The sequence below is a fragment of the Epinephelus lanceolatus genome, chromosome 8 (genome assembly GCF_041903045.1).
Source record: "Epinephelus lanceolatus isolate andai-2023 chromosome 8, ASM4190304v1, whole genome shotgun sequence".
NCBI classification, from domain to species: domain Eukaryota; kingdom Metazoa; phylum Chordata; class Actinopteri; order Perciformes; family Serranidae; genus Epinephelus; species Epinephelus lanceolatus.
The window spans coordinates 1,669,231-1,740,181 of NC_135741.1; the positions used below are offsets into that span (position 1 = coordinate 1,669,231).

The following is a 70,951-nucleotide window of genomic DNA, read 5'->3' on the forward strand; positions in this document are numbered from 1 at the left end:
GGTGGAGACAGCAGGAGTTTTGTGTGTTGTGCAATATTGTGTTTGTAAATGTTTTATTACTATTATTACTATTAAAATGTTTGTTTGTATGTATCTTTGTTTCCTGCTGATGTCACTCATTAATAATTAATTTTAATTTTCCTGTACTTTACTTGAGTATTTCTATTTTCTGCTACTTTATATTTTTACTCCACATCTCAGGGGAAATAATTTCACTGCACTACATTTAACAACAATAACAATAAGTAAATACACCCTGTAGTCTGAGTACTTTTACTTTTGGTACTTTCAGTATACTTTGATGATGATGATATTCTGATACTTTTGTACTTTTATCAGTAGCACAAAGTAATAATTTCAATGTAGGACTTGTTCTCAAAAGCTTAATGACAAAGTAATAGATTACATATAGTGCAGTACATGTGTATAATGGATTACGTACAGTGATAATTTGGGTAACTGAAGAGTAAAAGTACCTCTGATGTGTCCCTCAGTGTTTCTGAGTCCTGATGTTTCTTCTTCGTGGTTATAAATGAGTGAGATCATTTCCTCAGTAGAAGAAGAAGCTGATCCCGGGTCAGCCTGCAGGTGGCGCTGTGAGCAGCTCCATCATATAAACACGGTATAAAGCGCTGAGATGAAGCAGAGTATCGATCCTTTGCAGCAGATCGATACTGTCTGATAACCTGTTCATCATCTCGGCCTGTGTCAGTGTGACTTATTGATTACAGATCAGTGCTGGTGGAGGAAGATCCACATCCGGGGATGTAGAGCTGCCTCCTCCTCCTCCTCCTCCTCCTCCCTTCATCCTCTCCTCCGCCTGCATCCTCTCATCCTGCAGACACAGACACACACACACACACACACACACACAGACAGACAGACGGACAGGTGCATCTCCTCCCGCTGCAGGTGCGTTTCCGGTTTTTCTTCTTTGATCTGATGTGTCGATGTTTCTGATTTCAGATCAGCTTCTCTTTCAATCACGGCTGTGCGCGCGCGCGCGCGTGTGTAGAGGTGATGATGTAACCGTCGGGATGTGCGGACCGTGTTTATGTTTATCTTGATGCTGATTGGCTGTCAGGAGCTGCCTGACGCAGTTATTGATAAAAACTGAACATTAATGAAAATCTTAAACCGTCTTAATGTTCACAGAGTATCAAATATAAACGTGTATTTTTATTTATATTCTGCCAATAATCGATAAACATGGCGGGTAAATGAAGGCTCAGAGCCGTGACTGGTGTCAGGTGGAGCTTCAGGTAGAACAGTCACTGTGGCTCGAGGAGGCTGAGTGTTGGAAACATGCGACTCTGTGAAAATCCGCATTCTGGAACATTTGACTGGATCATCCGGTGACTCCCAAACACCAGCCCGCTGCTGCAGCGTGAAGTGATGAATCCTGACAACACTTTATACAGCCGCTGCAAAAATGGGACACTTCATGTTTTCATATTTAAAAAAAACAAAAACAGAAATGAAAGAAGACACATAATTTTAACATTTTAATGTCTTGAATCAGCCACACAATGAAAATACAACAACACAACTGAGTTATGAAACATTAGAAAGTATTCAGCATCTTTTTTATATTTGGCCTTTTAAAAATCAAACAGCTCTCAGAACAGTTTGATCAGGGACTGTTTGTTATTCATGGAGGAGGGAGGGTCATGGATTTTCCTCCAGTCACTCAGGGAGTGTGAAAACAGAACTACTACTTATGCAGTAATGGAGATGGTTGAAGAAGTAACAAAAGTGATAGAACATAATGAGTACTCTGTTGGTATCTGTATTGACTTGCAGAAGGCTTTTGACACAATAGATCACAGCTAGTTATTGAGAAAACTGGAGAAGTACAGGATACGAGGTGTAGCTTACTCTAGGATGAAAAGTTACTTGGAAAATAGGCATCAGTGTGTGGAAATTAATAATATTAGGTCAGGATTCAGAAAGGTCACCTGTGGAGTACCCCAGGGATCTGTGATTGGTCCAAAACTTTTCACACTGTATATTAACGATATATGTAATGTTACAGAATTGTTCAAATGTGTAATTTTTGCGGATGACACAGATTTACAGGAACTTGTGTTGGCTGTAGAAAAAGGAACTGGGAATACTGAAAATTTGGTTTGATGTTAATAAATTGTCTCTTAATATGAAGAAAACTAAATTCATGGTATTTGGAAACCGACAGGAAATAGATGGACAGATTGAATTAAAGATTGGTTATGAACATACTGAAGAGTTTTTGAGACAAAATTTCTAGGGGTTGTGATTGATCATAAATTGACATGGAAACAACACATTGATTATGTTAGAGGTAAAATCTTGAAGTCTATAGTAATCCTAAATAAATCTAGAGATATACTAAATGACGAGGCCTTGTATATTATTTATTGTTCACTTATACTTTTAAAACAATTATAACTTCAATAACACTACTACAAAAACGAGCCATACATATTATTAACAAGGCTGATTACTATGATCACACTAACCCACTGTTCATTAATTCCAATACTTTAAAATTTAATGATTTGCTGTATTATAAAATAATGCAAATAATGTTTAAAGCTAAATCAAAGTCCAGACTCTGTACAAAGGTTTTTTCTGTGCATGAGTGTGAATATGTTTTGAGAGATGTTTGTAAATTTACAGTGCAAAAAGCTAAAAAAGGGATTAAAAGAAGATGTATCTCTATTGTTGGAGTTAAAGGGATAGTGCACCCAAAAATGTAAATTCAGCCATTATCTACTCACCCATATGCCGAGGGAGGTTCAGGTGAAGTTTTAGAGTCCTCACATCACTTGCAGAGATCCAAGGGGAGAGGAGGTAGCAACACAACTCCACCTAATGGAGGCTGACGGCGCCCCAGATTCAAATGTCCAAAAACACATCATTGAAACCACAAAATATCTCCATACTGCTCGTCCGTAGTGATCCAAGTGTCCTGAAGCCCCGACATAAAAAGCTGTTTGGAAAAATCTCATTTGAACTCTGTTTTTAGCCTCATTGTAGCCTGTAGCTCTGACTGCCTCTCTGGGCACCGCGCTCACGTGTGCACTTGCGCGAGATCGTGAGACATGGGCACCGCCTTTATCTGTGTTCACGTGCTTTCGCTGGTCTCGCGCGCAGACCTGTTGTCCTCATGCATGGACACTTACATCTGTCCTCTAGTGAGAGCAAATCACAGCTGACACAAAAGTGGACGAGGTAAAAAAAAACCTGATCAGATGTGACCAACAGTGATGAGTCATGATTATTATAATCTTTCACACTTTATATTTAAGTTAATCTCTCTGTGTCTCTCAGTGATGTCGGTGTCGCCCGCCCTCGCCGACCTCTCTCGCCTCTATCAGACAGAGTTCGTGCGGAGCGCCCGGGCCGTCGGTGTCCTCTGGGCCGTCTGCACGCTCTGCTTCGCCATCATTCAGGTAGTCGTCCTGGTGCAGCCATCCTGGATCGGCACGGGAGACACTCGCCATCTGGGGGCGGGACCGGCCCCGCCAAGCGGCACCCTGGGACTGTTTGAGGTGAGACACATGACGCAGTGACCATCCAATCACAGCTGAGGAACATGACGCAGTGACCGTCCAATCACAGCTGAGGAACAGGACGCAGTGACCGTCCAATCACAGCTTAGCAACAGTTACTAGTCTAGCAGGTGTTTCTATGGAGACGTTCATGTCCAACAGAAATCAGATGTTTTCAAATGTACTGATAATTTGTCTCCGTTTGTCCCTGTGTGTCTGTGTGTCCCTGTATACCTGTGTGTCCCTGTATGTCTGTGTCCCTATGTGTCTGTGTGTCCCTGTATGCCTGTGTGTCCCTGTATGTCTGTGTCCCTATGTGTCTGTGTGTCCCTGTATGCCTGTGTGTCCCTGTATGCCTGTGTCCCTGTATGTCTGTGTGTCCCTGTATGTCTGTGTCCCTGTATGCCTGTGTCCCTGTATGCCTGTGTGTCCCTGTATACCTGTGTGTCCCTGTATGTCTGTGTCCCTGTATGTCTGTGTGTCCCTGTATACCTGTGTCCATGTATCTCTGTGTGTCCCTGTATGCCTGTGTGTCCCTGTATACCTGTGTCCCTGTATACCTGTGTGTCCCTGTATGCCTGTGTGCCCATGTATGCCTGTGTGTCCCTGCATGCCTGTGTGTCCCTGTATGCCTGTGTGTCCCTGTATATCTCTGTGTCCCTGTATACCTGTGTGTCCCTGTATGCCTGTGTGCCCATGTATGCCTGTGTGCCCCTGTATGCCTGTGTCCCTGTATGCCTGTATGCCCCTGTATACCTGTGTGTCCCTGTATGCCTGTATGCCTGTGTGCCCATGTATGTCTGTGTGCCCCTGTATACCTGTGTGTCCCTGTATACCTGTGTGTCCCTGTATACCTGTGTGTCCCTGTATGCCTGTATGCCTGTGTGCCCATGTATGTCTGTGTGCCCCTGTATACCTGTGTGTCCCTGTATACCTGTGTCCCTGTATACCTGTGTGTCCCTGTATACCTGTGTGTCCCTGTATGCCTGTATGCCTGTGTGCCCATGTATGTCTGTGTGCCCCTGTATACCTGTGTGTCCCTGTATACCTGTGTCCCTGTATACCTGTGTACCTGTATACCTGTGTGCCCCTGTATGCCTGTGTCCCTGTATACCTGTGTGTCCCTGTATGCCTGTGTGTCCCTGTATGCCTGTGTCCCTGTATACTTGTGTGCCCCTGTATGCCTGTGTGCCCCTGTATGCCTGTGTCCCTGTATACCTGTGTGCCCCTGTATACCTGTGTGTCCCTGTATGCCTGTGTGTCCCTGTATATCTGTGTCCCTGTATACCTGTGTGCCCCTGTATACCTGTGTGTCCCTGTATGTCTGTGTGTCCCTGTATGCCTTTGTGTCCCTGTATACCTGTGTGTCCCTGTATACCTGTGTGTCCCTGTATATCTGTGTGTCCCTGTATGTCTGTGTGTCCCCGTATGCCTGTGTGTCCCTGTATACCTGTGTGTCCCTGTATGCCTGTGTGTCCCTGTATACCTGTGTGTCCCTCTATGTCTGTGTGTCCCTGTATACTTGTGTGTCCCTGTATGCCTGTGTGTTGTCAGGTATGTGTGGAGTCAGACTGGCCGGTCCCGGACTGTCGTGGTGGTCTGTCCAGTCTGTCCCCTCTGCCATCCTTCCAGTCGGTGGCGGTGTTGGTGGGCGTGTCTCTGTGGGCGGTGTGGACCAGCGTCCTCTGCCTCTGTCTCTTCAGGTTCTGCAGTGCCGCCACCGTCTACAAGATCTGTGCGTGGCTGCAGCTCACTGCAGGTCAGTCACTGGTTCTACTGGTTCTGCTGGACCTGATAATGAGGGTCGCAGTCAAAATGGTGAAACTTTGTTGTGCTTTAAACTGAACACATTCTGTCTGTCCGTCTGTCTGTCAGGTTTCTGTCTGGCGTTGGCCTGTCTTCTGTTTCCAGACTCGTGGGAGAGTCCAGAGATGAGAGCTCTGTGTGGAGACTCTGTGAGTTTTATATATAATTATTTATCTAAAATATTAGATGCATATAAAGGTGTCTTATATTAAACATGTTCACTCTGTTGAAACTCTTTGACACTGATCTACAGAAAATAAATCTTTTCTTATTCTTAATCAGTACTGAGACACACAGAGTCAGCAGCAGTTGTATGATGATCAGGTGATCAGTGACTTGATGATTCTGTGTCTATTGTACATCTTTCAACATATTTCATATATTTCCATTTCTTATAAAACACCTAGCGGCCATAAACATCTTTCACTGTTGATATTTGATTGAATTCAGGTCGCCAACATTCATTGATGCCAACATCAATTTCACATAAAATCTGGCGACAGATGACGTTGATATTTTGTTGGTTTCCCAACGTCTGGTGCCAACGTCACCTTGACATATAATAACTACGCTTCTTCATATATATAGAGAGAACAAAGCCAATGTTGTGCAAAATGTCAAAATATTAATGTTCACACAACATGAAATTCTAATGCTGTTAGACATTTAAAATGTCATCAACGAGCACAGAGGAAAATTGCCGGTGTTGACATTGGGCGATGTGATTTTGAAGCTAATCTGTACGCAGGTGATGTTTAATCAGTGTTATCAAAACCATCTCAGTCGATCCAACAGGTGACGAAGTTGATCGATGCATTTGAGAGTTTTTCTGGTTATAAGGTGAATTTTAATAAGAGTGAGGCCGCTCCCCCGAACCACCTAACCTGTCCTTCACATCTCAGTACCACCCCTTTTCAGTGGAGAACACAGGACATGAAATATCTTGGAATAAACATCCAAACTCCTATTGACAAGATTTTTGACTTAAATGGACCACATCTCCTAAAGTCAGTTAGAGAAGAAATAAAGAGTTGGACAGTTCTTCCCATTTCATTCTGGGGTAAATTAATATTTTACTGAGATGATCATTTCTGATTTCAGCTTTAACGAGTTGAAGACGTTGTATAATTTAACAGATGCTGAATTTTACCTCCAGTTAGGATCAATCTTAAGCTCCCTCATCACAAAGAAAATGTCCACAGGACTTAATAGAGAACTTGATAATAAATTGAGTCAAAACGCTTTAGGAGGGAGAGTAGTTTCGGCAGTGTACGGGTTAATGTACCTCGCCTCCTCAGACAGCCAAGCTTCCATTGAACATCAGTGGGAGAGAGACCTGGGTGTGTCCCTGACCTCAGCCCGGCGGGAGTCTGTCCTGAGAAACTTATCAATCGTATCCAAATGTGTTTGATACAAAATTTTGCAAATAAAGGTGGTGCACAGGGCGGTCCTTTCACATCTATGTTGGCATGGCTGAGGTGAGGCAGGATCACTCATGCATCTGTCATGGCATTTGCCCACAGTCAGATGTTTTTGGGACAAGGTAATATGAAGTTTGTCTTCTATCCTGGATGTCCGTCAGTCTGCCTCTGAGGCACAGGGACAGAAAAATACAGTTGAAGCTCACACACCGCATTATGGCTCCAGTTTTTATGTCAGTGAAACGTCTCATTATGATGAATTGGAAATCACACAAATCAAATCGACTTTATGGATATATTGTAAATGTAACGGGCAGCTTCAGCTCTGTGTGAATATGACCATGGACTTTTATAAGATCTTATCCAGGGAAAATGGTTCATGGATGAACTTTACTGTATTTATTCTGTAATTAATATATTTATCTGCATGAGGTGATAATACTGTAATTTATTGTGAAATATTACAGTTACATATTGAAATAATTTACAGTGTAAGTCTGTATGTATGAGCAGGTGTAACGTCTCCCAGTCTCTCCGGGAGGATCAATAAAGTTTTGTGAATCTGAATTCTGACTCTGAACCTGTGTCTCCAGGTGGGCAGCTTCTCTCCAGGTAACTGTTCGGTGCACTGGGCCTACATCCTGGCCATCCTGGGCATCCTGGATGCTGCTATCTTGGCCACGCTGGCCTTCGTCCTCGCCAACAGACAAGACGCCCTGCTGCCGCCAGACGCCAAGGATGGTGAGGGTGGGGTATCTTAGCTTCATTTTCAGTTAGCTTAGCATTAGAAACGCTTCAATTAAACAGGTAAAGAAAAGGTGTGTGTGTGTTTGTTCCTGCAGTGACCACAGGTCTGCTGATGTCAGCGTAGAGCCGCCAGGTGAGTCTCTTCTTCTTCTTTTGTCTCTTTAACACTTCACACAAACTGTTTCATCTTCCTCCTCTTCCTCTTCTTCTTCAGGGACAGTTTGACTTCACTTCTCCTCCTGATCTCTCCATCCTTCATCATCATCATCATCAGAGGAGGAGGAGGCGACGAATAGAATCTCCTGTCATCATCACCTGGTTTCCTGGCAACCGTATTGACCTTCATGTTGTGACGGTGAGGAGAAAAGGATGAAGAAAAGGAGAGACAGGGAACAGGATGTATTTCACAGTAACATGAGTATCTTTAGTTTGAAGCCGTGTGTCAGGAGGACAGAACGTGTGTCACATCTTCATCAGGTTTTAGATTTAACAACCCTCTGTGTTGATGTGTTACAGCCTCTATGCATCTCCAGCAGCAATAACATCACGTTCAGTTACCTGTGGTCCGTCTCTCAGTGGTGGAATGTAACTAAGTACATTTACTCAAGTACTTAACTGAAGTACAAATTCAAGGTACTTTACCGGAGTATTTCCATTTTTCAGAGGTAATATTTTACTCTTTACTGCTCGACGTTAGTTAATAGTTACTTCCTGTCCAGTGAAAACCATGTATCTCCGGACGTGTTGACTGTTGTTCCTTTATGTGTCGATAAATAAACTCAGCTGTAAAAGTCGTCGTCACAAAGCTGAAAACAGGCAGTTTTCCTGACTTTTCAAGAGATGCGTGTTTCTCACAGGACAGCCATGCTACAAACATATAACGATTTTATAGACCATGATGCATTGCTGTAGGCCTAGATTAAAATACCCAACTGACATTGAGAGTTAGCTTCAGGTCCAGTTAGCTTTTAGTTCTTGACCCTTGGCTTGGCTGACTACAGGATTAAAAACTAGATAGCTAACAAGCTTCCAATTTTTGTGCTAAGCTAGGCTATCCAACGAGATGAAAGTGATCGATCTAAACTCTCAGTTTAAGTTTCGTGTCGACCTTTGAAGCACAAACAAAAAGCAACAATAACTTTATTTAATTAAACTGATGTTTGAAACAAGTAATGAATCAATAATGTGATGTCACTGTGGCTAAATATGAGATTTAATATTTAATACTGAGATTTTATTTTGTAACCAGACATAATTTGATCAATACAAATTGTCCCTAATGGGCCTCCGTACAGTTTAGCCTCAAAGTAAAAAGTCATTTTATAACGTCAGATGTTTGTAGAATGTTTGTTGTTGTTTATCGTGCTGCCATGAGACTGAACTTAATAAACAGTTTGTTTGTTCATGTTTTTATTCTCATCAATAAAATATAGATTTGATCAGACTGAGTTTGTTTCTGAATCACTGAAGGGTGACATCATCTGTCATCAACCAATCACAGACTGTTGTTCAGGTCATGTGACAGCTGCTTTTCCTGTTGCTGCTGCAGAGAAAATGTAGACACTGAAGCACAGCGCACGAGATGATGTTACCTGAGCAGGTAAAGGTACCTGTAAGTAAGTCACCAGATTACCCAGTGTGACCTGATGAAGTTACCTGAGCAGGTGAGTCCTGGTTCACTGAGCAGCTTTTCCACAAAAATGTGAGTCAGTTTTGAATCACAGGAAGATTAATCTCACCTGTTCAGGTGAGGTTACCTGTTTTGGTGCTGATGTCACCTGAGTAAAGGTCAAGGTATCTCACCTGGTAAAATGACCTGTTTAACTGATATAAACGGCCTAGTTGAAGCTACCTGTTGATGTTACTGTAAAGTTACCTGTTCCTGTAGAGTAACTTGAACTGAAGTTACCTGAAGATGTTACCTGACCAGGTAAAATTATCTTTATGTCACCAGATCAGTGTTACGTGATAAAGTTACCTGACCAGGTGGCATGACCTTATTAGGAAAAGTTACCTGCGTAGGTGATGTAACCACCTTAACTGAGGTTACTTGGCGATGCTACCTGATGATGTTACCTGAGCAGGTGAGTCCTGGTTCACTGAGCAGCTTTTCCACAGAAATGTGAGTCAGTTTTGAATCACAGGAAGATTAATCTCACCTGCTCAGGTAAGGTTACTTGTTTTAAGTGCTGATGTTTCCTGAATAAAGGTATCTCATCTGGTAAAATGACCTGTTTAACTGACATTCACAATCTAGCTGAAGATACCTGTTGATGTAGTTACCTGATGATGTTACCTGAACAGGTGAGTCCTGTGTCACATCATGTATCATCAGTCTTGAAGTTCAAACAGTCATGACTTCAATCATCTCTCCTCCAGGTCCACGAATGGCTGAGCTTTTGATCGTCGCATCACATGATCTTCATCAGCTGATGTTTATCTTTGTGTTTGTGTGCGTTAACGTCATCATGATGAAGCTCTGCAGAGCATCACTATGACGACTGTGAGGTGAGATTAGGTTGTTCATATTTAACCTTTTAATTTCAAACATCTGGTCAGAAACTTTATTAACACTTTGTTGAACATTTGATTGGTCTGTTGTTTGTGGAGGCTGAACATCATCCCTCACAGAAAGTATAAGAAACTCTGAAATGTGTAAAAGCTGATAGTAAATCGTGTTTGTGCGTCAGACAGAAATCCACAGACAGACAGATAGACACACAGACAGACAGATAGACAGACAGCAGTTTGTGGTGGATACTGACTTTAATTCAGATTGTGAGATAAATAAAAGTTGTTCGTTTCACCACGGACAGACGAGTGATCACACCGACAGAGCTGCTGCACACAAGCTGAAGTACATGAACACAACAGGAACGAGCCAATCACAGAGCTGATGAGCTGTTGCCACGGTTACCGTCATCTGTCTGCATTTTCACACTGATGGAGGGAAGATTGGGTCAGTACAGAGCTGAATTTACCGCTAGATATTTTTGAAAATTGACCTTTTTTAAATAAAGAATTAAAGTGGGCGGGGTCAGCTACAAGTCCCAGAGAGCACTGCTGTCAGAAACAACCAGTCAGAGAGCTTCAGACTGTGCTGCGGGTCAGCTGCTGGGTTTTGATGTTACAGTTGGATCTTTGTAAAACTGATGGAAAAAAATGCAAAAAAGTTAAAGTGATTGTTTTTGGGATTTGGAACAGCTGCTGAGGATTGTGGGTAGTGTAGTGTTAAAAGCCTCTCCACAGACCAGATTAAGGCAAATATGTCATTTCTGAAAAAGTTTCCCACAAAACAAACAAACAAACAACAACAAAAACATAATTAGGTTCTAATGTGTTAAACAGAGTTCAGACTGTTCATTAAAGAGTTTCTCTGGAAGAAAATCTCCACTTAAACCCAAATACTGTAAAACTTCAATTGAAGGCCCAGTCACTGTAACGAGCCCGCTGCTGCTACACGTGTCGACAAATAAAGGCCTGTCTCCATCAGAGGCCTGCTCATTTTTATAGAAGTTCTTTGGATGTATAAAACAGGCTGTTGGCCACCTGAGCTAATGTTACTGAGCTGCTTTGATCGCACATACAAATATGAATGTTTAAACTGTTGTCAGTACAGAGATGCTACACATCGTTAGCTTGGTCAGATTCTTTACAATTCAATCATTCAGTTTACTTTACTGAAACCATTCAGATTTAGAGGCATGTTAAACAACGGGAATGGAAAAAGAAGTGGTGACTGCCTTCCTCTGTAGGGGTCATAAAGTCAGAATATGTGTCCATTCCTTTATTACCCGCTAAGTTATTTATGTTTCTGTAGTCGGTAAGGGTCCACTGATCAAAAGAATCAAGATTTTTCATAAACATTAATCCAAGTTAGAAGCATTGTTTTAACAGGATAAAGTGTTGTTGTGTTGTTATGCTGGGTGCTGTAAAAATATGTAATGATTTATATAATAATTAAAATGTTATTCAAAGCCTTATTTATAAACAAGTAATATTCATTTTAGTTCAAATAAACAGTTTGATCGTAGCAAAAGTTTTGTGTGAAAGGAATTAAAGGCCTGTCTCAAATATAGGCCTGTTGATTTCAGTGATTTAAGCAAATAATAGCCTGGGCTTTTAATAGAAGTTTTACAGTAAATATGAACTGACATGTTGAGCTGCGTGTTGCAGACAGAGCCGGTTTCATCTCATCATCAGTGTGAACAAACGTCATTTGTTAAAGCTTTATTTTAATGACCCGTTGAGTTTAAAGCAGTTAAACTTCTCTCTGATTATTCTGTCACACGTTCAGTTAATAAAATCTTTGGATGATTCAGAGCCGCTCGTCTTTTTCACATGAAATCAAGTTGATTGTTTACTTTTATGTTAATTAATAATGACTGAGCTGTTTCATGAATATATTTCGTCACTGAAATGGAGATGAAGGGGTTAAATAAAAAGCAGAATGACGTCGCCCTCTGCAGGACATTTAAAGGACTTTTTTAAGGACATGACAGATTTTATAAATTAAATTTCCTCCATCACTTTTTCATTTCTTCTCATTTTAACAACAAACGACTGATCAGAGACGATTTTTCACCAAAAGCAGCAAAACATTTAAAAAAATACAGGAAATAAAAAATCCTGAAGGACAACGATGAAATACACTTCCTCCTCTTCTTCACCTCCTCTCCTTTTCTCTCCTCTCCTCTCCTCAACCCCTATCCTCTCCTCTTTCCCCTCCTGCTCCTCCTCCTCTCCTCTCCTCTCCTCTCCTCTCCTCCTCTTACTCCCTCATGTACTCCAGGATCTGATCGATCAGTATTTGGGGGTCGTAGTTCACCACAGCTCTCCTCCGGCGCCTACGACTCCCATGATTCAGTTCTTCCACATCAGGTGTTGCCATGGTATTGATGCGTTTCATCCTCTGCAGCCCGACAGCGGGGGGGCTGAGCTTCTCCTCTTCCTCTTCCTCTTCATCCTCCAGCCTTTTCACTCTGAGCAGAGGTGGGTCGTTGCTAGGTGAGGGAGGAGCCACATCATCAAGGGAGCGGCGGGTTCTCCTGTGGGCGGAGCTAGCAGGTTCAGGTGCTGCGATGGACACGTCCCTCCTCGTACGGCGACCAGAGGAGATCACCGGGGTGTCGTTAGGGCCAATGCTAGACAGTAACCTAGCAACCAGACGTCTGAGGAGGAAGAGGACATATAACGGTATCGTTAGTGCTCGTGTTTCTTTACGTGGACAAAAGTCGTCAAATGTCCAAAATGGAATCCTCGTGTCGATGATAAAGTCGTCATGTGTCACAGTAATGTTATATTCTGTCAATAAAGTTGTCATCTGTCAATAAAACACAGGATTATATGGGGAAGTTATTGTCAACAAACTTTGTGATTTGTACTAATCTTGAAACAGGATTATTGATGAGTGTGATGTTGCTGAGACCTCAGAGCGTCCTGGTCGCCTCCTCGGTTCAGTCCTGATGGAACTCGTCCGGCCTGTTGAAGGCGCTCCTGTCGGGCCCTCTCCAGCAGAGTCTGAGCCAGCTGAGGCTCCATCCTGTCGATCACAAGTTGTCAATAACTTTGATTAATGACAAATGCGAGAGCTTAAACCCTAACTCAGTCACCTGGTGCTCACCTGTCCAGCAGCGCCTGAGCCAGCTGGGGCTCCAGGAGGCCCCACCAGGCAGCAGGGGGCCTCCCCATGTTCAGCCCCCGTCCTGTCTCATCGTAGTCTGCGGGGGCCGGGCCCTGGAAGTCTCCTGGTGGCCCCTGATCCTCCTCCTCATCCTCCTCCTCCTCTACCACCTCAACATCACCTGGGCCGACCAATCCTGCGCTCTCTGCCTCGCTCAGTAGGCGGAGCAAAGCTGCCAAGTACGCTGTGGACACATTTGATTGGTCGATTTATTTGTCAAGTTTTTATTTCTTGAAACAAATGTGATAAAGATTTATTCACAGAACAGATTTTAGAATCAAACTGAAACAGCCACTGTTTCAAGACAGGACAAAATATCTAAAAAGTCAAAGTATTTTTAAAAGTATTTATATTTCTAGAACAAAGTCATGATTTGTTTAACAGTCGACTAATAATTTGTCAAGTGTGATACAAAATTGTAATATTTCAAAAATAAGTCCTAATCTGTTGAGAAAGAAAGTTGTAATTTGTTGAGAAAAAGTCGTAATATGTTAGTAAGAATTTGTAATATATTGACAAAAAAGTCCCTATGTGGTCGTAAAATATTGAGAAAAAATGTTGTAATCTGTAGAGAAATGTTTTAATTTTTTGAGAGAAAGTCAGAATATGTTGAGAAACAAATTTTAATGTATTAAGAAAAAGTCGCAAAATATTGAGAAAAAACTTGCAATATTTTGACAAAAAAATGTCCTATTATGTTTTTTAATCTGTTGAGAAAAAAGTCGTAACATGTTTAGAAAAAGTCGTAATACATAGAGAAAAAAAAGTTGAAATCTGTTGAGAAAAATATTTTTATATGTTGAGAAAAAACTCGAACCTGCTCGCTGCTCCTCTTCCTGCTCCCGCCTCTGGTCCCTTTCCACCAATCGCTGGAGAGCCTGGTCCAGGCCCCGCCCCCTCCAGTCATCTGATTGGTAGTAAAGGTTGTTGGCCCCGCCTCCCCCCTGGGAAGCAGGATATGACAACACCTGGTCCTCATAAGGCAGCAGGTTACGGAGGTCTCTGCGCTGGCGTCTGATCCCACCCACTGACACATCCAGGCCACGCCCTCCGCCATGAGCTGCAGGTAGAGGCTGGGAGACAGGTCGGGGGTCAGGGGTCAGTAACAGAAGGAAGGTCGAGACCTGAGTGTTAACAACTTGTTTCCTGTGCTGCATGAGAGGTTTATACCCTCTGCTTGATCTCAGTGCAGCCTTTGACACTGTTGATCACCACATCCTTTTAGACAGGCTGAGGGACAGGGTAGGAATCTCAGGGACCGCTCTTCATTGGTTTAAATCCTATCTGTCTGATCGATCCTTTTCTGTGGCTGTTGGCCCTCATAAATCAGAGTTTGCCCCCCTTTCTTGCGGGGTGCCCCAAGGTTCAGTGCTTGGGCCCATCCTCTTTACGCTATACATGCTCCCTCTCAGAGATGTCATCAGGAATTTTGAAGGTATCTCATACCATATGTATGCAGATGACCTCCAGTTATATTTTTCTTTTAACGCTGATAGGACCGATGGAATTGACTCACTGTACGATTGTATGAATGTAATTAAGGACTGGATGTCTTCTAACTCCCTTCAGTTGAATGCAGCTAAAACTGAGATTTTAATTATTGCACCTGATGCCTCAGCATCTAAAGTGGCCAGCTGCTTAGGGTCCCTCAGTGCAAATGTGACCCCAAGTTGAGAAACCTTGGGGTCACATTTGATCAGGCCATGCTCTTCGATGACCACATCAAAACTGTCACTCACTCCTGCTTTTTCCACCTCAAAAACATTTCCAAACTCAGATCCATGTTAACTTATTCCGAGCTAGAAATGATCATCCATGCTTTTATTTCCTCACGTCTGGATTACTGTATTTCTCTTTTCACCTGTCTAAATAAAACTTCATTAGACCGCCTCCAGCTGGTCCAGAATGCTGCCGCCAGGCTTCTGTCCAGATCTCATAAGTTCACTCACATGACTCCAGTCCTGGCATCCCTGCACTGGCTCCCTGTTAATTTCAGGATCCAGCACAAGATTCTAACCATCACTTACAGAGCCCTCCATGGTCAAGCACCTGCATACTTGACGGATTCTGGTGTCCTTTCACTGTCCTGTCAGGTCACTGCGGTCCGCTGAAGGCCACCTACTTACTGTCCCTCACACAAGACTAAAGACGAAAGGTGATAGAGCCTTTAAGGCTGTTGCACCGAAATGGTGGAATGCACTACCTCATGAGCTGAGAGCAGCCTCTTCCGTGGACATTTTTTTTTTTGCATTGTTTCTGTTATTATATTTTTTGTATTTTACCTTGTGAAGCACTTTGTGAGTCCTCTCTGTGAGAAGTGCTATATAAATAAATTTTACTTACTTACTTACTTACTTACCCAGGGAAATGTAGAGTAATATGGAGGACTGAAGCCCCGCCCTCTTGCTTCTCCAAAACCCCGCCCCCTCCCCTTCTCTTTGTAAAGAGATAAAAAAAATTATTGTGTTAGTATTTAACAACTACATTTCACATGAGGCTCTTGTAGTTAAGAGGTAAATACCCCTTTTCAGACACAGTAAATAAGTTATGTGTTGGGGTGTTCCCCAGGGTTCAATCCTGGGCCCCTCTATTTTCTGTTCAGCTTCAGCTTCTATCATTCACAAACATGGTGTCTGTTTCCATGACTACACGATGTTTTCTGAACACCTCAGCGTTTTAATAAATATATAAAATATTTACTGCGTCTGTGTTCACAGATTCACATGTTTACAAGATGCTAAAAATGGAGTCTTAACTTTTGGCACACTGTCGAAGCCTCATGGGAAATTAGTTGTTGAACACTATAAATATTTTGTCTCCTCACAAAGAGGAGGGTGGAGCTTTTGTTGAGTGTGAGGGTGGAGCTTAAACCCTCTGGATTACTCGACCTTTCCATGGGCGTAACACTCCTGTGCAGTGCAGGTAACAAATTGCTCAACACTCAGGAAACAACAGAGATATAACATGTTAATCAGTCTTTGAGATGTTGGCAGGTGTATTTTTGAACTTGTCTTTATGCTAAGCTAGGCTAACACCACGTCCAGACTGCAGCTCTGCACTGAACACGAAACTGATGAAGAAGAAGGAGAGGCGAATTTTAACACACACACACACACACGCACGCACACGCACACACACACACACGAGTGAGCTTTTTTACATTCATTTCTACATTATGTTTTTAATGACCCTCACCCTCCTCTGTTGGCAGGATGTAAAATTATTGATTATATAAAACTGATCATACTGTGTGTGTGTGTGTGTGTGTGTTTGTGTGTGTGTGTGTGTGTGTGTGTGTGTGTGCGACTGACATCTTTTAATAAGGATTAGATTACACATGAATATCAGATATATTAATAATGTATAGAGGTCGATTACTGTCGATATCATTTGTGTGAACTGATCGATCGACAGCCTCTGTGTTAAAGTGTAATCTGTACATTTAAAACAACTTCTACACTATCAGAAAAGATTTGCACCCCCCCCCAAAAAAAAGTTTACATACACAAATAAAGTGTTCAAATAAAAATCTGTGAATACATGTATTTAATTAACAAATAAATGAAAAGCATTAACACAAGCACAGACTTGCATATTTGCATTTTATGCTGTCATTTCTTTTATAATTTGTGTATCTGCAGATCCATTTTATATTTGCAAGGTAGTTTTAGAGTTTACAAATCTGTGATGTTAGAATAGAATAAAATGAGAGTTCATATTTTGACACAAACGCAGGATTCATTTGCTGAAATATTTTAACTTCTCTTTAAAATCTGGGTTTATTTTATTTTGTTTTATTTTTCTGTCGGCCTGTGTCTAATAAGAGTTGAGGTATGAGTTGTTTTCATTGGTTGATTCAGTGGTGACACTTCACGCGGACGGAAGTAGTTAAAATAGGAAGATGACAGACAGGTGATCAGAGAGCCGCGAGCTGCTGCAGCCGCTCAGGTGAGCACATGATGATCGAGAGGTTTGATTCAGAGAGGACACGGACACAATGAGACACGGAGACATAAGGACTGTGCTCTTCACCTGACTGACGTCTCTCTGCAAGGTGAGCTCAGTCAGCTGCTGGATCTGAGAACGTCCACGCGAACTGTCGTCCATCCTCCAGACAGAGTGACATCAGAGGTCGGCCTAAGGTGAGTCTCTACCTGCTGCTTGTTTGTTTCTGATCTTTAATGAGATGTGTGAATTCATCCCTCCATGTAAATAAATGAAAAAAATTAAACACATCTCTTATTAATGAATAATATTTATTTTATGCCCATAATGTTTTTAAAAGTCACATTTAAATAAGTTTACACTTTTCCCTTAAAATAAAAATAATCTACAATAAAACACAGTTTGTGTGATTTTATTGGGTTTTGCTGTTGAAAACTGTCACATTGTTTTTCTTTTCACTGTCAGCACACAGCTGCTGTAAAGAGTCCCGTCTGTTGTCTGCAGTGTGTAAACATCAGGTCACACTGCAGTCTCCTGACAGTGCTTCATGACCTTTGACCTTTTACTGTGTTTTATAGATATTAAGGATTTTATTTTAAACAGACTCTAGAGAGCTGCTCATGTGACGGTTAGTGGTGGAAACTAAAGTATTTTCAGGTCCATTTCTCCTTGTTCTTCACCTCAGAGGTAATATTTTACTTTTCCTGCTCCACATCTGTCTGACAGCTTTAGTTACTTCCTGTCCAGTGATAACCATGTATCTCCAGATGTGCTGATGTTTATAAACTGAACGATGACGATGTGTTCCTTTATGTGTTGTGGAATAAACTCAGCTGGAAAATGAATCGTCACAAAGCTGAAAGGCTTCTCGTTACTCGTTACATTTGCTTCAACGTCAGCAGATGATTTTTTTGTTCTATTCTAAAATATAAAAGTCCATAAACTATGTTCATGCAGTTCTGCATGATCTTTGTTTGTCCAAGTGGTGTTGCCATACCAGATACCAGATACCAGATACCAGATACTCAGACTGGGCAGCTGATTGGTAGAGACAGGTAGAGAGGAGAGGTCATCAGCAGGCAGTTGTACTTGGTGATGCTGTGTTACTATGGTTACAGCAGCAGATTGAGATGAAGATTCCCCACCAGATGACCTCATGACCTCATGACCTCAAGTTCATGTGTGAACTTTTTCAGATGAAGAATGATTCGTATTGTTTAAATGTTTGCTCTGTTCATCGCGCACAAACTTCAAACTGTCTGACAGTTGTGGCAGCGCTGTGTAATACGATCCCTCTCTGATCTGTGATCAATAACTAATTATTGCCACACCTCAAATCAGTGAGGTCGTTCATCACTGGCTGACCTGTGTGAGACACACGGATCACAGTGTGTGTGTGTGTGTGTGTGTGTGTGTGTGTGTGTGTGTGTGAGATGAGGATGCTGTCAGTGTCGTCAAGGGAGGCTGTTGCCATGGTAGCATAACGAGCTGTAATGTTCCTGCCTCCCCTAATGAGATTGGTCCTGTGTGTGTGTGTGTGTGTGTGTGTGTGTGTGTGTGCGCGGTTGGTGTGGAGGAGGGAGACTTAATGACCGAAGTGATTCTGAAGCTTCAGGCTGATCAGATTTCTATAAAACACACTTCTATCAGAACACTGATGTTAATACATTTAATTGACTTACGGCAATAATGAGTCAGCAGTCTGAACAGTGAGTCAGCAGTCTGAACAGTGAGTCAGTCTGAACAGTGACTCAACAGTCTGAACAGTGACTCAGCAGTTTGAACAGTGAGTCAGCCTGAACAGTGAGTCAGCAGTCTGAACAGTGAGTCAGTCTGAACAGTGAATCAGCAGTCTGAACAGTGAGTCAGCAGTCTGAACAGTGAGTCAGTCTGAACAGTGAGTCAGCAGTCTGAACAGTGAGTCAGTCTGAACAGTGAGTCAGCAGCAAAAAGACCAGAATATAAAGCATTTTGATCGTTAACAGAAGTATTAGGTGAAAACTGATAACGGGTCTCTGCAGAGTCTGAATATCCCCATGGGGATAATAAAGTATCTGATGATGATGATGATGATGATGATGATGATGATGATTCAGCTCCACAGTAGAAGATGAACCAGCAGTTCTGATGATCAGTGTTGGAGTGTCAGATTCGCTGCGGTAGAAAATGAATCTGGTTTAATTTCCTGCTGAAGTGTTTCTGTGTGTGTCAGAGAAACAGAAGCAGCTGCTCAGATTCAACCTGATTTATGACTGTAATATCTCCCAGAATGCATCAGCTCAACTTCATGATGCTCAGTCTTCAGTACAGGAGGAGGTTTAATCTGAGACTGATGATGAAGAGGAGGAGGAGGAGGAGGAGGAGGAGGGTGTAATGAGCTCTCTGAGGAACATCACTCAGTCTGACTTCCTGCTGACTCAGTGTTTTTCTGTAGAAATTACAGCCTGATACAAACAGAGGTGTTGAGATGGTAGCTGTTCATATACTGAGAAATATCAACGTGTTGAACCAACGAAGCAAAACGAAGCAGCTGAACGTTGTCTGAATAAAATCCGGGACGTATGATTCAAATCAGAAACAGTTCTGTCCTGTTCCTGTCTCAGAAACCCAAAAAAGACTTTTATACGTCTCATTTTTAACAGCTGACGTGTTTTGATAAAACGTATCTGAAAATGTTCACGAACACGTTTGTTTAAGCTGCTCTCCTTCAGTTTCCTCTCCGGACACTAAAGCATGATGTCACACGTGTCCTGGTCGTGTTCAGCTCCTGGTTCAGCTTCAGAAGAGACGAAGGTTAAAAACTGAAAAGTTAACGCAGACTCAGAGCTCAAGGCAGGATCAGTGTTAATCCAAAACCTCCGTCTTCCTCTAAAGTTAAAATTAGATTCTGTGCTTTATTCCTGTCATGGCGTCTTTCTGACTCTTTGTCACGCTAACTTGGCTGCCTTTATCATCAAGGTTCAGGAAAAGTGGAGAAAACGAAGTGTGTCAGGTGAATCAGTGCGAGCATCCTGAGGCTTTCTAAATAACAAGGATTAAAGCTTGTATTGATCTAATTTTGATGATATCACTTGTGACAACATATTGACTGAGGTCCCAGTGGGTCTGACTGATGCTAGTTGTAATTATTATCATTATTATTGTTATTTTTCAAAAATACTGAATTGTAATTTTAAGGCTTATTGTTGTTTTGGAAGATTAAACTAATGGCTAACATCAGCAGGCACTTGTTGCCATATCTATCTATCTATCTGTCTGTCTGTCTGTCTGTCTGTCTGTCTATCTATCTATCTATCTATCTGTCTGTCTGTCTGTCTGTCTGTCTGTCTATCTATCTATCTATCTATCTATCTGTCTGTCTGTCTGTCTGTCTGTCTATCTATCTATCTATCTATCTGTCTATAATACAGTGAATCCTATTCATATCTACCACCTTCTTATTATCACAGGTGCTAGCCTGTCATTTATTGATGTTCATATTGTGTATATTTTGTATTTTTACCATATACAGTGTTTCTTATTCATACTAACATAACATAAATAATTTCCCCTCGGGGATCAATAAAGTATTTCTGATTCTGATTCTGATTCTGATTCTAACAATGCAGCTTGATCACTCTGTTTAGTTCCTTCAGCCCACTCCATTAACATTTACTGTTACTATGGTAACAACTGCCAACTCACATTAGCCATTAGCTGAATCTATCAAAACGGTGATGAGCCATAAAATTACAATTTGACATTTTTAACAAACAATTACGCTACCATCGGTCATACCTATTAGGAACTTAGTAAATGTGTTGTCACAAGTTATATTGTCAAAATTAAATAAAGAAGAGTTTAAATCACATGACCCCAGAGGGGCTCTGTACTTCAGTGATGACCTCACCAAGAAAGGCAGAAAAGTAAGGTTGAGTACACATCGATAACAAACATACAGTAGAATCTGGAACAATACATCATAAAACTACGATCCACACATCAAAAGAACAGATACTCGAAGGCATGAAGACGTTATAAAATCAGTATTCAAAGTTAGTATGACCCAGAATAAGAGCATCCATAATTATGACAGCAAACATACACACTGAAAATTTTTGTAGCCGTTAAAATCAACACTTAGAGCATAAACCTTCACACTGATGTATGTGAACAAATACAAATTTTACGCTTTTGCAGTTAAATAAACAGGCCTTTGTGTCCCCAAATGTCTTCACTGTGTCCCAGACTGAACTGGGTCCCCCTAAGGATAGATAAACAAGGCCACACACACACACACACACACACACACACACACACACACACACACAGCAGCAGTCAGATGTCAGGAGAGCTGCTGTAACCTGTTTAATATACGGCCCTGTTGCCATGGGTTACCGTCTCCTGTCGCTATGGTGACAGAAAAAAAAAAGTTCCTCTGGTCACAGTGACTGCCCACCCACACACACACGCACACACACACACATACACACACACACACACACACACACACACACACACACACGCGCACACACACACACACACACAGTCTGTTTCTCTCTGCAGTGATTAACCTGATCAATAAATCAAATATTACACCATCAGATGGAAATGAGAATAGACGTAAAGGCAACACACACACACACACACACACACACACACACACACACACAACCACACTGTGATGTAACAGCGTTGGCAGGCAGGTAAACAGCAGCGACATTATTCTGCATCACTATCAGGTTACCGTGACGACATTAAATGAGAACATGCGACACACATGTGAAGCCCCCCCCCCCCCCCCCCCCCCATATGTATGTGATGCGGGTGTCTGTTCTTACCTGAGCGGTGTGGATCAGCGCGGTGCTGAGCAGCAGGAGGCTGAGAGACGCCATCACGCTACTGACTGAACACACACACGGACACGCACTGACTCATCTGATAACAGGGAGGAAGAGGGGGGAGGGGAGGAGGGAGGGGGGATGAGAGGAGAGAAAATAGAGATGGAGGGGGAGGAGTGTGAGAGAAAATGATAAGAGGAGGAGGCGCCAAAGACATGAGGTAAGTGTGGAGGAGAGAAAGTGTGTGTGTGTGTGTGTGTGTGTGTGTGTGTGTGGGGGGGGGGGGGGGGGGGTATAAAGTGAGCTGATGGGGGAGGAGTGTGAGAGAAGAGGAGGAGGAGCCAAGGACACAAGGAAGGAGGGAGGGAGGAGGAGGAGAGATCAATGATGACCACACACACACACACACACACACACACAACATGTTTGTTTTCTATCATTTCTTCTTGCATGTATCTGCCTATATTTACAGAAGTGTTTCAGGACACGTCTTCAGAGTCTCGGACGTCTTTGCAGCAGAAGGACAAAAAACATTTCTGAAATTAACTCTTTATTTTATTTATTTATTTAACTTGTATTCAACCAGGAAGTCCCACTGAGATTGAAAATCTCTTTTACAAGCGAGACCTGAATTACTGATTGAGACTACTACTGAAATGGTCGACTGAGCTGGGCACATGTAACATCCCAAGATGTACAAAAAAAAAAAAGTCAACCATTGGCCGTTTACAGGGGTCGAACTTAAACAGCTCCACCCACAGATTTAATCTGATTGACTTCGAATTTTGTCTGAACCATCTAAAGACCTTCGACACAGAAAGTTATTAAAAGCCTGAGTTTTCGTCGCACAGTCTGCCCCTGGTGAGGTATCAAATTTCCATGTTTCGCCATGAAACAGGAAGTGGTTTGTTACTCCGAACTACATGTTCCAGTCTGCCCCAAACACATGAACACATCCACATGCCAGCAATTATTTATAGTTACAGAGCCACCTTCTGGCAACAGGAAATGATTCATTGACATAGACCTAACAGGTTGATCACATGCAGCTCAAATGTGGCAAGAAAAGCCTTCACACATTGATGATGCTTCCCGTGTGGATCAATGAACTCATTAGTTTCTGATGGTCAAAGGTCAAAGTTCAAGGTCTATGTGACCTCATCTGTCTCATTCGTCTAAACATGATATCACAAGAATACCTTCAGGGAGTTTCTCAAAATTTGGTACAAACGTCCACTTGAATTGAAGATTAACCTGATGAGAATTTTGTAGTTGAAGGTCAAGGTCAGTGTGACCTCACAAAACTTGACCCAGATTTCTAACAGGATAAAATAATGAAGGTCAAAATGTCAAAGGTCAGCTTGACTGTGACATCATCATGTTTTAACGTCATATCTCAGGAACAGAAGGGGAGACATTTGGTCAGATACTGAATTGGTGACTCTAATCTTGAAACTGTGCTGATTGTATAGATCTTCTGTGTGTGAAGCATCCATGTTTTCACTGACATGGATGGAGACTGGGCTGGTGGGCGGAGTCATACAACCACAGGATGGACTGGTGGGCGGAGTCATACAACCACAGGGTGGACTGGTGGGCGGAGTCATACAACCACAGGGTGGACTGGTGGGCGGAGCGTGGTCGTGCTCTCTGAGGGTCGAGGGGTTTGTGTGCTTTGATTGTTCACTCATGACCTGTTTTTATTTATCAGTGAGGTCATTGTATTAGTTGTAGGTGTAAAGTTTTGAGAAAAGACGAGCCAGCTCTAGTAACATAGACACCCCGCTGCTGTTTGAGTCTGCTCCGTACGACAGCCATGGAGTAACACCAAAGGAGTCGTAGTGAGCAACCACGACGTTAGTGGGCAGGTCCTCTCCTCCAACTCCAGCCAGTTGTATTTATCTATGAAGCCAGAAGAAAGTAATCAATTAATTAAACTCTATAACTGCCTTAAAGACATAAAAACCTGGATGAGCACCAATTTCCTGATGTTAAATTCAGACAAAACTGAAGTTATTGTTCTTGGCCCCAAACAACTCAGAGACTCTTTATCTGATGACATAGTTTCTCTAGATGGCATTGCTCTGGCCTCTAGCACTACCGTAAGAAACCTCGGAGTAACATTTGATCAAGATTTGTCTTTTAATTCTCATTTAAAACAAACCTCACGGACTGCATTTTTTCATCTGCGTAATATTGCGAAAATTAGGCCTATCCTGACCCGAAAAGATGCAGAAAAATTGGTCCACGCTTTTGTTACCTCAAGGCTGGATTACTGTAACTCTCTATTATCAGGTAGCTCTAGTAAGTCCTTAAAAACTCTCCAGCTAATTCAGAATGCAGCAGCACGTGTACTAACAGGAACTAAGAAACAAGATCATATTTCTCCTGTTTTAGCTTCTCTGCACTGGCTCCCTGTAAAATCCAGAATTGAATTTAAAATCCTACTGTTAACTTATAAAGCTCTAAATGGTCAAGCTCCGTCATATCTTAGAGAGCTCATAGTGCCATATTATCCCACCAGAACACTGTGCTCTGAGAACGCAGGGTTACTCGTGGTCCCTAAAGTCTCCAAAAGTAGATCAGGAGCCAGAGCCTTCAGCTATCAGGCTCCTCTCCTGTGGAATCATCTTCCTGTTACGGTCCGGGAGGCAGACACCGTCTCCACATTTAAGACTAGACTTAAGACTTTCCTCTTTGATAAAGCTTATAGTTAGGGCTGGCTCAGGCTTGCCCTGTACCAGCCCCTAGTTAGGCTGACTTAGGCCTAGTCTGCCGGAGGACCCCCCTATAATACACCGGGCACCTTCTCTCCTTCTCTCTCTCTCTCTCTCTCTCTCTCACTCTCATCCTATTACTGCATCTTGCTAACTCGGCCATTCTGGATGTCACTAACTCGGCTTCTTCTCCGGAGCCTTTGTGCTCCACTGTCTCTCAGATTAACTCATATCACAGCGGTGCCTGGACAGCGTGACGTGTGTGGTTGTGCTGCTGCCGTGGTCCTGCCAGATGCCTCCTGCTGCTGCTGCCATCATTAGTCATTAGTCATACTTCTACTGTTATTATACACATATGACTATTGTCACACATGTATACTGCCAGATATTAATACATACTTTCAACATATTGTACCACAGTAGCCAGAACTATAACTATAATATTATTACTTTCAATAATGTTGCTGTAAGCTACTGTCATTACCTGCATCTCTCTCTCTGTCTCTCTCTGTCTCATTGTGTCATATGGATTACTGTTAATTTATTATGCTGATCTGTTCTGTACGACATCTATTGCACGTCTGTCCGTCCTGGAAGAGGGATCCCTCCTCAGTTGCTCTTCCTGAGGTTAAAGGGTTTTTTTTTGGGGAGTTTTTCCTGATCAGCTGTGAGGGTCTTAAGGACAGAGAGATGTCGTATGCTGTAAAGCCCTGTGAGGCAAATTGTGATTTGTGATTTTGGGCTTTATAAATAAAATTGATTGATTGATTGATTGATTGATTAATTGATTCACTCACTCACTCACTCGTCTCTTCACAAACAGACACAGACTCGGACGAGTTTGTAGTTTATTGAAACTTTCCATTGAATAAACACAGCAGGGGGGAGGGGCGTCTCCATAGCAACAAGTCACACACACATCATCATCGTCACTGTCAACACTGTCGCCATGGTTACTGATGCTGAATAGATAGTCATCACACAGGAAGTTACATCACAGAGGCAGAGGGGAGAGTCACGAAGAAGAACAAGGGGGGGGTGGGGGGGGGATGAAAGGAGAGGAGGAGGAGAAAAAGGAGAGGAAAGAAAAGAAATAGAGGGCAGGAGGTCAAGAAAGAAAAGTGAAAGAATAAAGAAAAGATGGAGGAGAAAAAATAAAGATGAAGAATGGACAGGTAATGACACACATACACACACATACACACGCGCGCACACACACACGCACACATGCACACCTGTACAAGAGAGCAGGAAGTAGAATCACACTGATCATCAGTTACTGCACAACACGAGCAGGAAACACGTCACCATGCGGAGGAAGATACCGACGCTATAAACGGCTTCACTTTAAAAAAAACAAAACAAACAAAAAAACAAAAAACAAAGAAGCATCAAGGTTTGTTTTTTTTTCCAGAAAGACTCACGGCTGCTGCTGATTGGCTGAGAGCCGAGGAGAAGACAAATAAACACAAACGTCTGTCTGAAGATTAAAACTCAAACACAAGAATTTACTCAACTGCTTCACTGCAGTACCGTCCTGAGCTAACTGCACTCTGATTAAGATTATTGATACAAAATATATCAATAATCGATGAAGTATTATTAAAGATAAAACTACCCCGCAGTATAGTAAGTCAGCTGCAAACTGATCAGTGCATTAATGCATCAATAATTTTAGTACAATAATATATTATTATTCTGCAGAGTACTTTTTCTTTTGGTACTTTATATTTTGATGCTGATACTTCTGTACTTAAGATTTTCAATGCAGGACTTTACTTGTAGCAGATCATTTCTACACTCTGGTATTAGTACTTTTACTGCAGTAAAGTATCCGAGTACTGACACAAACTACAGGAGATTTTTGTTTAATTCATTTTTTCCTAAATGTGATTAAATCTGTCTGAAGCTAACATGCTACGCTAACCACAGATTCTTTTTAAAATCCACGTAAACAACACAACAGCTTCGATGCAGCATTTCACCACTCTGTCTGAACTTAGGAGAACACAGTTGCTAAGCAACCAGCAACAAAATGGATGTGGCGAAGACTCCAGATGGTCACATTCATGCTTTATAAACACAGCAGCCGGAGAGCGACGTCTGCTTCAGCTCAGATTACCACAACTAATTATAATATTAATAATTATAATAAATAATCTTCAGACGGACGTTTGTCTCTGATCTGAGAGCAGCTGCAGGAATGTGACACACAGCTGAGCCCGTCAATCAAACACACAGACTGTAATGACCAGAAGCCGTCACCGTAGAGACCAGACCAGAGACATAAATATGTAGACGCCGCACTGACTGTGTCAGCCTGTTGCTGTGATACGTCAGCGGCACCGCCATATTGGAGAGAGCACAATAAACAAGAGACAGTAAACAGAGGAGCTGCAGTTTGTCGTTGTCACCATGACGATGATAAATGAGCTCGTACAACACACACGTGACCGTCCTCTCCTCAGCAGTTTATATTTCTCAACCAACTGAAATGACTTGTTTTTAATATTTGATGGTTTATGATTTATGCGCAGTAGAAGAAAGGTTTTGTCTCCAGTTAATAAGAATCTGGACATTTAGTCTCTAATCACTGCTGGACGCTCAGTAAAGTGTTAGACTGACAGGAACTGAATTATTTACATGGTGTAAAATAATCAGGGGCATAAATAAAGACAGTGCAGGCAGTGTGAGTGCACTGGGGCCCCTGGGGTGGAGGGGCCCGTAGAGAGAGCGGGCCCTTGTGAGTGATTCAGATTACTACCTTGGAAATATACCTGTGTTCAAAGTTAAATGATAACAAACACAATATTATTCATTTAAAAATGGTGTTGTTTGCTATAAATGTCCTCAAAAGGCAAAACCATCTGTCATGGTTCTCTCTTTCCTTTTGTTTTAATTTCTTACTTTCTTTGTTATTTTTGTCAGATATGCAGTGGTGATTGCCGGGTAATATGTGTGTTTATGTTGCCCAATGTTGAGTCTCTATTTTTGTCAAGACAATACTTGCACAATGGCGTGCACTGGGCCGGTTGGAACTTCTTTACGCCACTGAAAATAATTCATTGTTGTGAGGAATTATAAAATCCTGCTTTTGTCAAGCATGAATTTGGTTTATTTTCCTTGGTTAGTACATATGGAGACTTTTCCATATAATATAATTTAATGTAGAAGTAGACAACTTCTCAGCTAGCTGCCATGCTAGCTAGCTAGCTAACACTGTCTGCTTATCACCAACTCCTTGATCACAACATAATAAAGTAACTTTCACCACTGCTCATTTTAGAAAGGACACCACATGAAAACATGTTCTTTATTTAGGTTATCAACTGGACGATGGATCACAGATGTTTGTTTCTGGCTGCCAGTGATCAGCTATAGCTAACATAGCTAGCGCGCTAACATAGCTAATGCACTATGTTAGCAAGCTTCTCACGTTCCTGTGTCTGGATGCAGACAGGAGCCAATATAACCAGACATTATACAACATAAACAAAGAACATGTTTTCTTGTGGTGTCCTTTCTAAAATGAGCAGTTATTAAAGTTACTGTATTATTTTATGGTCAAGGAGTTAATAAACAGACAGTGTTAGCTAGTTAGCGCACTAAAAAGTTGGCTACTTCCACATTAAATTATATATGGAGGCATCTCCACAAGTATTTAAGCAAGGAAAATAATCCAAATCCATGTTTGACATGAGATTTTACAATTCCTCATGACAATAAATTATTTTCCACCATGTTTATAATTCAGTTCATGTCAGTCTAACACACACTCCTCTGCTGAGCGTCCAGAAGTGATGATACACCAAATATCAAGATTTTAATTAACTGCGTCCTCTGGCAGCCATCTTTCTCCTTGTTCCTGAAGTGTCTTATGTCTGTCAGAATTACATCTGCAAAGTCTTGACCAGGCTAAACTGTTGAGCTAGCATTAGCTTTTTCGCTGATGATGTGATGTTAGCCTAAAACTTGCTTTCTCCATTTCATCCTGCCAAGTTTTGCTGCAGTTGTTCTTGTTTCTGGACTTGCTGCTCATTCTGACCCAGTTTTACACCATTTTACTTTTTCTTGGGGTTAAAGCATAAAGGCAGGATATAGATTTCTATCAGGGGTGGTCGAAGCAGATGCAGCATGCAGCCATTTGATTGGTGAGGTCATCCAACTCCCAAGATTCTAATTAACTGGAGACAAAACTTTTTTTCTCCACTACACGTAGATCATAAAGCCATGGATATAACATCGGTTCATTTCAGTTATAGAAAAACTGCAGCTCCTGTTTACTTGAATTTGTTTACAGGAAGTCTTGACCGCTCCAATATGGCGGCACCACTGACGTACTATGTAGTGGCCATTAAGGCGTCTATGTTTCTGCATCTATGGACCAGACCCACTCTGAATGTCGAGGCCACGCCCCCTTCTGTTGGATAGAAAATGATCCTCCAGATAGAGATCGGTGATATTGGACATGTGTGGATTTTCATTTTGTGTGCATTAATTTTTTAAAATAAATGTTTGTCTGCAACCTTCTGACCCCCGACATTTCGTCACGCTGACAGTGAGTGTTGAAGTTATAAATTCAGATCATCTTCCTGTTTCTGTCCTGATGTGACAGCAGGTTTTATTTTCCTCAGAAGGGGGCGTGGCCTCGGCAGTGACAGGATGCCTGTCTGGTCCATGAAGCTGGAGTCCAGACTGGGTTCACTCAGAGTGACATCACTTCCTGTGTTGATATTTACATGCAGCAAGACAAACAGCAAACAGCTGGGAGGTGATGTCGGCGGACACAGGAGAGTTGGTTTGGATCCAGTTTGATCTGGTTCTGGTTCTGATTGGTCTGAGTGTGAATCCAGTCTGAACGGCTTCCTATGAATCAGCTGTGTTGATCCTGGGGGCGGGGCATACAACGAGGGGGCGGGGCAGAAACATGAAGAACATTTTCAGCCAATATATCTGTTCAGAGTGATATCTATACAACACAAACATTCTGTCCACAGATTAATATGAAGAACTCTGATCAACATCGTCACTTGTTTCATCAGCACCGCCGCCGCCGCCACTGCTGCTGTTGTTGTTCTTGTTGTTTTGGTTCTTTGTTCAAGTTGTAGATTTGTTATTTATATCTCTCTTTTTTTAGCATTTACACATCAATTCATAATAGTTAACATCTAACCCTCACCCCCCACCCCCCGCCCATTAACTGCAGACAGGCAGACAGGAGTGTTGCATTGTGGGTAGGTTGCAGGCGACCCACTCTTGGTTCACTCCGACATTTTCTGTGAAGGAAAGACAAACACGTAAAGTCTCTGGTGTTTAAATAAAGTTTCTCTGTTCAGTTCATCAACAAGACTGTGGCAAAAAGAAATTAAAAGTCAGCAAGAACGACGACGACACAGCTCATAGTTTGACATCTGCCGTAAATAAAAACGTAATTATAAATATAGTTATTATTTATGTGTCATCAGTCAGACTGTAGTCTATGAAGAAGTGTTCCTTGTAGGCTTTCTCAAAGAAAGCCCTTTCTGACAGACATCTATTCACTTTTACCCAAACCATGACTTTAAGGCCCTCCAGATTATTCAACGACTTTGTTGGGGACTATTTTTACCGGTGGATTAATCCACATCTGGTGCTGTAGCGAGTGTCAGTGTCAGCAGGACCGTGTGTGAAATAAATTACAGTGTGTGTGTGTTTGTGTGTGTGTGTTCATGATGATGAAGGAAGATGTGTGTCTCACTGATGTGTTTTTAAGAAGACATATGTGACATCATCACTTATTATATGAATTAATTTAATGGACCAATCAGAGAGGGGCCTCAGGCTCCACTTCCTGCAGGACTCACCTGCTTCCTGTCAGTTCACATCTGATTGGAGAAGGAGGTGGGCGCCCCCTGCTGGCCGTAACCCTGACCGTACTCTGCATCCTTCAGGAGACACAACACACAACAGCATTATGCACACACACAGGAATATACTGCAGCACACAGAGTATTTATACTTTATATATACTCTAGTACACTAAATATTTAAACTGTAGCTCATTGAGTGTATATATACACTGGAGTTCACTGAGTGTAAACACTGCAGTACGCTTAATATATTTACTGCAGTACATATACTCAGTGTACTGCAGTAAATATAGTGCAGTGCACTGAGTGAACGTACAGCAGTCTAGCAGTATGTTGAGTATAAAGCATCATTATATACTGTTTCACTGTGTAGTACAGTACCAGTACTACACAGTTTACTGTAAAACTTTTATTTTGCTAACAGGAAGTGACATGAAGTAGATTCATATGAAAAACGTGAATCCTTCTCAGACACTTTAAACGTGTTCTGTTGATCTGAGATGTTCTTGGCTCTGTCTGACGGTTCTCCCCAGTGAGCTGTTGTCTATGTGCTAAGCTAAAGCTAAAGCTAGGTGTAACGGCTGCGATCCATGGGGCACGGCAGAGAAGCGTCACATAGGCAGAGCAGAGAGGCTTTTTTTTTTTTTTTAACCTGCTACACAGACTGTGTGTTTGCAGTGTGTGGTTGTGTGTATTGAGTTAAATGACAATGCAGCTGGTTCTGAAGGGTTTGGAGGTTCAGACTGTATTAGCAGGACCAAATGAATTAACTGGACTGTTTTAACTACAGGATGTATTGATTCATTCTCCAGGTGTGCTCTGAGTCACCTGGTTCACACTGTGAGTGTTAGTTAGCGGCCGGGCTCCTCACCTGGTTGTATCCCTGCTGGCTGTACTCGGGTTGGTAGCCTCCCTGGTTGCTGGCATACGGGTCTTGTTCATACGCCCCCTGCTGGCCATAAGCATCTGGTGCAGCAGGTTTCTCCTGAGGAGGCGGAGCTCGCATGAAGGGAGCGATGATGCCCGTCTCCTTAAAGACGAACCAGAGGTTCCCCACCCACAGGACTAGGTTAATGAAGCCGAAGGCCTGGAGGAGGAGGAGGGGAGGAGAGGATGAAGGAAACAAACCCTTTATTTTGGTAGCGACTAAAATGTGTCTGTAGCACAGAGATTTTTAGTCAGTTCTCTGACTCGGGTATCGCCAAAACTTTAAACGATCCCCTCCTGAGAGGGTCGTCTGCCTGATGACCTCACCACAGGTCGGACAGCCCTGACCCTCAGAGGCGTCAGGCTCAGCGATGGTCTTACCACGGAGGTGTTGAGTCCAGACATGACCGGGTCGTGGACTTCACGACATTGGTTCCCTTCAGATTTGCAGGCGGCAATCATAGTGATCACTTCATCTGGGTCAGTCGCCGTCTTCACGTCAGACAGACCTTTGGCCCAAGCCGCTGAACTCACCAGCCACATGAAGGCAAACACCGCGGTCACACCCAGGTCCTGAACGAACACACACACACACACACACACACACACACACACACAGTGTATGAGGTCACTAGTCAGGTCACCTGTCAGAGATGGCATCAGGTGGGTAAACTTACGATCAGTGGGCCCTTGTTGTTCTCCTTGTACTTGTCGAAGAAGAAGATGTAGATACTGAGAGCCGCCGTGGAGTAGAGGAAGGCGAAGACGCCGATGGTGACAAAGAACTCGGCCGAGGAGGAGTAGTCGCCAACAAGGAAAACACGCTCTTTGTCTGCGTCCTTACAGGTGGGGGCGTCAAAATACACCTGGTGGAGTCTGAGACAGAGAGAGAGGAAGTTCAGATTGTGGTCTCTGACAGCATGAAAGTTCTTCTCACAAACGCAAACCTGAAATTATCTTGACCAGTGATCGTCAACTGGCGGCCCGCAGGCCACATCTGGCCCGCCAAAGCTTTCCAACTGGCCCACAGAATATTAATTCATTCAGAGAGTGTGAGGAGGATTAACTGTTCTTTATTTAGGTTATCAACTGGGAGGATTTAGGATATCTCTTTTTTTCTTTTTTCTTAGCAACAGAACTGGAAGCGATTTTATTAGAAATGATTTACCATCCCCAAATATATAAGTTTGACCTGTGAGTTATAAATCCATCTGTCAGCTTATTATTAGAGGTAATGATGCATCAGATTCAGTAATCTCATGAGGAAAATACCAAAATGTCATAAAGTAAAAAAACAACATCCTCACTAAGATATTAATAATCTGTGAAGATGCTGTGTTCAGTAGTTCACCTCTCTGTCACTCTGTCAATATTAAAACAGACTTTACAAACTGCTGCACAATTCATGTTTAAAAAAAATGGCTCAAATGTGAGCTAATTTAAAAGCATGCTAATAAAATTCATCAGCATAGGCTAACTAATTAATTAATTAGGCTAAGTCTTATTAAGCTTACAAATGTGCCTACAATTAATATAATATGATCACTAATATTAGCCTCGACCTACAAACAAGGTTTAGCTCTAAATCTCTCAGTGTATACTTGACTTCCACCTCACCCAGTTATTCCCACCTGTCTGTCTGAATCAAGTTGCATGGACACAGTGGTCCAAGGCGTTATCAGGAACTACTCTTCACACTGTTTAGTCGTGATATCTATAGTAAATGTAAATTAAAATATGCCTCTGGTGTAACCTGTTAGATCTCAAAGTGGCAACTCATCAGAATATCTTAAAATGTAGGCTGTGAAAAATTTCTTGAAAAAGGTCTTAAAAAGTTTAACTTCAGGATTCCTGCTGATCCCTCGCCCATCTTTCTGCTTTCAAATATACCAAATACTTTATTGTGACAGACCAAACATTTTGCTCACGTCTTTGATCTGACATTTTTATTACCCTCAATATGACTGATGCACATTTTACAATAGTTGACTCTTTTATTTCCCCTCTGGGAGGACGCCCAGACCCCTCTTGATTTGTGTCCCCAGGCATGGGGATGCAGAGAAAGTGTCCCTTATTTTTACACATTAACGTGGCGACCCTGCCTCAGACCCTCTTTGATTATGTATCTTTCAAACTTTAAAACATAATCAGGTGCCCACATACAGGAGTTCGGTCCCCACAGTGTCTGCTTAGAAAAATTCTGGCCCTTGGCCTGATCTAATTAATGACCCCTCATAGCAGCAGCAGCAGCTCTTCTGCTCTCTGCATCTCATAGCAACTATAAACATTTCACCATGACGATCATCCAGCTCCAGTCTTCAGCTCTCATACGAGTCTGTTTTAATCCTTTTTTTGTCTTCATCACCAAACTCTAAATGATCAGCCGTAGCTAAAGATGTTTTCTCTATTAAATAATACAAATAAACTTCTACATATTTAAAGTTTCTCTCCTGTGTTACCTTCACTGTCACTGTGCTCTTTATTCACTGAGTCATTTTCGTCTCATCTTGTGTTTGCCTCCATCTCTGCCTGTTCACACCGTACGGTCGGAATCAGTCCTGTGACTCATCAAACACAGCTGACATCATGTTGTACTGACCTGAACGGATACTCAAACTCCACCTCTATTCTCAGGTCGCTGTATGTCCGGTTCTTACAATCCACCGCCATCTTGAACATCCCAGAATAACTACCACAGGTGGAGAAGGCAAAGATGGCGAAGAACTGGAGGAGGAGGAGGAGGAGGAGGAGGAGAGAAGAAGTTAACACAGAGATTTTGAAGGTGAAAACACATTAAACAGCAGTCATGCTAACAGTGAAACACTGCAGTGTGCTGAGATAAATGCTAACACCAGCATGCTAACATGCTAACAGTGCTAATATGCTAAGGTTTGGCAGCTGTAAGGGAGAGTTCATTACTTGCAAAAAGGGGGAGGAGTGTCAAATAAGTTTTTAAGCACTGGGGAGGGGTTTGTGTTTATTTTACCGATGATTTTTAAGAAAACATGCTGGTGGGTCTGACATGAATGCTTTCTTTCATTTATTAGCCAGAAACTTTAAAAACAGAAATAATTGTTAGATTTTCAAATTTCCGACGGTCCTTGGACTCATCATGTGTGACAAACATCAGATAAAAAAACAAAAACACAAGAAATTTAAAATGCACGAGAGAGAAAAACAGAGACATTTTTCCCTAAAACTTTTAGCAGTACGCCGTTAGCAACACATGCTAAGGTTAGCGCAACAAGGTGACTGACTGCGAGTCAGTCAGACAATGGCGAGCACAAATAAAAAGTCGAAACTTGAAGCCCCGCCCACAGATTCCCGCTCAGCTACAACAGAGAGAGTTGTGTATAAGACGAAGATGGCGCGTTGATGTTAGACATGCTAACACACACTGGTCATCATCACCCAGATGTGCTGGTCACCATGACGAAACAACCTGTGTTTAGTGTTTTCAGTTTGATGTCATCAGAGACGTTTTACAGCCTGCTGGAACCTGTTGCATTCTGGGAAAGTGTTCAGTGTTCATACAGTAGCTGTGTTCGAAATCGCTCCCTATCACGGATATAGTGCACTATATAGTGTGTTCGCCATTTTGTAGTGTTGTTCGAATTCTCCGCGGTTAATTTCATTCACTATATAGTGGACTATAAAATACCCACAATGCACAGCAAATGTGAGTGAACAAACGATGTTCCCTACATTTTACTCCCGTACACCACAATGCAATGCGGTCGTCTTTTGCCAGAGAAGAAGAAGAACCGCAAAGATGGCACAAAAAGAAACGAATAGGATGCTAGCCGGTAACGTTAGCTCACGAGCTAACAATACCCACTTAGCTGGCACGAGCCAGGTAGCTTGTAGCTCGTGCACTATCGTGGGCTATTACAGCTCACAATTCATCACTTTCATCACCATCATCATCATCACCATCATCATCATAATCATCATCCCTGCTTGGCACTGTGTGTGTGTGTGTGTGTGTGTGTGTGTGTGTGTTGCACTTAAGCAGGATCTGATTTTTGTGTCGTTGCTGTGAACTCAGCCAGATTTCTGTTGTACTGAAACATTTTCACAAAGTTTTGGGAACATTTTGGGAACTTCTTAAATTCTTTCAGGACATATCTGCAGCATCTTTGTGATGTTCTGAGAAAATATTGAAACTTTTTGTAAACATTTATAAAATAATCTAGAAACATTATTCTGATTATTAGAATTTGGACTAATGTAGAAGATGTTCATCCAGATGACCACTAACACCCCCAGCTTATTTCATTTGTATTAGTATTCTTATTTATGACTTCCATAGATGCTGATGTCATCAGTGGTGTTAGTGTGATAGACTCACCCATTGTAAGGCCTTAATGAAGCCCAGAGGAACCTTCAGCACCCTGAACTGACCCTGGGCCACCAGCTGCACACAACCAGAACAGATGGCGTTTATTTTTATATATTCATCAAATCACTCAGCTTCTGTCCAACCAGCTCTGATGAGAGCCAGAGGATAATATATAACTTTATTTATACAACACTTTGAAATCAAAGTTAGAAAATGCTTTACGCCACACAAATAAAACCAGACTGTTAAAAATAATACAAAAATAAAATGAAATACAATAACAATAGCAGATGAAATCAACAACAATGATAATAGATAAGATACATACAAATTCAAATAGTACATTAAAAATAGAAATAAGACTGTTTGCAAGCATTCATTTAGAAATACGTTTTGATAAGAAATTTAATAGATGTCACTGATTCTGTCACAAAGTGTGTGATATTCAGATATAGTTCTCATACAATAAAAGCACAGATAAAAACAATGTAAAACTATTTTCCACACGTGACAGTGAAGCTGTTAGAGAGCAGCAGAGAATAAAAAAACACAAGTTAAATTTTGGGATGCATTAACAACTCCTGTTTTGTTACAAGTTACTTAATTAAATTAATTAACTTTCAGCAAGGGATGCTAACGGTCAACATGGAATACTACAGTCGACACAAGATGCTAACACACGGCACAGGATGCTAACACACGGCACAGGGTGCTAACACACGGCACAGGATGCTAATGCTCGACACAGCATGCTAACTCTTGGCACGGGTTGCTAAGGATCGGGACGGGATAATAACACATGGCACAGGATGTTAATGCTCAACATGGGGTGCAATGGTTGGCACGGAATGCTAATGCTTGACAAGGTTTGCTAAGGGTCGGCACAGGATGCTAACACTCGACACATGGTGCTTACGTTTGACACAGGATGCACACATCGTGTGTCGAACACTTCCCTCAGATAAAAACCAACCAAATCTGAGCTTAAAATAGGAGGCTCAAGGAAAAATATTTGTAGCTTCAGGGAGGATAAAAATAAAAAGTCGCACTCCAGCCCCCCCAGCCCAAAAAGTATTCCATTTCTCACAGCCATGAGTTGTAAAAACAGAAATTATAGTTGGATTTTCAAATTTACCGACGGTCCTTGGACACATTGTGTGACAAACGTTTCTGGACAAAAAAACCCATAAACGCATCTGATCTTAAAACTGTCATATTTCATCTAAATCACTTTATTCTACGTCTCATTTCAAATCTGTCCAAAAATAAACCGTTTGCAGGACAAGAGTGAAAACTGAGTCTTTTTTCAACTCCACTGGCAATTTTTTTTCTCTGTTTTTTTTTTCTCTTTTCATGTATTTGGCTTTTTTTTGTTTGTTTAAAGAAAATTTGGCTTTTTAAATTTTTGGGCATTATTTTTTCTTGAATAGTTTTTATTGTGGTTTAGGGGAGGGACGTACAAATTCAAATGGTTGTGTTTTTGTATTTGTTTATTTATTTTTTAAAGAAAACATGACATCACTTTATTCTGCATCTCATTTAAAATTTGGCCAAAAACAAACCGTTTAAAAGATCAGAGTGAAAAACTGAGACTTTTTTCAACTCCAGGATTTCATCTTCAACTTTTAACTTTCATTTATGGTGCAGGGAGGAGCATGGATTTTCCTCCAGTCACTCGGGGGGGGGAGGGGGGGGGGGGGTGCCACGCCCCTCCTCTGATAAGTAAAGAACAGTCCCTAATCTTTCAGTTACACCGCAACGAAATCAACATCAGCATCAGCAGAGGAACCCCTCCTCCTCCTCCTCCTCCGGCTGTCATTTCTCACGCGCGCGCGCGCACACACACACACACACACACACACACACACACACACCGTGTGAATAGCGTGTCATCACGCGACATGGAGCTGAGACGTTTCGACAGTTTGTGTTTTTATTTCTGTTCTCCTGCAGACAGCACGCAGGGCTGAAAGCCCCGCACAGCGGCCTGCCCCTCCTTATAAAACCTCCCGCATCCAGCATCATCCGAGCATCCCATAATAATCTGACTATTACCTTGAATCATCTGTAATCATCAGATATTTCTGATCGATGACGACAGAAACACAAATTTTCCCCTTTGAATAATAATTAATAAACAAAAATCATCCAGATGTCTGACGATATTTCTTCTGATTCTCCGTTGATGATTTATGAATTATTATTAATCGTGATTAATAATATGAGTAATGTCTCCGAGCAGCCGCCGTGATACGGCCCGACACTGAGATGCTTCACCGGGAGACAAACACAAACACCAATCCCCGGCGGGTCGCCCCGAGACACGACACGAACACACCCCGAGCACGGAGCACGAGACATGAGATGAAGATGAAGATGAGAGGAAAACATGAAGCAGAATTATAAAATATAATGTGGAGCTATGTACCTGATTTACGACGTCCATCCTGCCGCCTGACGAGAGCAGAGAGAGGAGATGGAGGGAGGAGGGGGGAGGAGGATGAAGAGGAGGAGGAGGAGGAGGAGGGATGAAGGTGGAGGAGGGACGGAGGGGGGGTGTTGCGTCATCATGGTAGTAGGAGGTGTCATGATGTTGGTGATGATGTAGTTTGAGGGGTGTAGGAGAAGTCAACCCATCATAAATATATTTACACACAGGAAGTTTAGTGTTTTCAGTCACATGTGTTTGAAGTTAAAGAACTGTCTGATGCAGCAAAATGTTTCTGTCACATTATTATTATTAATATTTCATCACATGTAACTGTGAACATAAGTAATTTATCAACACCTGTTTTATTTCCACACTGCATCATATTAATGTATGATGGATGGTCCATATGAAGATGGTAGACAGGGACTGTTGTGGCCTGTGAGGTTCACTGTATCGGTACAACAGTACTGAATATGGTTGCCTGTATCATTTTGCACGCACATGCTGATACTAGATTTTGTGTTGACGGGCTCATAGTGTCTCACAGCCTTACATATAAATCACATTGAAAACCCAAGATGGTGCCAGCTCCATGACAACGTCAGATTTCATTCAGTATTTATACATTTTGTTCAATATTTTTAATCAGTATTTTCTGTCGTTCCATATATTCAAGCTTCCATTAAGTTCTATTCCAAGTTTTTAAGGTTCATTCTATATATTCAAACTTTAATTCTATTTTAAGTTTTATTCCATATAGCTGAGGTTCATCCATGTATTCAAACTATCATTCTATATATTAAACTTTAATTTATATTCAAGGTGTATCTTTTATTTAATCAAGTTTTATTCCATATATTCAAGGTTCATTCTAGATATTCAGGCTTTCATACTATATATTCAAGCTTTATTTAATATATTCAAGTTTTAACCTGTTTATCAAACTCTCATTCTGTATATTTAAGTCATATTTCATATATTGAAAGGTAATTCTATATATTCAGACTTTCATTCCATATATTCAAAATATCATTCTATGTGTTCAAGTTTTATTTCATATATTCAAGTTTTATGCTATTTATTAAATCATTCATTTTCTATATTCAAGTTTTATTTAATATATTTAAGTTTTAGTAATATATTTGAATTTTATTCCATATATTTAAGGTAAATCCTATATTTCAAAACTTTCATTCTGTATATTCAAGTTTCATTCCATATATTCAAAGTTCATTCTATTTATTTAAACTTTTATTCTATATATTCAGGTTTTATTTAATGTATTAAAGTGTTATTCACTATATTCAAGTTTTCATTCTATATATTCAAACTTTTCATTTTATATATTCACGTTTTCTTTCATAAATTTAAAGTTCATTCTATATTTTTAAACTTTAATTTTATGTATTAAAGTTTAATATATTTAAGTTTTATTACATATATTGAATGGCCAGTCTATATATTCAAACTCTCATGACATATATTAAAACATTCATTATATATATTCAATTTTGTTTCATTGATTTAAGGTTCATTCCATCTATTAAAATTTTTATTCCATGTATTCATGGCTGATTCCATAAATTCAGACTTTCCTTCTGTATATTTCAACTTTCATTCTATATATTAAATTCGTTTTATTTGATATATTAAAGTTGTATTCCATATATTCAAAGTTCATTCTATTTCCTGCCTGATCTGAACCCGAGTGGTGCTTTGTTTTTGGACATCTGTGTGAGCTATGGACTGGCCATAATGTACACCATGTTCGAACACAGGGAGTTTCATGTGTACCTGGTACCAGAACACCCTAGGCCTAAGATCAATGATTGACTTTGTGGTCGTATCAGCAGATCTGCAGCCGTGTGTCTTGGACACTCGGGTGAAGAGAGGAGCAGAGCTGTCAACTGATCACCACCTGGTGGTGAGTTGGATCAGATGGCGGGGGAGGCTGCCGGACAGACCTGGTAAACCCAAACGTGTAGTGAGGGTGAACTCGGAACGTCTGGCAGAGAAACCCTGTGTTTCTTGTGCATCCTGGGGGAGGTTGGGGACATGAAGTCTGAGTGGGCCATGTTCAAAGCCTCCATTGTGGAGGCGGCTGCTAGGAGCTGTGGTAAAAGGTTGTCAGTGCCTGTCGGGGCGGCAACCAAAGAACCCGTTGGTGGACACCGGCGGTGAGGGAGGCCGTCAAGCTGAAGGCCCAGGGGTCTCCTGAAGAAGCAGGCAGGTATCAGTTGGCCAGAAGGGCTGCAGCTGTGGCGGTCGCTGACGCAAAAACCCGGGTGTGGGAGGAGTTCGGGGAGGCTATGGAGAAGGACTTTTGGTTGGCCTCAAGGAAGTTCTGGCAGACCGTTAACCGACTCAGGATGGGAAAGCAGGGCTTATCTCAGGCTGTGCTCAGCAGAGAGGGAAAACTGCTGACCCGAACTGGGGACATCGTCGGGCGGTGGAAGGAGCACTTTGAGAACCTCCTGAACCTGGCCGTCATGTCCACTGAGAACAAGGCAGAGCCTGAAGACTCGGGGGAACTCTCGCCAATATCCCTGGCGGAGGTCGCGAGGAAAATGAGTTTCCTTTGTGGGGTGTCTGGGCTCAGCCTTAGAGATAGGGTGAGGAGCTCGGACATCCAGAGGGAGCTCGGAGTAGAGCCGCTGCTCCTTCGTGTTGAAAGGGGTCAGTTGAGGTGGCTTGGGCATCTGATCAGGATCCTCCTGGGCGCCTCCTGCTGGAGGTTTTCGGGGCACGTCCCACTGGTAGGAGGCCCCGGGGCAGACCCAGAACATGCTGGAGGGATTATATATCTCATCTGGCCTGGGAGCGCCTTGGGGTCCTCCAGGAGGAGCTGGAAAGTGTTGCTGGGGAGAGGCACGTCTGGGGTGCTTTGCTTGACCTGCTGCCCCCGCGACCTGGTCCCTGATAAGTGGATGAAAATGGATGGATGGATGGATGGATGGATTCTAGTTATTTAAACTTTCATTCTATATTTTGCAGCTTTGATTATGTGTATTCATGATTTATTTCATATACTCAGGTCTTATTCCAAATATTGAGAGCTCAGTCTATATACTCATATTTTCATTCCATATATGAAAACATTCATGATATATATTCAATTTTTATTTCACATATTCAAGGTTCATTCCATATATAAAAACTTTTATTTTAATTTTTTCATGGTTGGTTCCATAAATTCAAACATTCATTCTATATATTCAGTTTTTATTTCACATATTTAAGGTGCATTCCATATATTAAACCTTTATTCCATATTCATGATTATTCCATAAATTCAACATTTCATTCTGAATGTTTCAACTTTTATTCAAGCTTAATTTAAAATATTCGTTTTTACATATTTAAACTTTTTTTTTTCAAGTTTCACTGTACATGTTCATACACACACACACACACACACACACACACACACAGAAAAAGAAAATTAAGTAACATCTCTCAGTATTACAGATGTGCATTCAGGCACAACCCACAAAGTCAAAAATACCAGTGTGATAAGAGGAAGCAAAGCTGAGCTGTATGTGTGAGTGATCATGACGTCAGATTACAGTGGGAACTTTACGCTTGCCGTAGTTCAAACAGGGAAATTAAAAATCTCAGTCAGAGCGCAGAGAAAGTCTTCACTCAGGACTTCCTGTTGAAAAAGTAATAAAAGTCACAGAAGCTGAACTTAAACATATAAAACGTAGAAATAGATGAAGTCAGAATTTTATCCATTACAAAACACCATAAATGTGTTTTGTGTACAGTCATGTACAAGCGATCGGAGAAAATATCTACCAATATAAAATATAATATTAGTTTATTTCATTTTTTATTATTGTTTCTTTTTATCTCATTTGTCAAATACAATCAAATAAAAGTAATGTCCAACTTAAATGAAATAAAATTATTTGGAATAAATAAAAAAAAAATCTTAAACAGAAAAAATAAATACGGTCACGTTGTTTTCGACATAGAAGCTTTTATTTTGGAGGCGGAGGAACCGGCATCAACTCTTATTGCAGTGAGCTTGGACACGCAGAGGGCGGAAGCAGCGGAGCAGCTGAACTTCTGAGATTCTAAAGTTTTTAAAGTTTTTATCTTGTTTGTTCCGGTTCTGTTGTGTGACGGACTGATCCGGGTCCCGGTGTGAATGGTGTCCCCTCCGTTAGCTGTTAGCCTGTTAGCTTCAGAGTCAGCCACCGTTTAGTTTCCATTAGAAACATGTCGACAGGAGACCTGAAGGGACAGTTTCTCTACAACCTGCCGTCCTCCGTCCTCTGGGAGTTCTGTCGGGTCATGGACGGACTGTCCGACCTGGACTGGACCCGCTTCGGTGAGTCACGACCAGAACCGAGACCGTCTGCTAACGGCTAACAGCTAGCACGGTGTACCGGTCTGCCTTTAGCTAACAGACGAGGAGTTCGTACTGCAGCAAAAGTACCAACACCAGAGTTACAGATTACTTCTATACTGTTGGCACTGAAACATGAAGCTCACAGTACTTGAGTACTTTAACTACATGTGGCTGACATTACTTGAGTACTTCAACTACACGAGGCTGACAGTACTTGAGTACTTCAACTACATGAGGCTGACAGTACTTGAGTGCTCTAACTACATGAGGCTGACAGTACTTGAGTACTCTAACTACATGTGGCTGACATTACTTGAGTACTTCAACTACATGAGGCTGACATTACTTGAGTATTCTAACTACATGAGGCTGACAGCACTTGAGTACTCTAACTACATGAGGCTGACAGTACTTGAATACTTCAACTACATGTGGCTGACATTACTTGAGTACTTCAACTACATGTGGCTGACATTACTTGAGTACTTCAACTACATGAGGCTGACAGTACTTGAGTACTTCAACTACATGTGGCTGACATTACTTGAGTACTTCAACTACATGAGGCTGACAGTACTTGAGTACTTCAACTACATGAGGCTGACAGTACTTGAGTACTCTAACTACATGAGGCTGACAATACTTGAGTACTCTAACTACATGAGGCTGACAATACTTGAGTACTTTAACTACATGTGGCTGACAGTACTTGAGTACTCTAACTACATGAAGCTGACAGTACTTGAGTACTTCAACTACATGTGGCTGACATTACTTGAGTACTTTAACTACATGTGGCTGACAGTACTTGAGTACTCTAACTACATGAGGCTGACAGTACTTGAGTACTTCAACTACATGTGGCTGACAGTACTTGAGTACTTCAACTACATGTGGCTGACAGTACTTGAGTACTTCAACTACATGTGGCTGACATTACTTGAGTACTTCAACTTAATGAGGCTGACAGTACTTGAGTACTCTAACAACATGAGACTGACAGTACTTGAGTACTCTAACTACATGAGGCTGACAGTACTTGAGTACTCTAACTACATGTGGCTGACATTACTTGAGTACTTCAACTACATGAGGCTGACATTACTTGAGTATTCTAACTACATGAGGCTGACAGCACTTGAGTACTCTAACTACATGAGGCTGACAGTACTTGAATACTTCAACTACATGTGGCTGACATTACTTGAGTACTTCAACTACATGTGGCTGACATTACTTGAGTACTTCAACTACATGAGGCTGACAGTACTTGAGTACTTCAACTACATGTGGCTGACATTACTTGAGTACTTCAACTACATGAGGCTGACAGTACTTGAGTACTTCAACTACATGAGGCTGACAGTACTTGAGTACTCTAACTACATGAGGCTGACAATACTTGAGTACTCTAACTACATGAGGCTGACAATACTTGAGTACTTTAACTACATGTGGCTGACAGTACTTGAGTACTCTAACTACATGAAGCTGACAGTACTTGAGTACTTCAACTACATGTGGCTGACATTACTTGAGTACTTTAACTACATGTGGCTGACAGTACTTGAGTACTCTAACTACATGAGGCTGACAGTACTTGAGTACTTCAACTACATGAGGCTGACATTACTTGAGTACTTCAACTACATGTGGCTGACAGTACTTGAGTACTTTAACTACATGTGGCTGACAGTACTTGAGTACTCTAACTACATGAGGCTGACAGTACTTGAGTACTTCAACTACATGAGGCTGACAGTACTTGAGTACTTCAACTACATGTGGCTGACAGTACTTGAGTACTCTAACTACATGTGGCTGACAGTACTTGAGTACTCTAACTACATGAGGCTGACAGTACTTGAGTACTTCAACTACATGTGGCTGACAGTACTTGAGTACTTCAACTACATGTGGCTGACAGTACTTGAGTACTTCAACTACATGTGGCTGACATTACTTGAGTACTTCAACTTAATGAGGCTGACAGTACTTGAGTACTCTAACAACATGAGACTGACAGTACTTGAGTACTCTAACTACATGAGACTGACAGTACTTGAGTACTCTAACTACACGAGGCTGACAGTACTTGAGTACTCTAACTACATGAAGCTGACAGTACTTGAGTACTCTAACTACATGAGGCTGACAGTACTTGAGTACTCTAACTACATGAAGCTCACAGTACTTGAGTACTCTAACTACATGTGGCTGACATTACTTGAGTACTTCAACTACATGAGGCTGACATTACTTGAGTATTCTAACTACATGAGGCTGACAGTACTTGAGTACTCTAACTACATGAGGCTGACAGTACTTGAATACTTCAACTACATGTGGCTGACAGTACTTGAGTACTCTAACTACATGAGGCTGACAGTACTTGAGTACTCTAACTACATGAGGCTGACAGTACTTGAGTACTTCAACTACATGAGGCTGACAGTACTTGAGTACTCTAACTACATGAGGCTGACAGTACTTGAGTACTTCAACTACAAGTGGCTGACATTACTTGAGTACTTCAACTACATGAGGCTGACAGTACTTGAGTACTTTAACTACATGAGGCTGACAGTACTTGAGTACTTTAACTACATGAGGCTGACAGTACTTGAGTACTTCAACTACATGAGGCTGACAGTACTTGAGTACTTTAACTACATGTGGCTGACAGTACTTGAGTACTTCAACTACATGTGGCTGACAGTACTTGAGTACTCTAACTACATGAGGCTGACAGTACTTGAGTACTCTAACTACATGAGGCTGACAGTACTTGAATACTTCAACTACATGTGGCTGACATTACTTGAGTACTTCAACTACATGAGGCTGACAGTACTTGAGTACTCTAACTACATGAGGCTGACAGTACTTGAGTACTCTAACTACATGAGGCTGACAGTACTTGAGTACTCTAACTACATGAGGCTGACAGTACTTGAGTACTTCAACTACATGAGGCTGACAGTACTTGAGTACTCTAACTACATGAGGCTGACAGTACTTGAGTACTTCAACTACAAGTGGCTGACATTACTTGAGTACTTCAACTACATGAGGCTGACAGTACTTGAGTACTTTAACTACATGAGGCTGACAGTACTTGAGTACTTCAACTACATGTGGCTGACATTACTTGAGTACTTCAACTACATGAGGCTGACATTACTTGAGTACTTCAACTACATGAGGCTGACAGTACTTGAGTACTTCAACAACATGAGACTGACAGTACTTGAGTACTCTAACTACATGAGGCTGACAGTACTTGAGTACTCTAACTACATGAAGCTGACAGTACTTGAGTACTTCAACTACATGAGGCTGACAGTACTTGAGTACTTTAACTACATGAAGCTCTACTTGTAATGGAGTATTTTGACATGCTTTATTGATACTTGTACTTGAGTATTTTGTGGGTGTGAGTAAAGTATAAATACTTCAGAGTGGTGCTTCAGTACTGTACCTGAGTAAATGTACTGTGAAATAGAAACTGATCGATCAATAAATTTCTGTTACAGCCTCGGAGGTCCTCAGTGATCAGACTGCCGTGCGATTGGCTGAGAGGAGGGAGAGGCGGACCGACTGGGTGATGAACCAATGGGAGAACAGGAACGGTCGTGTCGGGGAGCTGATCGACCTGTTGGAGCGTCTGCAGCTGCTCCGCCCCCGTGATGTCATCCTTGGCTGTGAGTTCACTGACCTCTGCCGATCTCTGTGGGGTCAAAGGTCAAATTCTGCAGCTGACTTCTCTCTCTCTCTCTCTCTCTCTCTCTCTCGCTCTCTGCAGGGGCGTCCAGACTGAAGCCTTCCTCGTCTCCTCTTCCTCCTGCCCCTCCTCTGCCGCCACCTCCATTTCCTCCTCCTTCTGTTGTCTTTGACCCCCCTGCCAAACAGCCCGAGTCCCTGCCCACACTGAGCACCTGCAGACTCAGCACAACAGGTAACACACACACACACACACACACACACACACACACACACTCACAGGTCTGAACCTGACTGGGTGTTGTCAGAGCGATGGGAGGCTGTAGCTTGTTTTCCACTTCCTGTTCAAGGCAGGAACTTGGCGCCGTTATTCACCTTCTGTGTAAACGGTCCAGTCTTCAAGGCAGCAGTGGAGGTTGTAACAGCACCATAACAACGTGTGTCAGAGACTGAATAAAGATGGACGACATGACAGCTCCCCAAAAGTGAAGCCAAAACATCTGGGTCGCCCCCTGGTGGCCGGCTGCAGTATAGGTCATAAACCCCGCCCCCTCCATGTCAGCTGATGGGACATCAGCCAAACTAAAAACACAAAAGACAAGTCAAATAATTTTTTTCCAAAAATGGTTTCTGTTGTTTCAGGTAGTTTAATCATGCTGCTGTTCAGTCTTTATGCCCGGTTCAGGCTACACGATATCAGTCCGATTACAGCCCGACACAGGGTCGTACGCTGTTGGCTCCGATTGTGAACGGGTTTCGTACACAATAATCCATCGTTTCATCTGGTGTAGTGTGTCATAGTAGACGACAACCCACGTTGTGTCTGGGACGCCTCACGACGTTCCAACAGAAAGTCTAGCCCGTTTAATTTTCTTTTAGTCTTCCACAACTTCTCCAGTCACAGCCGTCACTTTGACCAATAGGAACACAGAGCGATCTGTTGCCGTGGAAACTGTACAACAACAACAGCCCAGCCTTTCAGATATTTCCTGTAGGGACGTTAGCACACAGAGTAAAAAGGAAACAGCAGAGGCACTTTATCAACCCGCTGAGTACTGCCATTAGCATCAAGCTAGCAAACAATGCTCTTTCTTCATAATGGAGGATATAAAGGAATCAAACTCACAGATAGTGTCTGGTCTGCTCCTGTTTGTCCTGTTAAATTTAATGCATCGCACCGTCATTTCAAACTCAACACTTCCTGTATCAGTTTCAGATTAAAAGCCCCTGATCATTTAATTTGAGAGAATCCCTTCACTTTCTAAAGAGGCTTTTATTGTGAAACATTTTCAGGAACTTCCTGTGGAGGATTCAGTGACTGTCATAGTTTTAATGTGGTACTTCAGTTGTAGCTCCGCCCATCTGGTGACACTTTTTATGTTATTACAGTAACAGTTCATCTGGGACATGAACAGACACAGTGACTGAAATAATGGCTATAATAATAAATATAGGGCAAAAATAACCCGATGACATCACACACAGCGTGAAAGACGACCAGCGATGATTGGTTGTGGACTCTTTATGACTATCCATAATGGCCTAATGTGACATAGTGACTGTCAGAATAGACAAGCATGTCGTGTAGTCTGAACCTGGCTTTAGCTTCACCTCTGTAAAGTGGGCGGAGTTGGACATGCATCGTCCATCTTTATATACAGTCTATGATGGGCATTAAAGGGATAGTGCACCCAAAAATGTAAATTCAGCCATTATCTACTCACCCATATGCCGAGGGAGGCTCAGGTGAAGTTTTAGAGTCCTCACATCACTTGCAGAGATCCAAGGGGAGAGGAGGTAGCAACACAACTCCACCTAATGGAGGCTGACGGCGCCCCAGATTCAAACGTCCAAAAACACATCATTGAAACCACAAAATATCTCCATACTGCTCGTCCGTAGTGATCCAAGTGTCCTGAAGCCCCGACATAAAAAGCTGTTTGGAAAAACCTCATTTGAACTCTGTTTTTAGCCTCATTGTAGCCTGTAGCTCTGACTGCCTCTCTGGACACTGCGCTCACGTGTGCGCACTTGCAAGCACATGAACACACATGAATGCAGTCCACAGGGACCTGAGCCTGAGCCTCCCTCGGCATATGGGTGAGTAGATAATGGCTGAATTTTCATTTTTGGGTGCACTATCCTTTTAAAGGGAGAGCTGGCAGGTCTGGACCACAGATGGGACAGGTGTAGCGTTTTGAGGACGTGTTATGTGTGCGACCCTCTGCAGGAGATTTAAAAAGTAGCTGTTAGCAGTTAGCAGCTAACTCAAAGAGGAAGAACAGATGCCAAAAATGTCCACAAGTTGGGAAGACAAAGCCCTTTGTGCTGTAAAACGAGTGTCATGACACACTCAATGATGCGCTGTCTGTCGGAGCTAGAATAATTAAAATGTTATATAAAGCCTAATTTTTTGACAAGTAATATTCATACTGGTTCAAATAAGCAATATGATTGTATTTTCAATCTTTGCTGAGCAACAGTTGTGTAAAAGGAATTAAAGGCCTGTTGACTTCAGTGATTTAAGCAAATAATAGCCCGGGCTATTAAATAAAGTTTTACTGTACTTACTCACTACTACTTCTACTTGTTTATCTTCCTCTGGTTAATGATGATGAAGTGATGACGTCATGAATGTATCTGTCGTGAAAACTGATTATAAAAAAATTCTCTCGTCAGCATTCAGTTGAAACCAGATCAGACTAAATCAATTAGACACACAGGTGTGTGTGTGTGTGTGTGTACACTGCATATCTGTGTGTTGTATTGGCATCAACTCCTGCTCTTCTTCTTGTGTTCTTTATTCAGTAGACAAAGGAGGAGGAGGAGGAGGAGAAGGAGGAGGAGGAGGAGGAGGAAGAAGAGCCCTCCCTGGACCAGCCCCGCCCCCTCCCAATCTGCAGTCTGACCTTCAGCGACCCCCCCAGGTAACACACACACACACACACACACACACACACAGAACAGGGTGTCATAATAATGAATATAATGAATATGATGATGATGATGATGATGATTATGATGCTGTCCCTCAGGCCCCCCCGGCGTTGGCGAGCACCAGCGGCAGCATCAGCGGGAGTGGTGTGATGTGCTGGTCGTATGAAGAGGTGCATGCTGGGACGGCGGGGTTCTCCCCCTCCCTACAGGTGGGGGAGGGGGGGTTCGGAGTGGTGTACAGAGCGACTCTGAGGAACACCAACTGTGCCATCAAGAGACTCAAACAGGTCAGCCAATCACAGCACAGCACACACACAACTCAGGGTGAAGGTCACATGACACGCAGCACTTAAACAGGATGTGATGTCATGTTTGTGAAGCAGTCAGTGAATATTGATCAAAGTGTAAACATCAAGTTTGATCACTGAACATGAACTTCTACAGCTGTGTTTCTATTGGCTGTAACACTGACAGGAAGTGGACTGTGATTGGTCAGAGCTGTTGTTGTTGTTGTTGTTGTTGTTGTAGGACTCTCTGCTGGACTGGGCTCTGCTGAAGGAGAGTTTCCACACTGAAGTGGACAAACTGTCAAAGTGAGTACAGCCGTGGATTCAACAAAACAGCATTGGTGTAAACTTTGAGATTTGATGTCTCGTGCTGGCGCCAGCTGTGGACGGAGACATTATGCTTTTGGTTTGTCCGTCCATCCGTCCTGTAAGGAGGTTTGATTCTGAGCTGAGGGGGGTTTCATGCTGTGTGATATTTTAATGTGAGGTCAGAAACCACTGTTCAAAGAAATGACTGATGTAACAGTGGAAACTTTAGATGGTCCTGAGACGCACACTAACATCCAACCAGGATTTTGATTCTCACAGTAAACCTCTGCTAATTAACGCGCTCTGATACAGACTGAATCAATGAGGAGATAAATCAGTGTGTCTGTCTCTATCAACGGGAGGAGACACAGACAAACTGTCATCGAGCAGGTTCGCCTCACAGTCAGTGACTACACTAACTGACTGACAGTTAAAGTTTCCTCTCTTTCTGAAACTGAACAACCTACATTTTCCCTCATCTCAGGGTGAACACAGTGTTGGGCGAGCTACTTGGAAAATGTAGTGAGCTAAGTTACCAGATACTCTGCATCAAAATGAAGTTTCACGACATTGAAGCCGTCCCCGGAGAAATGTAACAGGCTAAGCTACCAGGAAATGGTAAAACTAACTCACTTCCTGCAGAGCTACTTTTATTTTTTTACTTTATGTCAAATTAAATTCAATATGGTGCCTTAAATTAAGATTGTCATCAGCCAGATACAAAATATTTATTCTGTGGGAGTCTCTCTATGGATGGGCTGTTTGCAGAATAAATATTGCACCTCGCCCCGCCCCCAATTATAACCGAGCACGGCCCGAACCCGCAGCGCAGCACTGTGTACACACTCAGTTGGAGCGGAGCCTGTGTTGCGTTTAGGCGTTGTCACGAAAATAACAAATTCCAGCACTTGAATATCCGCTGACCCCTTGTCTATGTGCCTCGGGGTGGCAATGGTGTCAGTGACATCACCTAATCTCAGTTTTATTATCCTGACTTTGATCCAGACCACCACAGAACAACAGTACTTTTTTTCCTGGGAAAAAGAGCTTTGAACTTTTGATTAATCAATTAATCAATGTCACTAATGAAAAGATATTTGACTCAGAAAGTCATGATGTCACCACCACGCTACTGAGAAATAGAGTTAAGATAGTGACGCTGCTGCCCAACACTGGGGTTAAATAACTCAAACCTGCTCTCTGCAGTAATACAGCCCAGATCGTGTGTGTGTGTGTATGTGTGTGTGTGTGTGTGTGTGTGTGTGTGTCTGTGAGAGACACAGTGACAAACACTAACACGTGTGTTGTTCAGGTTCAGACATCCGAACATCGTGGATCTGTTGGGTTTCAGTGTAGGAGGAGGATCAGTGTGTCTGATCTACAGCTACATGGAGCTGAGGTCACTGGAGGACCAACTGCAACAGGTAACACACACACACACACACACACACACACACACACACACACCAACACAACATATGGCTGCAGTTCAATCAGGAGAGACAGGAGTACATCTCGACTCTGTATGTGTCTTCATATGTTTTAAAAGTGTCCATCCTGATGTGATGTCATCTGTGTGTGTGTGTGTGTGTGTTTGTTGTCAGGAGCGGGCGTGTCTCTCCTGGTCTCAGAGACTCGGTGTTGTCAAAGGAGCGTCAGCTGCTCTGCAGTACCTCCACTCGCCGCCTGATGGACACTCGGTGCTGATCCACGGAGACGTGAAGAGGTCACTGCACGTTCACTGCCTGCACCTGTTGCACGTTCACCTGCTGTCAGCACTCAGCTCTGTTTCTCTCTGTGTCTCTGCAGTTCAAACATCCTGTTGGACCGTCACCTGGTGGCCAAGCTGGCGGACTTCGGTCTGGCTCGGTTTGCATGTCGCAGCCCGGCGGGACGCACGGCGGCTCAGACAGCATCTGTCGGTAAGACGGCAACGGTCAGAGGAACGCTGGCGTACCTGCCCGATGAATATGTGAGGGATGGAGAGCTGGGGCCCGCTGTGGACACATACAGCTTTGGAGTGGTGAGACATGGCAGGGGCCTATGGGAAATGTAGTCTGTGATAGATACAGACTTACTTTGACTTTACAGCGATTGGTTCATCAGCTCAGGACTGACTCAGACACGTCTGCTGTGTGTCTCAGGTGCTGTTGGAGATTCTGACAGGTCGGCGAGCTCTGGAGAAAAACACGAAGTCAGGAGAGCGATATCTGGTCAGAACGCACACACACATTAAAATATCAAAACCTAGCTTAAGTGTTGTTATGGTGTTTGGCTCAGTGATCTGGTTCTGGTTCTGGTGGTGTAGAGGGACCTGGTGGAGGAGGTGGAGGACAGTCCAGAGGGTTCGTGTGCAGCATCCTGGAGGAAACAGCTGGACCAGCGGCTGATCACAGGTCAGTGTATGTGTTAAGGCGGATTTACAGTTGTGCCTCAGCTCTACGCAGACCCTACGCTGTGGCCAACACCTTTGTGATCATTCTGCAGTTACACCTCCAAAACACTGGCCGGCGGTGGGGTTTCTGTCAAGGAGGTTAAAAAGAGGAGAGGGCATGGCACCATATCACTGGGGTACAACACATGCGCAGTAAAATCTGAACGCACTTTCCAAAGGGCTCAATAGCTGGGGCACTATCATAGAACATGAAGATGATTGATTCGTTTGACTGTGGCGTCTGCAATCTGAAATATATTTAGAAAGATATGGGTGAGAATTACAATTCTGTCATCATTAAGAAGATCCTTCATGAGATCCTACATCAAAACGTTCTTCTGTATATCAGCAGCCATCCATTTGATCCAAAAAGTTCTGTCAGGCCGAACGCACCCAAGAGGGCTAAATATAGTGCACTTAAAAGATCACCTGAGCAGACACCACCACTTTAATTTCAGCGCCATCTACTGTAACCCTCCAACATTAAACAAAGGTAACGCTGCAAAATTCGGCTCCATTACAGCTCACAAGGTTCACTGACAAAACAACTGTCTGATACTGAACACGTTTTCCAAATAAATACAACATGCTAACATCATTAGCACAAACCTATGGCATTTTACATTGTATAAATTAGCCTAGCAGCTATCAGAGTTTCTCTCTACTCATATGAAGCCAGGATAAATCACACACAGGACTTTAAATGCTATTTTGTGGCTTCATTGTCTTCAGTTTATTGTTTCCTATCAGTGAAATAAAAGTTAGTAGAAGTTTGGTTTCCACTGAGGGAAATGGTTTTCACTTTACAAAAATAAACAGGAGGTCTACTGTGCCGTGATGGGTCATTAAATTTCTGGGGAGGTGCATGTCAGGGTACTGCGTAGGCTGTGTAGGTACGACATAGGTACAGCATCTATTTTATGCAGAAGTATAAATCCCACTTTAGTGTCACATGACCTTCCCTACCTGTTAACCTGCAGCTGCTGTACTCATGTTGTGTGTTTAGGTGGTGCTGCAGAGCCGGCTGGCTGTATGGAGGTGGTGGCTTTAGCGTGCAAGTGTCTGGACAAGAAAAGGAAAAGGAGACCGGCCATGACCAAGGTCAGAGACACTTCATGAAGTTCCAGGGTGATTGCTGGTCCTTAAAAGCTCCTCAAATGTTTTAAATACACACAGGATGGGTCTTAAATGTTGTAAGTCACATCCCTGTAAGAGTTTCCTGTGTTAGCGCTACAGGAAGTGTCATTTTAACAGGAGGAGGAGACCCTACGACACAACACCAGTGTGTGCACCTATTTTCACTTCCTCTACACATTTAGGTCAAACATTCAGTCTGCATATTTAGACTGAGGCTCTGTTAGTCCGCCTGCTCGTTAGTTTATTCAAGAACACAGAGTTTCATCAGCTTTATACAGAACCAAACAACGGCAGCATCGTGTCGCTCCAGTGTATGATTTTAGACAGCATGATGACATCACAGAATAAAAGGAGGCATGACAGGTGTGACGTCTAACACAACAGCGCTGTGTTACATGTAACACACATCGGCAGCACTTTATAAACACTAACAACATAAAGCACGTCAATAACAATCATTTAGCGTCCCTGTTATATGGCGGCTGATCTCGTCCTCTGCTCAGAGGGTAAGGAGCTCCTGGACCTCATTGTTTGAGTTAGCTGCTAACTGCTAACAGCTGCCGTTCTTCTTTGAGTTAGCTGCTAAGTGCTAAGCATAATATGTTGCCACACCCATCCCACCCATGATGCTGTCCTGTTGGCTGTGCTGTGTATGCAGACATCATTGTACGCGACAACTCTGTCCCCCCACTCAGCGAACAAACAGGAAGTGTAAAAAAGGGGCTAGTGTTCTCACTGGATGATTTAAAATGACTTTTTATTTCCCAGTCATGATGTCTGTCAAAAGTCAACTTAAACTTATACAACTTATACTTACCGGCCACCTGTTCAGCTGCTCGTTAAAGCACATATCTAATCAGCCAATCAGGTGTCAGCAACTAATTAACATTTAGTCATGTAGACATGGTGAAGACAAGCTGCTGAAGTTCAAACAGAGCATCAGAATGATGAAGAAGGTGATTGAAGTGACTTTGAATGTGGCATGGTTGTTGGTGCCAGACGGGCTGGTCTGAGTATTTACTGGGATTTTCAGCACAACCATCTCTAGGGTTTACAGAGGATGGTCCCAAAAAGAGCAAATATCCAGTGAGCCAAAATGCCTTGTTGATGCCAGAGGTCAGAGGTCAGAGGAGAATGGCCAGACTGGTTCAAGATGATAGAAAGGCCACAGGAAGTCAAATAAGCACTGGTTCCAACCAAGGTGTGCAGAAGACCATCTCTGAAGCAACAACACCTTGTCCAACCTTGAAGCAGATGGGCTACAGCAGCAGAAGACCACACCAGGTGCCACTCCTGTCAGCTAACAACAGGAAACTGAGGCTACAATTCACCAAAACTGGACAATAGAAGATTGGAAAAACCACATTCAGATGGAAGCATGGATCCATCCTGCCTTGTATCAACGCTTCAGGCTGCTGCTGGTGGTGTAATGGTGTGGGGGAGATTTTCTTAGTACCAACTGAGCATGGTTTAAACACCACAGCCTACCTGAGTATTGTTGCTGAGCGTGTCCATCCCTTTATGACCACAGTGTACCCATCTTCTGATGGCTACTTCCAGCAGGATAACGCACCATGTCACAAAGCTCACATCATCTCAAACATGACAATGAGTTCACTGTACTCCAATGGCCTCCACAGTCACCAGATCTCAGTCCAATAGAGCACCTTTGGGATGTGCTGGAACATCATGGATCAACTGTGTGATGTCATCATGTCAATATGGACCAACATCTCTGAGGAATGTTTCCAGCACCTTGTTGAATCTATGACACCAAGAATTAAAAAGGTGGTCCAACCTGGCACTAGCAAGGTGTACCTAATAATGTGGCCGGCGAGCGTATGTTTTCAATTTGAAAACTGATCAAATGTTGGAACGGTTGAAATGAAAATAAAACAAAAACTCACTTTCATTTTTAATTTTAGGTCACAGGTCAGAAAGTTATTAGTCAGTGTTCATGTTATTTTGTCATTCACCAAATATGGAAAGTCAAATCTTAATTTGAAATAATCTTATTTTAATATTTGCAGCCACAGACATCTCTAAGATCAGAGAAACTTCAGATTATGGCTGTAGTGATGTCTGCAGCCTCTGGGGGCGCTAGCACCTCTTTATTGATGTAGATGTGTGATGATAGAAGTGAAACGAGCGAGGGGTCCTCAGGGATCCTGCTCGGGTCCTCTTCTCTTCCTCATGTTTGTGTTCTCCTCACAGGTGTTTGAAAAACTTCAGGACATCCACGTCATTGTGAGGAAGACCAGCTCCTCCTCTTCCTCCTCCTCCTCCTCCTCCTCCCCCCTCCACCGTCTTCAACCCCCCTCCATGTCCCTCCCCAGACCCCCCCTCCCCCTGGACTCTACTGTGGGAACTCTCTCCAACCAGCTGTCCAAACTGGGACCACTGGAGGACATGTACCAGCCCTCCCAGTCCTCTCAGCTCTCCTCCTCCTCCTCCTCCTCTTCTTTCTGCTCCCTCACCCCTCCTCACCCACTGCACTCCTCTGCATCCCTCTCTTCCTCCTCCTCCTCGTTTGCTGGTCCATGTGAAACGGATGAGAGTCGAGGCCTCTCCCAGTACAACGTTAGCTCCCAGCACAGATCTAATGGGACCAGTTCCAGGTCTCTGTCTCCATCCACCAGAGACCAGTATCACAGGCCAACTGGGCCCACAGAGTCGCAGCTGAGCCAGCCTTCTGTCCCCACTGAGGACCAGTACAACTTCCCTCCCCAGCCCAGCAGCCCCAGTGACAGGTCAGGGCCTGGGAAAACCACAGCAGAGCGCCATGGTGTCCCACAATGCCTCTCTTCTGCGGGGTCCCTGCAGTCGGTGTCTCCGGGGCCCTCAGGTACGTCAGCAGCTTGTTCAAGGAGCAGACTGCAGTTTATTTGTTTGGATCTGAACTACGGTCTTTATTTCACAAAACACTGTTTTTGTTTTGGAAACAAAGTAATCTCACTACTCTGAACAGTTTATTTAACAGACAAAAAAATCCTTGTTACCATGGAGATGTGTGATTGAAGTGATGGAGTGTGTAAACTGATTGTTCTCATGTGTGTGTTCAGTCCACATGAATCCCAGTAAGCAGCGTTTCCTGCAGAAGAAAACTTTGTACGAGGAGGGAAAGATTCAAACCCCCGAGCTGCTGTCGTCTGATGACCTTTGTACGTTAAACATCTCAAATCTTTGATTTCATCATGCTTCCTGTCGTCATCTCATTCTGTTTCATGTCATCAGATATCAAACGTGTGTCGTGTCGTCATCTGATTTTATGTCGTCACATCTCACGTCTCTTTGTATCTCATCTCATTTAATCTAATTATCTCATCAGTTTTAATCTTACACTTAAATTTTCTCGTGATTATTTACCGCTGAATTACAGCTCACAACTCGCTGCTCCGCTCAGACTGTTTCTGCTGGCTACTCAAACATCCTGATGCAGACTATTTACTGGAGTTTACCAGCCTGTCACTCATTTGAAGATAATTACAAGCACAGCCGTTCTCGGCATTGAATGTCCGACAGTCCACCACTAACACTTTCATCACGTCTCGTCAAGGAAAATAAAACAAAGATCTCATTTTACTTTTTAATATCAAGATCTATTTTTAGCTCGTCAGACGGATTTATTCATCGATTTATGGAAGAAAGGCTGTTGATGAAAATGAAAATCATAGTTTTGGTCAACAAAATGAAGACTGCATTTGGCACAAACATCAACTTTAAGTTAAGGAGCAACTGATTAGAATTTGGTGGTCAAAGGTGAAAGGTCATGGTCACTATGACCTCGTCTGATATTCTTGTGAACGTGGTATCTTAAAAACACCTCATGGGAATTTCTTTAAATTTGGCACTAACGTCCTCTTTGAATCAGTAATGAACTGATTAGAATTTTGTAATCAAAGGTCAAAGGTCAGCGTGACCTCACAAAACATGTTTTTGGCCCCGACTTAAGAATTCATTCACTAATTATGACAAAATAATGAAGTGATGACATTTTATATCCAAAAGGTCAAAGGTCAGCTTGACTGTGACATCATCACGTTTTAACGTCATAGCTCAGGAACAGAAGGGGAGACATTTGGTCAGATACTGAATTGGTGACTCTAATCTTGAAACTGTGCTGATTGTATAGATCTTCTGTGTGTGAAGCATCCATGTTTTCACTGACATGGATGGAGACTGGAACGTTGTGTTCACACCAGGTGCAAGTAAAATGCATAAAGTGCAATTTCGCATCATATGCTTATTTGAGAGAGTTGAAAAATCTGAACCTGAGCAACTGATTCGTGCGTGATAGCCAATCAGCATTGAGATCCTCCAGGGATGTACGACACCGAATACGTACTGGTTGAAGTTCACTCATCGCTTCATCGTGAAAATTCACATTGTGTTTCGTATGAACACAACAGAAGAGAAATTCGACTGGTGTGCGGAGGCAAACAGCCGCATGGTCTCACATCAAATCTACTTTTATCTGATGATGTCATGTTTTATTTTTTAACCTTTATGTTTGTCCCTCTCACGTTTTGTTGTGTCATTTTATGTCTCATCTTATTTGAAGAGTGTCGTTTCATTTTAACTGAGATCATCTTGATTTTTATGTCACATTTGATTGTATTTGATCCAAATGATGTCATTACTCTTGTCTCACTTTATAACTATTGCGGCTAACAAAAACATTAATGTTTTATTTTTATCTTATCTTCAGGCTCATTCTGTGTCCTCTCATGTTGTCACATACTGCAGCTTATTAGGAAGTTAAGATCTCATAATTCTCATAATTATATTTTCTCCTATTGAGGCCGATCTCTTCCTCCTGTGTCGTTTTAAATCTTCATCTTCTAACCGCTTCATCCTCTTGAGGGTTGCGGGGGTGCTGGAGCCTATCCCAGCTGACATCGGGCGAGAGGCAGGGTTCACCCTGGACAGGTCGCCAGACTATCGCAGGGCTGACACATAGAGACAAAGAACCATACAACCATTCACACCTACGGACAATTTAGAGTTATCAATTAGCGCTGACACGCTGACACGGGGAGAACATACAAACTCCGCACAGAAGGGCTCCCACGCCCGGGATCGAACCGGCAACCCTCTTGCTGTGAGGCGAGAGTGCTAAACACCACACCACCGTGCCTCCTGTCGTTTTAAATCTCTCGTTCTATTTCATATGTTGTACAGTTTTCTGTCATTGCTATATTTTCTACCACCATAACACATCTCAGTTTATCTCACTCATCCATGATCTCATTCTGTCTTATATCTCTTCTTCTCTCATCACGTTTCACTACATGTCGTCTCATATCTCATTTCATATCTCATGTCAGATGGTGGGCGGAGTTCTGTCAGAGGACCAGAGGAGAGTGACGAGCTGGATTATCTTCAGCACCACTGACACAGACTGATTCAGAGTCAGATTCACTCGCTGTCATCGTCATGTTCGTATCACGAACTGCTGAATCTGTTCTGGACGTCCCACAGACTGAAGCTGTCGTCAACACATCTCTGTTCATTTACTCCGTTTATACAAATCAGTAATCTCACCAATCATATGCAGCAGAGGTTCACATGAAGGTATGACATCATCATCACACCTGCAGTGATGTCATGGTATCTGTGACATCATGTGGTGGACTAAAGACACGTCAGCTGGGACTTTTTGGTCACGTTTGTTTACAAAAACATTTATTTGTACGTCTTTGTCATAAAATACTTGAGTACAAAATCTACAGTATTTCTGTGATGTATTTTAATTGTATTGTAGTTTTGCATTTTTATATTTATTCTTTTTTTTGTGACTAAACACCTAAGACAAATTTACCTGCTTCAATAGATTACAATAAAAATCACAACTTTATAAAGGGTTAATAAATCATTTATTTCTCTCTGTACATCACTTAGAGGTAAACTTTTGGGTTTCTGGGTTGTGGCTGCTGTTTAATTCAGTCAGTCGACCAGCAGACATTTCGTTGAACTGTTTGACCTCTGACCTTCTGAAGTTAACAGCTGCACATCATCTGGACCAAAATCCATTTATTACATGATCAACTTATTGATGAGTTACTGTGAGAACCATTGATTTACTTTTAACATTATTACTGATAACTTCTTTAGATAACTGATTGAGCTGTTGTTTTTTTATTTAACTTTGACACTCCCCAAAGCTACAAATATTTTTCCTTGAGCCTCCTGGAGCAACAGGCAGAAAATGCATGTCCCTCCTTCCACCATGAATTAGTTAATAGGGACTGTTTTTTATTTATGAGGTGGGAGGGACTTATGTTTTTTTATTTTGGTCTTGGGTAGGGGCATAAAAATGTAGTGGTTGTGTTTTATATTTTATTTTACTGCAGATTTTTAAAGGAAACACTGTTTCTACGGGCCAGCGGGTTTGGAAGCAATGTTTTCTTTAAAAATCACACCAAAAAAAAAAAAAAAAAAGAAATTGTTAGATTTTCAAATTTCCGACGGACCTTGGACACGTCACGTACAATGAACACTTCCATCACAATAAACCCCCCCAAAAGAAATCAGATCTTAAAACAGTGATACTTAATCAAAATCACTTTATTCTACGTCTCATGTAGAACTTGTCCAAAAATTAACAGTTTGTCCAATGAGTAAAAAAATGAGAATTTTTTTTCAACTCCAGGATTTCATCTTCAACTTTTAACTTTCAAACATCAAAGGGTAAGTTTTAAAAATCTAATAACTCATTTATGGTGGAGGGAGGGTCATGGGTTTTCCTCCAGTCACTCAGGGAGGTTCAAGGGGAAATATCTGGAACTTCAGGGAGGGTAAAAACAACAAAGTCACACCCCAGCCATCCCCCTCCTCTCATAAGTAAAGAACAGTCCCTTATATTTTTAAAATTTACCCTTTGATGTTTGGAAGTTAAAAGTTAAGTATGAAATCCTGAAGTTGGAGAAAGCCTCAGCTTTACACTCTCGTCATGCAAACAATTTATTTTTGGACAAATGTTTAATGAGACGATGAAAAAAGTCATTTTGATGAAATATCACTTTTTTAAGATCAGATTTGTTTGTTATGTTTTGTTTTGTTTGACGGAGGCATTCTTCTGCATTTCGTCAGTGTTTCAGTGTAATTTGGGGGATTTTTAAAGAAAGCATGCCCTCCAAACCTGCATGTTTTCTTTAAAAATCTGAGATAAATACAAAATACAACCATTAAATTTGCTAGCCCTTCTCCCATGGAAAAAACCCCAAAACAGTCCCTTCTCAGTGCTTATAAATTTCTGACATGCTTCCTCCCCTTTGCACCCCCCCCCCCCCATAAATAACGAACAGTCACTTATAAGGGGTGACTTGTGTGTGTTATTATCATGTACAGTCCCTAACATCATGGCTGTGGTCTGCAGATGTATGTGTCTGATGTGTAAACACTGTGAGGTGACTGACACCCTGCGGTGGACCAGCTGACTGTTAGCAGTTAGCCACTTAGCTTCTCTCTCTGTGTGTTTTGTTTGATTGCTGTTAGCAGCGAGATGGCGGCTCCCATCCCGGCGCACAGACGCTCTGCTTTGCATCTTTAACAGCGGCTCTCGGTCCCCACGGTGCCCCCTCACACTGATGCATGGAGCGGCCGTGTGGCGCTTTCTCCCGCAGCTGGATGTGTGATTCTGCTGGTTTCTGTTAGCCAGAGCAGCTACCGGCGGCTCGCTACCGACACTGCTCAGCGTTCACCGGGCAGGGTGCTGCAGTCTCTGGGCTAGCTAAACACACAGGTCCCTTTTAGACCCCCAGACTAGTCCCTGTTAGAGCCACAGACTGGTCTCTGTTAGAGCCACAGACTGGATCACCAGAGGAGGAGGTTAATTCACTCTGTTAAATAAAACAGACGGAATCTGTGATCCCGTCTGAAAAAAAGCTAGCTAGCTAGCTTCAGTTGGCTAATTAGCCTCAGGAGCTAGTTAGCAGGCCGATGCTAATCCTGAGCAGCTGTTAGCAAACCGGAGACTTGTATTTTTTCGACTTAATTTGGATTTTTTTTTTCACCCCATCACTGAGGACCGGGAGAGGAGCACCCTGACAGCATCGTCATGGCTTCCGAACCTGCGGCGGTGCAGCCCCGCTGGAAGCGCGTCCTGGGCTGGACCGGCCCGGTCCCGCGGCCCCGGCACGGGCACCGAGCCGTGGCTATCAAGGAGCTAATGGTGGTTTTCGGCGGAGGAAACGAGGGGATCGTGGATGAGCTGCACGTTTATAACACCGGTACCCGGTTAACTCTTTTAAGTTGTGTAAAGTATGTCTGGAGGATATGCAGCTAAGCTATGATGCTAGCCGTGCTATGATTAGCTGCTGTTTATGCTAACTGGAGGCTAACCGCTAGCTAACTAGCTTATTGGTTGTATTCAGTTGGTGTAAAACAATGTGATGCTGGTATGCTGTTGAAGTTTACAGGGAGTTTAGCCTGCTAAGCTAGGTTAGCTACCCGCATGCTAACAGTATTAGCCATTTAGCTAACGGAGAGGATCCGGCAGAAATGGCGCGTTTTTACTGAAAACATTGCCGACGTCACAGAGACCCGCCCCCCCCGGCTGCAGTAGAAGAAAAGATGGAGACAAAAAATAAGAAATTATTTAAAAATATACATTTTAACTTTGAATCAGTGAAAAACAAAAACAAGAAATAATTTTAATGTCTTAATGTGGTACACAGAAAACCCATGAAATAATACGTTTTGTGTTTTAATTTTGGATTTAAAAGAAAAACAAACTTAAAATAATGTTAAATATTTTTTCTTTGGATCAAAGAAATAAACATTAACAAATATTTAATATTTTAACTTTGGATGAATAATAATGATAAGAATTTATGTTTTAACTTTTGACCAAACAAAAAAACATGAAATAATGTTGAGTGTTTTAGTATTATATATAATTAGATAAATAACAAGTGTGTGTGTGTTTCTGCAGCTGTATTTTGTTCCTCAAGATTCACTTGACATGAAAACTAAGATGAGAGAAATATTTTGGCTGAAAAGGAAAAAAATGAAGTTAGTGAGTGTGTCCATGAGTCATTGATGAAGCCGACTCTACGCATTTATCTTGTGACTACATAACTGACTGATGTTGGTGTTATTATTTCTACAAGTATTTTTTTTTATGTTTTTACAATAATGCACCATTAATATTACAGTAATTTATCATCCCATCAGATCAGCTGACCCTCGTCTCCACTGAGACACATTTAAATGATTAGACAGTCCTCCATGATGACCCCAGATCTGTTTCAGGGTCTCAGGATTGAGGAAGTAGAATGATCACACACAAATCCTGCAGCGACTAACCAGCAGCTCATTCTGGAGATGTTTCAGTGTGTAGTGTAATGAACTCTTCCTGTAATCTGTCTGACTCCCCTGTAGCCACCAACCAGTGGTTCATCCCTGCAGTGCGAGGCGACGTCCCCCCTGGATGTGCCGCCTACGGCTTCGCATGTGACGGGACAAGGCTGCTGGTGTTTGGAGGGATGGTCGAATACGGAAAATACAGCAGTGACCTGTACGAGCTGCAGGTCAGTGATGTCACTGCAGAGGGCACAGTCTACCTGGGGGCTGCTGGCACACCTAGGGACTGTTGGTACACCTGGAGGCCAGCGGTACACCTGGGCAGTCTGCTGATGGAGAGGTTGTATTTGACACGCTGTCTGTTTTCTCCCTCAGGCGAGTCGTTGGGAGTGGAAACATCTAAAGGCCAAGGCTCCAAAGAATGGCCCGCCCCCCTGCCCCCGCCTCGGACACAGCTTCTCTCTGATTGGCAGTTGCTGCTACTTGTTTGGAGGACTGGCCAATGACAGTGAAGACCCCAAGAACAACATCCCCAGGTAAGAAACATCAGACGGTCCTCAGGTACCTGCACCACTGTCTGACCCAGAGCCAGGTTATAGTCAGGAACCTTCTGTACACCTGTCCCTCTCAGGTATCTGAACGACCTGTACCGTCTGGAGCTGCGACCGATCTCCAGCGTGGTCGGCTGGGAGATCCCGACAACTTCAGGTCCACCGCCACCACCTAGAGAGAGTCACACGGCTGTGGTGGCGAATGGTCGCAACGGCAACAGACTCATCATCTACGGAGGGATGAGCGGCTGCAGACTGGGAGACCTGTGGGTGCTCCACACAGGTGAGTTAGCCTCCACACAGGTGAGACAGACTCTGCACAGGTGACTTCACACTGACTTCTGACTGGTCCCTGTTCTTATGATGTCACAGATTCTCTGACATGGAGTAAACCGGCCCTAAATGGAACCGCCCCCCTCCCCCGCAGCCTGCACTCTGCCACCACCATCAACAACAAGTAATACTACACATACATGTTGTTAATGCATCTGTTAATCTGACATTTATACTTTAATCTAACCTGTCTGTCTGTCTGCACCTGTCTGTCTCTCTGTCAGGATGTATGTGTTTGGAGGTTGGATTCCTCTGGTGATGGATGATGTCAAAGTGGCGACTCATGAGAAGGAGTGGAAGTGTACCAACACACTGGCCTGTCTCAACCTGGGTACGCGCACACACACACACACACACACACACACACACGGGTCCCCACCGTGTGTAAACAGATGTATTTCCCCACAACATGGGTAATACATGTTCACACACACGCACTCTCTGTTCAAAGAGTAGTGACATCATCACGAAATTGACACTGCAGCGAAACCACCTGTTCATCTGTCTGTCCACTCTGAAGACTCGATGTGTTGGGAGACCGTCCTGATGGACAGTCTGGAGGAGAACGTCCCCAGAGCTCGAGCAGGTCACTGCAGCGTGGCCATCAACTCAAGACTCTACATCTGGAGCGGCAGAGATGGATACAGGAAGGCCTGGAACAACCAGGTGTGCTGCAAGGACCTCTGGTACCTGGAGACAGGTGAGGACTGATGTTAAATAGCTGGGGTCAGGTGAGGAGCTGTGTTAGATACTTGGCGACAGGTGAGGAATAAATACCTGTAGCACCTGGAGACAGGTGAGGAACAGATGTTCAGTTTAAACTTACCTGTCTCACCTGTCTGTCCACAGAGCGTCCCTGCGCTCCCTCCCGGGTGCAGCTGGTCCGAGCCAACACCACGTCTCTTGAGGTGAGCTGGGGTCCATCACAGACAGCTGAGACTTACCTGCTGCAGGTGCAGAAGTACGACATCGGCTCACCTGCCTCTAGCCCCGCCCCCAACCCCATCCCCACTGCCACACCTGTGGCCAGCTCCCCCAAGACCCCTGCCCCCATCACCATGCCACCAGCTAACCAAACTGTCCCGCTGTCTGGCATCACGCTGGTTCCCTCCCCCACTGCCTCCGTACCTGGAAGCCCATTGGCTGCCGCTGCCAAATCACCAGGTAGGTTTACTCGCCTGTACAGGTACATCTACAGGTGGCAGCAGGTAGATCAGAATGTTCTTCACCTGTGTCCTGTATTTCTGCAGCTGTCCTGAGGATGGCAGCAGCTCCAGGTGCAGCAGGCGGACCCTCCATCGTCACAGTGAGACAGGCTGCCCCAAAGTCTCCAGTCACCGTGACGACACTTCCTGCAGGTGTTCGTATGGTCGTACCCGCTCAGGCCGGTCAGGGGACGGTAAGGAGATCTTTATTCCTCTGGATCTTCTCACCACATGTTAATCACACTTTAGCCACGTTATACCCAAACACTTTGAGTATCGTACCCTCAGAGCTGGTGGTTGACCTTCAAGGACACGTACCTAAACCAGTGATACTTAACTTACAGGCCGCAGGCCAAATCTTGCCCCCGATAGGCTGCTGGGTGGCCCCCCAACTATTTTCTAATTAACAATGAAAATGAATGAATTTACACTGGAAATTTTTTTGATGCTGATAATAGCCATAAGGTGCCAGAGTGCATTAAAAGCATCAAAATGGACCCCCGACAGAGGTCCAGGCTCAGCCCCTGTTGTCCTCAAATCCTAGAAACACCCCTGTGTAAAAGTGCGAGGCGACTGCGACTGGCCCTGAGCTACCTGTCATTTTTTAAAAGTGGCCCCCGGGCAAAACAAGCTGAGTGTACCTGAACTAAACTGTAGATCTTTTTAGCGTTTCCACCGCAGACAGGACTCTGTAAAAGAGGTGGGATTGTTAGCGTATAGCAGTGCTTCTCACACTGTGAGGCGGACCCCCCTGAGGGGACAAAGAACCACTGCACGGCGTGGACGACCAGAAGAAAAATAAGAAGTAAAACAAATTTTATTTCATTTATTTGTTAATGGGGACAGCACACATTAATCAACATTTCTGAAAATGTGCAGCCAGCTGGCTAATTTTCTACTGCGGTCCTTTGGCAAGATGAATGAATCTGATTTATGGAGGGAAAATATACAAGAGTCCAGGCTCAGGCGGTTTCACAGTATTACAGTATACCAGGGTGTTCAGAAATCCTGACAGTAAATTTTAATATTATCATAAATAGAGTGTGCCAGGGCTGACGTCAAAACGCGGAAGTTTAGCATCGCGCTGGTTCCCGGAAGAGAAAGTGAATGTGATTTTTGCATTGCGTTTTGGATTATGTCAGAAAATAAGCTCTGTGGCTAACACAAGTTTATGATACTTACAGGTTTTGTTCAGCGAGATAATTTTCACATATGAACACCTTTCATACCGCATTTGAAGCTTAAATGTGATCTGCAGAAGTAAAAACCTAATGTTAGGCTTTAACGGACTACGTGACTACTCCACGGTCGCATGACTCTTGACGTCACCGCCACTAAGCTTTCAACTGATTTTGGCCACTTTATTTTAAAAACATTGTATAATGGAGAAATCGGACTGTTGAAGCTAAATAAGAAGCTGTAATGGTGGACTGCCAGCACTCTCGCCTGTTCGGGGGTGATGACGTTTAATGTCCCCGACAGGGTTTGTAGTCGTATTGAGCAACTTGTTAGCAACCGCCTTTTTTACGACACGTAAAAGCTTAAAAATTCACAAGTAGGGTATTTACTGACGTGTTTTATGTCGTAGAACAAAACCTGAAACTGGCTTAAGCTTTTGTTAACCACAGACCTTATTTGAGGCATTTTACCAAAATCCCATTCAAAAAATGTATTGACTTTTAGACGAGAGAACCGGAAGTGCTAAAAGCGCTAACGGAGTTCTGGGTTCACTGGCACACTCTACACTCTATACAGGCGCTCTTCCCTTTGTTAAACTCAATGTATGTAGTGCACAGCTCACGCCACCAGAGGTCAGTCTCCGATCTCTACTGATGGAACAGGCGGCTGAACTAAAAGACACCGCAACACAGAGTGTTGGTGGAGTAACGCCCAGGCCACACTGGCTGTGTGAGCAACACGTGCACATCATGGGAACACATTGTGGTTTTTTCTGGTGGTTTTTTCCGTGGTTTTATTTATCTAGAGGGAAATTCCTGTGCCAGAGAAATGCTTTAAATTACAGTAACACTAAGGACAGTAACCAAAATTAAACATTCACAACCAGAACAACCAGTGGGTCACTTATTGGGCCCAGTTGTAGAATAACAATAGAGTATTAGATATCTGGCAAAATATACAAATAACAAGATAAGAAGTGTTTTCATGGAGCAAAAGCAAAAACCAGTGTCTAACAGAGTAACAACAGGAGTACAATAAGTACAAGAGTCACTAATAATGAACTAAAATGGTGGAAAAAGCAGACTGCGCCTGATGATCAATTAAGGGTTCATCTCGACCAAAGTTTTTGATTGTTGGAACAGTGGACTGACTGACTGGAGAAACCAGAACAGTTTGGGTGAGTTTTATGTGTTTGACGAGTTTCAGTGACCAAGAGAAACGAGAATTCAAAAGGTGTACAGTTGTATTTTTCTGTTTAATGAGGAAAATAGTTGTGAGATTATTACATTTCTTAATTTTGCGTGAGTTTCTACTGGGTATTTATTAGTTTGAAAAAGGTGAACAAGCTTGCAGAAAGTAGCAGAGTTGCCAGTACCGCGCTGAAATTTCAGGACGTTATGAAGGTATGAAAAATGACTTACTGTCCAAGCCTACAAGAGTCTGCTGATGCTGTCGTGCTGAACTTTATTTCAATAAAATTCAACATGAAGCCTTATATTTATTAGGAGCTTTTAATGATTGATTAAAAAGTTGTGGGTTAGGGGGGCATATATTTTTGTGGCTCCTGAAGTGGTCATGACAGAAAATGTTTGAGTACCACTGCAGGATAGTGACAGCTCTGACTCGGGTGCCAATGGAGACTTCATGATTAGCGGTAGCTCAGTCCATAGGGACCGGGGTTGGGAACCGGAGGGTCGCCGGTTCAAGTCCCTGGCAGGTCCAAATATGGAGCGTGGACTGGTGGCTGGAGAGGTGCCAGTTCACTGCCAGGGTGCCCTTGAGTAGAAACCCCGAACCGCTCAGGGCGCCTGACCAAGGCAGCCCCCTCACTCTTGATTTGATTTGATTTTTTTATTTATTTCGAACATGTAAACAGAAATGTCATAAGAAAAAAAGCAAACAAAAGATTCTCAACACAATTTCGCAATTCGGTTTACATTTCCGAAAAGGAGTGGGAGGAAGTACATACTTATTTAATCCCACCCCCTATCCATAAATCCATTTTTTGTTAATTAACTAGCTTCCCATTACAAAAATTAACAACATAAACTTTTCCTTTCAATTAACAAAGTCTTACAAAATATTTCAAAAACATAAATTCACAGTCAACATATACCAAAATACAATTTTACAAAAGAAATGTGAGGTAATCTAGGAAAATAACTAGCACCATAAATAAATAAGGCAAACAATATACAAATATACTGCTAAGGATTGCCGTGACTGTACCCTTTGAAAATCATTTCTTTATATCTTTTTTTTAAATTGCTTCATGTTTGGACATTTCTTGAGCTCCCCATCAAGACTGTTCCATAAATTTACTCCCCAAACAGAAATACAAAAACGTTTCCTGGTAGTACGAAAACTTGGGGTTTTAAAATTGAATAGCCCTCTTAAATTATAAATTCCCTCTTTTTGTGTAAACGTGTTTTGAATATTTGCTGCTAGTAAATGATTTTTTGCCCTAAACATTATTTGTGCTATTTGATAATTGATCAGGTCTTCCAGTTTTAATATATGTGCCTGTAAGAATAATGGGTTTGTATGATCCTGATATCCAGCTTTGTGAATGCAGCGTATTGCTCTTTTTTGAAGAATGATTAATGACTGTAGTGAAGTTTTGTAAGTGCTGCCCCAGACCTCTGCACAGTAACTTAGATATGGTAAAACTAGTGAACAGTACAGAATGTGGAGTGATTTGTGATCTAAAACCTGTTTTGCTTTGTTTAATACTGCAATGCTTCTTGATATTTTGGAGTGGATATGTTTGATGTGTGATTTCCAGCTGAGTTTTTCATCTATTGTAACACCAAGAAATTTATATACAGAAATTTGCTCAATCTTAATCCCATCTAACACAATATTTATTTGGGAAGCTTTTCCCAAGTTCCCAAATAACATGCATTTTGTTTTGGTTAAGTTTAATGATAGCTTGTTTTTATCAAACCATATTTTTAATTTGCACATTTCTGAAGTAATATGTTTTTGTAACTGACAAACATCATCTCTGGAACAAAAAATGTTTGTGTCATCAGCAAATAAAATGAGTTTAAGTGTTTCAGACACACTGCATAAATCATTAATATATAGAATAAACAATTTAGGGCCCAAAATTGACCCCCTAGGGACACCACAGGTTATGTCCAAACATTTGGAGCAACAATCACCCACCTTCACAAACTGCTGCCTGCTAGACAAATAACTTTTCAGCCAGTTTAGTTTGACATCAATCCACTTTGTGCATGTATAGGTCCTGTTTGTGCATGTGTGTGTATTTCGGGCCTGTGTGTTAATGACAACGGAGTGAAAAATTGAATTTCCCCTCGGGGGGATTAATAAAGTATATAAAATTAGACGCTAAAATAATTTTTAAAAATCTCGTCAGTTGTACAAAAGCAGATTTTAAATAATTCTGTCATAAAATCAAAAAGTTTTCAGCAAACTCAGTAAGTCCCTCTGTGAACATTTTCAAGTCTTTCATCTTTTATCCATGTCAGCCTGTAAAAATATGCATGTTTGAAAAAGATTTTTTCAGTGTTTGGAGTCTGTGTCAGCAGAAACACAAAACCTGCACACTTAAATATTTGTTTATCACAAGTCGTGTCATCATCACAGTACTAGACATCATCACACATCACAGGTTTGCCTCATACCATGCTTGCCTTGTTGTTATGCGACAGAAATTCATACTGCATGAGTCATTTGGCAACTAAACTAGCAACTCTTTCCACTGATGAAGCCCACAGAATGTGGCTGAAAGCTCCTGAATGTTCCACTTTACTGGACTTTCTGTTCTGAACTTTTTGTCAAACTCTTGTTTCAAACTTAACTTTGACTTTCAACAGTTGAAGTACCCTCTTCCTACCTCCTGTTTGCTCTCAGCCAACAGGAAGCAGTCCTCAGATGAGTGGTATGGCTGCACTGGCGGCGGCGGCTGCAGCGACCCAAAAGATCCCTCCATCCACAGCGACGGTGCTCAACGTCCCCGTTGGAGCAACTGTTGTAAAGACGGTGCGATACAACACTATAATCGTACTGTTGGAACAGCTGTTGTGATCAGCTGATCAGTACAAACATGTTTCCTGTTTCCTGTCTCAGGTGAGTAACCCGGCCACTAGAATGCTGAAGACTGCTGCTGCTCAGGTGGGCGGGGTCCCTGTAGTCTCCACCCCCGGGACCGCCGGCCGACCAATCATCACAGTGCACAAGTCGGGCACGGTGACGGTGTCCCAGCAGGCTCAGGTGGTCACCACAGTGGTGGGCGGAGTCACAAAGACCATCACTCTCGTTAACAGTCCTCTCAGTGTGGGAGGGGGCGGGGCTCTGGTGAGTGATGTCACCTGCTGTAATTAAGTTTTAATATGTCATTAAAACTCTGAACCATAAGTCATACAGATGTTTGATCGATACGTTTTGGATATCAGGAAGACTGACCTGATGATATCACTTCCCCCTCTCTTTCAGATCGGTAACCTTGGTAACCTGGGGAAGATGATGTCCATGGTTCAGACCAAACCAGTTCAGAGTGGAGCAGCTACTGGTCAGACTGTGGGCAGCCCAGTCACCCAGATCCTCCAGGTATTGGTTACTGAGATCTACTGAGGACTTAGACTTAGACTTAGAGACTTAGACTTCCTTTATTGTCATTGCACAAAAAAAAAACACAGCAGTGAGATTTTGGCAACGAAATGTTGTCGCTTGGCTTCCGGATTATGGGGTTATTTGGCATTTAGCAGTCTGATGGCCAGGGGGAAGTAACTGTTTCTGAGTCTGGCTGTTCTGCAGCGGATGCTGCGGAACCTTCTGCCAGACGCCAGGCGGGAGAACAGTCCATGCTGGGGGTGGGTGGGGTCAGAGAGGATCCGGTGGGCTCTGGATAGGCAGCGGCTATCTGCTATGTCCTGGATGGTGGGGAGCGGGGTCCCGATGATCTTCTCCGCTGTCCTCACCACTCTCTGCAGACACTTCCAGT

The 70,951-nt window shown here is 42.7% G+C and overlaps 5 protein-coding genes across 7 annotated transcripts in view; 3 read left to right on the forward strand and 2 right to left on the reverse strand.

The window, feature by feature from the left end:
* Positions 1–652: 652 nt before the first annotated feature.
* lhfpl4b (LHFPL tetraspan subfamily member 4b) lies at positions 653–8,951 on the forward strand. 2 transcript variants are annotated; one of them, XM_033629076.2, is made up of 7 exons: positions 653–912; positions 3,313–3,533; positions 5,088–5,292; positions 5,409–5,488; positions 7,354–7,507; positions 7,603–7,640; positions 7,722–8,951. In XM_033629076.2, the coding sequence occupies exons 2-6, from the start codon at positions 3,315–3,317 to the stop codon at positions 7,629–7,631; spliced, it is 687 nt and encodes a 228-aa protein (XP_033484967.1). In that variant the 5' UTR covers positions 653–912; positions 3,313–3,314; the 3' UTR covers positions 7,632–7,640; positions 7,722–8,951. The 2 variants fall into 2 exon arrangements, with proteins under 2 accessions (XP_033484967.1, XP_033484968.1); XM_033629077.2 differs by having other exon boundaries at positions 7,354–7,501.
* Positions 8,952–10,254: 1,303 nt separating this feature from the next.
* Positions 10,255–22,102, reverse strand: pcsk1nl (proprotein convertase subtilisin/kexin type 1 inhibitor, like). Its single transcript, XM_033627944.2, has 5 exons — positions 21,956–22,102; positions 14,008–14,263; positions 13,131–13,374; positions 12,936–13,049; positions 10,255–12,678 (listed from the first exon to the last, which is right to left on the reverse strand). Exons 1-5 carry the CDS (start codon positions 22,007–22,009, stop codon positions 12,279–12,281), a joined length of 1,068 nt encoding a protein of 355 aa, XP_033483835.1. The 5' UTR covers positions 22,010–22,102; the 3' UTR covers positions 10,255–12,278.
* A 5,458-nt stretch (positions 22,103–27,560) lies between these two features.
* Positions 27,561–38,331, reverse strand: LOC117258676 (synaptophysin-like). The gene is made up of 8 exons (XM_033629763.2): positions 38,219–38,331; positions 35,800–35,865; positions 34,048–34,172; positions 32,126–32,324; positions 31,830–32,021; positions 31,393–31,608; positions 30,516–30,596; positions 27,561–29,948 (listed from the first exon to the last, which is right to left on the reverse strand). Exons 1-7 carry the CDS (start codon positions 38,234–38,236, stop codon positions 30,531–30,533), a joined length of 882 nt encoding a protein of 293 aa, XP_033485654.1. The 5' UTR covers positions 38,237–38,331; the 3' UTR covers positions 27,561–29,948; positions 30,516–30,530.
* Positions 38,332–42,301: 3,970 nt separating this feature from the next.
* irak1 (interleukin-1 receptor-associated kinase 1) lies at positions 42,302–59,266 on the forward strand. Of its 2 annotated transcripts, none has more exons than XM_033628082.2 (15): positions 42,302–42,557; positions 46,115–46,282; positions 46,384–46,536; positions 49,110–49,228; positions 49,337–49,525; positions 49,767–49,831; positions 51,147–51,258; positions 51,439–51,560; positions 51,644–51,857; positions 51,979–52,047; positions 52,143–52,230; positions 53,275–53,369; positions 55,620–56,250; positions 56,468–56,566; positions 58,733–59,266. In XM_033628082.2, exons 1-15 carry the CDS (start codon positions 42,446–42,448, stop codon positions 58,798–58,800), a joined length of 2,304 nt encoding a protein of 767 aa, XP_033483973.2. In that variant the 5' UTR covers positions 42,302–42,445; the 3' UTR covers positions 58,801–59,266. The 2 variants fall into 2 exon arrangements, with proteins under 2 accessions (XP_033483973.2, XP_033483974.2); XM_033628083.2 differs by having other exon boundaries at positions 49,113–49,228.
* A 2,063-nt stretch (positions 59,267–61,329) lies between these two features.
* The window catches only part of hcfc1b (host cell factor C1b), a 21,275-nt gene continuing 11,653 nt past the window's right edge, over positions 61,330–70,951 (forward strand). The window contains exons 1-12 of the mRNA XM_033629385.2: positions 61,330–61,636; positions 62,790–62,938; positions 63,087–63,247; positions 63,343–63,545; positions 63,635–63,719; positions 63,820–63,926; positions 64,116–64,295; positions 64,445–64,759; positions 64,846–64,994; positions 69,862–69,990; positions 70,078–70,305; positions 70,444–70,557. Of these exons, the coding sequence (XP_033485276.2) occupies positions 61,465–61,636; positions 62,790–62,938; positions 63,087–63,247; positions 63,343–63,545; positions 63,635–63,719; positions 63,820–63,926; positions 64,116–64,295; positions 64,445–64,759; positions 64,846–64,994; positions 69,862–69,990; positions 70,078–70,305; positions 70,444–70,557 (1,992 nt within the window). The 5' untranslated portion in view covers positions 61,330–61,464. The remainder of the gene's footprint in view (positions 61,637–62,789; positions 62,939–63,086; positions 63,248–63,342; positions 63,546–63,634; positions 63,720–63,819; positions 63,927–64,115; positions 64,296–64,444; positions 64,760–64,845; positions 64,995–69,861; positions 69,991–70,077; positions 70,306–70,443; positions 70,558–70,951) is intronic.

Excerpts from the sequence above, each read along its gene's own strand:
- lhfpl4b (XM_033629076.2), top strand. The coding sequence starts at position 3,315 with ATGTCGGTGTCGCCCGCCCTCGCCGACCTCTCTCGCCTCTATCAGACA. Across the intron at positions 5,293-5,408 it reads GTGGCTGCAGCTCACTGCAG|GTTTCTGTCTGGCGTTGGCC; the intron begins GTCAGTCACTGG and ends TCTGTCTGTCAG. Across the intron at positions 5,489-7,353 it reads GAGCTCTGTGTGGAGACTCT|GTGGGCAGCTTCTCTCCAGG; the intron begins GTGAGTTTTATA and ends CTGTGTCTCCAG.
- pcsk1nl (XM_033627944.2), bottom strand. The coding sequence starts at position 22,009 with ATGGCGTCTCTCAGCCTCCTGCTGCTCAGCACCGCGCTGATCCACACC. Across the intron at positions 14,264-21,955 it reads CGCTGATCCACACCGCTCAG|CCTCTACCTGCAGCTCATGG; the intron begins GTAAGAACAGAC and ends CCTGTCTCCCAG. Across the intron at positions 13,375-14,007 it reads GGAAGAGGAGCAGCGAGCAG|CGTACTTGGCAGCTTTGCTC; the intron begins GTTCGAGTTTTT and ends ATGTGTCCACAG.
- LOC117258676 (XM_033629763.2), bottom strand. Across the intron at positions 31,609-31,829 it reads CTGGACTCAACACCTCCGTG|GCCTTCGGCTTCATTAACCT; the intron begins GTAAGACCATCG and ends CTCCTCCTCCAG. Across the intron at positions 30,597-31,392 it reads GCCAGCAGGGATACAACCAG|GATGCAGAGTACGGTCAGGG; the intron begins GTGAGGAGCCCG and ends TGTCTCCTGAAG.
- irak1 (XM_033628082.2), top strand. The coding sequence starts at position 42,446 with ATGTCGACAGGAGACCTGAAGGGACAGTTTCTCTACAACCTGCCGTCC. Across the intron at positions 51,259-51,438 it reads TGGAGGACCAACTGCAACAG|GAGCGGGCGTGTCTCTCCTG; the intron begins GTAACACACACA and ends GTTTGTTGTCAG. Across the intron at positions 53,370-55,619 it reads GGAGACCGGCCATGACCAAG|GTGTTTGAAAAACTTCAGGA; the intron begins GTCAGAGACACT and ends TTCTCCTCACAG.